The sequence below is a fragment of the Mobula birostris genome, chromosome 12, assembly GCF_030028105.1.
Source record: "Mobula birostris isolate sMobBir1 chromosome 12, sMobBir1.hap1, whole genome shotgun sequence".
NCBI lineage: Eukaryota > Metazoa > Chordata > Chondrichthyes > Myliobatiformes > Myliobatidae > Mobula > Mobula birostris.
Genome location: NC_092381.1, coordinates 82,043,717 through 82,104,664, shown reverse-complemented (window position 1 = coordinate 82,104,664; position 60,948 = coordinate 82,043,717). Strand labels below are relative to the sequence as shown.

Here is a 60,948-nt window from a genome sequence, read left to right as displayed (position 1 = left end):
TGTCATATGGAGAGCATTTGATGACTCTGGGCCTGTATTCAATATAATTCAGAAGAATGAGGGGTGACCTCATTGAAACCTATCGAATGGTGAAAGGTCTTGATAAAGTGGACATAGAAAGGATGTTCCCTATGGTGGTAGAGTCTAAGACCAGAGAACAGAGCCTCAGAATAGTGCTTTTAGAATGGAGATGAGGAGGAATTTCTTTAGCCAGAGTGGTAAATCTGTGGAATTTTGCCACAGGTATCTGTGGAGGCCAAGTATATGTCTATTTGAGGCAAAGGTTGATAGATTCTTGATCGGTCAGAGCATGAAGGGATACAGGGAGAAGGCAGAAGATTGGGGCTGAAAGGAAAATTGGATCAGCCATGATAAAATGGCGCAGAAGACTCGATAGGCCAGATGGCCAAAATCTGCTCCTATATCTTATGGCCTTAAATTAATGAACAGTTTCAGGGCATTCTAAAGGGGAATGGTAACCAGCCAGGGGTATATCGTCTCAGCAAAAAGAAAGATAAGAGAATACTCAAGATGAATAGCGATTTTAGCCAGCTTCCTTGAACAGCATTACACTATCCAAGATATCTTTAAGAAAATGCACAGAACATGTATCTGAGTGCTTCGACTGGGGGACCAAGTGTGCCATAACAGATCAGTACTCTGAAGGGTAGCACTAAGTGGAGCAGCAGCATGTGACCATAACTAACTGGTTGTTACTCAGTCTCCAACATCACCATTTCCAGCTTCCCCACACATTGCTGTCCATGTTTTGACAAGGGGGAGTCCACTGACCAAAATGCAAATTGCAGAGTTGGTAAATTAGAAGTTGACTTATTTATAAATGATGAACATCTATATTAAAAATCAATATTCAAATGAAGAATTACACCTGATTTTATTTGGTCATGTCAAAATGATCACAAAAAAAGATTGTAGAATAAATAACAAACCATTCTAGTGAAAGCCACATTTACTGAGTTTACCTTTGACAATACATTTTAAGGTCCATGGATGTAAACCAATAGTACCAAGATCCCATTAATAATAACAAAGAATGAAGAAAACTAAATTTTGTGCCAGTCGTGAAAATTATGAATCGTTTTTAAAACACTACAATAGAAGGTCAAAATAGTTCAGTTTCAAAAAATTACACCTACTTAAGCTAAACTTCAAAGTTTCCTGTTTTTCTTCCCTTAAGGAGCTCTCAGACTCATACAGCATGGAAACAAGTCCTTTTACACTAAACCACCCATGTACACTAATCCTACACTAACCCCAGTCTTTATTCTTCAGCATTCCCATCAAATCTCACCACTATGAACAACTCGTTTTCACATTAGGGGCAATTTACAGTGGCCAATTAACCTTACCAAACTGCACATCTTTAAGGTATAGAAGGAATCCCAAATGCTCAAAAGGAGAAAAACAGCAGCCAAGTTGAGGAATGATTCCAAACCTCTGGTGCTGTGAGGCAGCAGCTCTGGTAACTCATATCATTCTCATTTTCTAAGTGCAAATCAATCACTGAAATATCTTTAGATTTAACCTGCAATAACAAGCTCGGGCAATGCTCAACCGAAAGTCATACAACTTGGGACATGCACAATAGACAGGGATAAAAATAAGCCTGCAATATTTTAAGTTCAGCAGACCAGGGTCATTATAAGAAAACAAACAACAATTCACAGAAATTAATCATAAAAAGTTCAGTTCAAATTATAAACCTTTGTATCAATTAAAGCTCTTCATAAAAATATGTAGTGATTCAATATCACCGTTCAATCGTGAATGGGAAAGAAAAGGGCTGTAATTAAAAAAAATACAATTTTCCCATGATCCTTCACTCCACACGTTATTTTAACTATTGCATGGGAAGGGTTTGAACAACTTCAATTACTGTCAATGCTTTTTTTTATTACACACTGTATAATGAGAGGTAATATACTTTAACATGTGAAATAATATTTTAGATCTACAAAAACCGTACCCAGAGAACAAATCTTATCTATAGAAAAAATAATCTTTTTTTCTGTAATGATGCAAGTAATGATTTAAATACCAAAAACTAAAATAGTTTACTAAAATATCCTTTCAAAGAAAATAATTCATTTTAAATAATTTAAGAAATTCAGATAAAACTATGACCTCCAATGTTGAACAATGTACAAATGGTGCTAACTGGATTTTGCTCCAGTGTTCAAATCCTGTACAATGATAACTTCAAAAAGGATCTTCGCGGTCTCATTTCTTCACAGCCCATTCTTGATCAATTCTTGGGCTCCATTTTCATCAATAATCAGGAGAGTACGGAAGTCTCGATTTGCAACGTATTTTTCCAGACCCTGAAACACAAATCTGATTTAGTTCCACCAATACAATTGTGCATCAATGAACAAAGTATTGCCAACATTATGGAACTAAAGAAAAATTCTCAGGTAGTTATTATGGTTCTATTATTTTTGATTTGAAATTAAGCAATTTCAGAAGAATACATCCTTGTAATATACTAGCTGAAAAATCCCAGTCCCAAATAAATCAAACGGTGGTGCCTCAATTGTGTTCCTGGCAGAAGCAGGCTTACAGTATATTTGAGTTCATAAGAACCATTAATGCATTCATGTAGTAAGTAAAGGCCAGTATTTAACAGCCTCAGTGGTGGTGGAGAGCTGCAAAGGGAAGGCAATACATTTTCAACTCCAGGAAATTGCAGGGGAGTCAAGAGATATTTTCCTGTCATTGTCCTTCATAGCGGTGGAGGTTTGGGACATGCTGTCAGAATAGGCCAGACAAATCAAAAAGCTACAGAACCTATGCCTCTATATCTCCCTCTACAACTAGATCCTTGACTTCCTGACGAGAAGACCACAATCTGTGCAGATTGGAAATAACATCTCCACTTGGCTGACAATCATATCTGGCACACCCCAGGGGTGTGTGCTTATCTCACTGCTCTATTCTCTCTACACTCATGATTGTGTGGCTAGGTACAGCTCAAATGCCATCTATAAATTTGCTGATGATACAACCATTGTTGGCAGAATTACGGATGATGACGAAAGGGCGTACAGCAGTGGGATATACCAGTTAGCTGAGTGGTGCTGTAGCAACAAATTTGCACTAGAAGACAGAAAGATCAAAGAGCTGACTGTGGACTTCAGAAAGGGAAAGACAAAGGAACACAAACAAATCCGTATAGAGGGATCGGAAGAGGAGAGAGTGAGCAATTTCAAGTTCCTGGGTGTCACTATCTCTCAGGTCGTAACCTGGACGCAACATATTATTGCAGCTATAAAGAAGGCAAGACAGTGGCTGTACTTCGTTCGGAATTTGAGATTTGGTTTGCCCACTAAAACACTCGAAAACTTCTAAAAATGTACCGTGGAAAGCATTCTGACTGGCTAATATGTGGGGGGAGGTGGGGTGCTACTGCACCAGACTGAACTAAGTTGCAGAAATTTGTAACATTAGTCAGCTCCATCATGGGTACTAGTCTCCATAATATCCAAGACAGTTTCAAGGAGCAATGCCTTAGTAAGGCGGCATCCATCATTAAGGATCCCCACTACCCAGGACATGCCCTCTTCTCATTGTTACCATCGGGAAGGAGGTACAGAAGCCTGAAGGCACACACTCAGCAATTCAGAAACAGCTTCTCCCCCTCTGCCATCTGATTTCTAAGTGGACATTGAGCCCACGGACAGTACCTCACTAATTTTTTTTATTTCCGATTTTTTGCACTTTATTTTAACTCAACTACTTAATAGAAACATAGAAACTAGGTGCAGGAGTAAGTCATTCGGCCCTTCGAGCCTGCATCGCCATTTATTATGATCATGGCTGATCATCCAACTCAGAACACCGCCCCAGCCTTCCCTCCATACCCCCTGACCCCCGTAGCCACAAGGGCCATATCTAACTCCCTCTTAAATATAGCCAATGAACTGGCCTCAACTGTTTCCTGTGGCAGAGAATTCCACAGATTTACCACTCTCTGTGTGAAGAAGTTTTTCCTAATCTCAGTCCTAAAAGGCTTCCCCTCTATCCTCAAACTGTGACCCCTCGTTCTGGACTTCCCCAACATCGGGAACAATCTTCCTGCATCTAGCCTGTCCAATCCCTTTAGGATCTTATACGTTTCAATCAGATCCCCCCTCAATCTTCTAAATTCCAACGAGTACAAGCCCAGTTCATCCATTCTTTCTTCATATGAAAGTCCTGCCATCCCAGGAATCAATCTGGTGAACCTTCTCTGTACTCTCTCTATGGCAAGGATGTCTTTCCTCAGATTAGGGGACCAAAACTGCACACAATACTCCAGGTGCGGTCTCACCAAGGCCTTGTACAACTGCAGTAGTACCTCCCTGCTCCTGTACTCAAATCCTCTCGCTATAAATGCCAGCATACCATTCGCCTTTTTCACCGCCTGCTGTACCTGCATGCCCACTTTCAATGACTGGTGTATAATGACACCCAGGTCACGTTGCACCTCCCCTTTTCCTAATCGGCCACCATTCAGATAATAATCTGTTTTCCTATTTTTGCCACCAAAGTGGATAACTTCACATTTATCCACATTAAATTGCATCTGCCATGAATTTGCCCACTCACCTAACCTATCCAAGTCACCCTGCATCCTCTTAGCATCCTCCTCACAGCTAACACTGCCACCCAGCTTCGTGTCATCTGCAAACTTGGAGATGCTGCATTTAATTCCCTCATCCAAGTCATTAATATATATTGTAAACAACTGGGGTCCCAGCACTGAGCCTTGCGGTACCCCACTAGTCACCGCCTGCCATTCTGAAAAGGTCCCGTTTATTCCCACTCTTTGCTTCCTGTCTGCTAACCAACTCTCCACCCACACCAATACCTTACCCCCAATACCGTGTGCTTTAAGTTTGCACACTAATCTCCTGTGTGGGACCTTGTCAAAAGCCTTCTGAAAATTCAAATATACCACATCCACTGGTTCTCCCCTATCCACTCTACTAGTTACATCCTCAAAAAATTCTATGAGATTCGTCAGACATGATTTTCCTTTCACAAATCCATGCTGACTTTGTCCGATCATTTCACCACTTTCCAAATGTGCTGTTATCACATCCTTGATAACTGACTCCAGCAGTTTCTCTACCACCGACGTTAGGCTAACCGGTCTATAATTCCCCGGTTTCTCTCTCCTTCCTTTTTTAAGAAGTGGAGTTACATTAGCCACCCTCCAATCCTCAGGAACTAGTCCAGAATCTAACGAGTTTTGAAAAATTATCACTAATGCATCCACTATTTCTTGGGCTACTTCCTTAAACACCCTGGGATGCAGACCATCTGGCCCTGGGGATTTATCTGCCTTCAATCCCTTCAATTTACTTAACACCACTTCCCTACTAACATGTATTTCGCTCAGTTCCTCCATCTCACTGGACCCTCTGTCCCCTACTATTTCTGGAAGATTATTTATGTCCTCCTTAGTGAAGACAGAACCAAAGTAATTATTCAATTGGTCTGCCATGTCCTTGCTCCCCATAATCAACTCACCTGTTTCTGCCTGCAGGGGACCTACATTTGTCTTTACCAGTCTTTTCCTTTTTACATATCTATAAAAGCTTTTACAGTCCGTTTTTATGTTGCCTGCCAGTTTTCTCTCATAATCTTTTTTCCCCTTCCTAATTAAGCCCTTTGTCCTCCTCTGCTGAACTCTGAATTTCTCCCAGTCCTCAGGTAAGCCACTTTCTCTGGAAAATTTGTATGCTGCTTCTTTGGAATTGATACTATCCCTAATTTCTCTTGTCAGCCACGGGTGCACTATCTTCCTTGATTTATTCTTTTGCCAAACAGGGATGAACATTTGTTGCAGTTCATCCATGCAACCTTTAAATGCTTGCCATTGCATATCCACCGTCAATCCTTTAAGTGTCATTTGCCAGTCTATCTTAACTAATTCACGTCTCATACCTTCAAAGTTACCCCTCTTTAAGTTCAGAACCTTTGTTTCTGAATTAACTATGTCACTCTCCATCTTAATGAAGAATTCCACCATATTATGGTCACTCTTACCCAAGGGGCCTCTCACGACAAGATTGCTAATTAACCCTTCCTCATTGCTCAAAACCCAGTCCAGAATAGCCTGCTCTCTAGTCGGTTCCTCGACATGTTGGTTCAAAAAACCATCCCGCATAATAGATATATATATATCTACCGTAATTCAGTTTTTCTCTGAACTTATTTATCATATATTTCATTGTACTACTGCCATAAAATGAATGAATTTCACGACATATGCTGGGGATATTAAACTTGATTCTGATTCTGAAATATCATGTATTTTGTAGATTGTACCTCTTGTAGTTGGCAGTGCATTTGTGGGAGTAAGTACACATTTAGATCAATTGACAGTCGTCAAAAATCAAATTGCTTTCTTCTAAATGGTGTGAAGTTTCTTATTGCTGTTGGATTTCCATTCTTCCAAACAACTGGAGTGCAGTGCAGTGAACTCTCAACCTGTACCCCATTGATGGTGGAAAGACTGTGAATAGTCAGGAGATAACTACTCATTGTAATAGTCCGGCTTCTGAGTGGGGTTCCTGTTGCTACTCCGGCTTCACTTATTAAATATCTGGGCAATAGCGATTTCCAGAAAGAAGATAGTGAAGGAATTAGTAATTGGATGTCACTGCAGTATATATAATAGCACATGCCCAAATGTGTAACGTCTTTTTATGTGCAGTCATAGACTATGTTGTTATGTGTAGAACTCTGAATGGAACAGATCACAGAATCAGACATCATCACCATTTTCAAACATACAATGGAGGATAAGTCAAAGATGAAGCAACTGAAAATGGATGGTCTAAGAACGGAGGCGGTGGGGCACAATGACAATTGACTTCCATTAACCACAACACCTTCCTTTATGCAAGGTTTGACAATGGTCAGTGCAGGGATAGTTTTTCCCTTTGCTTCGCACTGACTTTGCACATTTCAAGTTCTATATAGTGGACCACTACTAAGAGCAAAAAAAAATTATTTTTGAGAAATATGCATTAAGAAAAAGAATAAGGAGATAGTGATAAATAGAATAAGCTTTCTAGGGGAGTGCTGGGGAATGCATGTTATCAGGGATAGAGATTGGGTTCGATGAATGGGAAGTCCAGGATATACAAGAAGTCAAGACTTCGAGGTTCAGTTAAGGAAAGAGGAAACAGGAATTGGGGTGGTACATTCATTGTACAGGAGCCTCAGGACCCACACCACCAGATTCAGTTCAGGAACAGTTATTACCCCTCAACCATCAGTCTCTTGAACCAGAGGGAGCACTTCACCGCACCGCATCACTGAACTGTTCCCAAAACCTATAGAATCACATTCAAGGACTCTTTTATCTCATGTTCTTGATATTTATTGCTTATTTATTATTATTATTATTTTCTTTTTTTCTCTTTGTATTTGCAAGGTTTGTTGTCTTTTGCATACTGGCTGTCTAATTTATTAGGTACGGTCTTCCATTGATTCTATAGTGTTTCTATGTATTTACTAAGAATGCCCGCAAGAAAATTAATCTCAGGGCTGTATATGGTGACATATATGAACCTTGATAATAAGTTTACTTTGAACATTGTATTAAGATAATGTTCTTGGGTATTGAAGCCAAGAGTAAGCTTTGGTTCAGGAGGGAATGGGGTAGGATGGTATAAAATGAATATTAAACTAAATGAAGGAGGAAGTTTAGTCTGATAGGAGAAAGCACAGACTTTTTCAGCAGACAGGATATACACCTCTGCTGCCATCTCATTCTAGTAAAATTATCCTTTACCCAACATGGATCCTAGGAACAACTTATAAATTTGACATTGAGTCAAAGTTGGTATAAGCCATGACTCCAATACACAGTGCTGATGAATGCCCTTGCTCTTGTTACCCATGCTATTCTAACCTGCCTACCTGGATCCCATTTTCTTTTTTTTTTGTAATTTATTTTTTTATTGAATTTCATCAAACATTTGCAAAATATGTATTTCAGATACTGTACATACATACCATATAATCGTATTTGTCACAAATCTCCACATAATATTTATCTGAGGTATACACTTATAGAAAGGAGAGGAAAGAAACAATCAAAAGAAGAAAACTATGTACAGAGTAGGGAGTGTTCTTTTTTTTACAACATATTTATTGACTAGTGAGAATAAACATAAGATATGTATTTTCCAAAATACTCTACAAGTGGATGAAACAAAATAGGATCGAGAACAGGATAAACCTAGGGAGTTCAGGACACCAGATGAACCTTCCCAGCCAGAGTTCTTCACATTGCTTCACCTGAGAAGCACTGCATAGCACAATTTTTGTAGGAGTAGTAAGTTAGCCAGCAATAAGGTTACGTAAGTATTTATTTATTATGCATTCTGGGGGTAACTGAATCAAATAACATGCATCATAAATGTGCTGGATTTTGTTGGCTACTCAGATGGACAAACTGGTCATTTTGCCCTAGCAGCACAGCAGTCTTGCTGGAATTTCCCTGAACTACCCTCCAAAATCACACAGCAGATATTACCTGCATAAGATTCAAGACCCCAAAGGTCAGGAGACAATTTTGCTTCTGCTCTAAATGTTTTGTGCATATAAATTTTACAGAACTATTTGTAGTAATTACAGCTTTATATATTCAAAGCACCATTCAAACTTTCCTGGCAATAAAAAGACATTGGGGCAATATTAAAGGAGCAGCTTCTTCCCTGTATTATCAAAAAACTCTATTCCCACACAGAAATGCTGCTTTACTTTGGGGTGCAGAAAGTCAGTGAAAATGCTTTTCCGCATCCAGACCATATAGGCTTAGAAGTGGGAGAACAATGGGCCATAAATCCAGTACAGAGACTAGGCCATCACATGCTCAAAAGTAGTGACAATGGCAGATTCCATAATGATCAATTCCCTTCAGAGTTCATCAGATAACAAAGTAGTATATGGCTATGAAAAAAACAAAGCAATTGGACATGGGTTAGTAAACAAATTGCAATGATATTCGATTGCCAACACCTCCAGTCCTGGAATTCCCCATTGAGCTGAAATTTAACATATGCATCCCAGCTGACCCAAGAACCAGCCAGAAACTGGATATCTTGCAAGGAGTGTCTTATTTCCTGACTACTCCCTGTCAATGAAGTAAAAGTTAGGAGCATTGTAACCTTCCCATTGTCTGGAAGTGCAAATCCAATAACCGTACGGCAGCTTACACCATTTAGAACAAAGCAACTTGATTGATTGACAGCCAGTCCACTGCTCTGTAGATTTATTTATTCCATCATCAATGCACTGCTACTATAGGTGTTGTTTATGAATGACACTTCAGAAGATTGTCCAGCCAATTCTGGTCTAGTTTTATATCTCCAGCTTCCACTGAGATGTGTAATTCATCTTAATGAATCACCACAATCAGACAGCAAAAATAATTTTCTCATAAATCCTTTAGGCAAAAAGCTCCAGAATTCTGACTGTGAGGCTAGGAATAGTAATTTAAAAGTCAGGTTGGTGGGCAATTTTCTGGCAATCTTGGAAGTGGTGAGTATCTCTACACCTACTACACTGATTTTTCAATTGTCTTTTGGAGCTGATGCTAAAGACTCAGTGAATTAAAGGGCATTCTGAGGCCAAAGATTCAAAACCTTTTCACCACTTCACCAGATACAAATGGGGAGTATCATGGAACACTTGTAACTGAACTGATGAGTGCAGTTCAACAGCAAATGGGGCAAACCAGCCCCCTTCCACCATCCTAATCATTCATTGACTGCACTCCTGGTACACTATCACTGGAACCTGCATTGCTTTTGGAATACACCACAGTAACTTGCCACGGTTTCTTCAGCAATATCTCCTAATTTCAAACTTTACCACCCGAAGGGGCAAGGGAGTGATACCACATGCAAGTTCTTCTTCAAGTCTACTGCTAGCATTCACTGTTAAAGCTATCTGCTTAAGTCCCTCCATGATAGCACAATAAGGGTAGCTTCACTACACAGATTGTAACAAATCAAGATAAAGTTCATTACCATCTTCAAGGGCAAATTGATTTACTGGTTTTCATAATTATGCCCATGTCTAGTAAATTAAATAAAACATCACAAAAAAAATGGTCCCAAACATGAAGCAAGCCACAGAAGAAATAAACTATACTTAGCAGATATCTGTCCATTGTATGTTTGGAATGTGCTCTTCACCACAATAAATATTTACTAAGTTAATAGGTCATTGAAGGCTCACTGATCAGAAATGTTTTCAAATCTGTAATTTCTCAGCCTTAAGAATCTTCTAGACTAAATACCATAGTGTTTATAGCAATTTGGAATAACTGACCAACAATGTCACTGCAGGATCTGAAGGACCCCCTCTTCCACACTCTACAAGACTCACCTCTCCAGCATAAGATACAAGTGCAGAAATTTCACATTTGATTGGAAGATCTGTCAACTCCTTCAGACTGAAAAGTAAAATTCAATCTTCAGCAACTTAAAAAACATTCAGTCAGCAAATGCAAGTCTCCCTAGAATCTATTCACCACCCTACACAAAACAGCATCAATAATTCATAGTGAATCTCAATAAATTTCATAATACTTTTGGTCAAATTAAGATTTAAGATTACATTTTTTTTTAGGTTAGTGGTTGTATTATCACAGAATGTCACTTGTTTCATGTGATGTGACAATGAAGTATCTATTGTGAAAGGCAAGATTTAATCTAATCACTCTGGATCAATTGCAGCAAAATTGGCCTATAAGGTTCAAAACTCATGTTGCAGATTAACTGAGATCTTCTACATAATGGACCAAAACCTCAGAGTAGTGAATAGAGAAAAAATTTTGCATGGAAAATATCAAATCAGCTAACACTTTATAATAATGTCCAATAACATTGTACGTCATTTAACCTAAGTATTCAGTTACAATAAATATGCCTTGTAGGTTAAAGGTATTCAAGCCAATTTCTAAACCTGGAAGTAAAGATTGTGATTGGAAGAACCATCAGCACATTTGTGAGCAAATTCACTCTCAGTTAAGTTTGTAATCAATGTGCTCTAATTCAGTTTTCTATTCTATTATCCCTAATAATAATGGAATAAAAGACAATTTTAAAATAATTTAATTAATAGTGGATAGATTCTTTAGAAGACATAGCACTGCTTAATTAAATGCCCCAAACCATCCACCAATACTTTAGTTAACATGCTAAAGATATTCATGCATGCAAACCTTGTTTTGTGTTAGTATGTGCCTTTTCATTACTCATCTAATAAGATTAGTATTTACCTGAAACTGCCAATGTCTAAACCCTGACGATACTTTTAAGGGATACAGACATGAACTATTTCTTAGGCTCAATGACATTGTGCAGTCAATTAGCATTTCAGATATAGGAAAAAAATGTTTTGGAAACAATAACACAAAAAAAAATCAATGAAATATTTCCATGGTTTTAGGAGTGAGTGTACAGTATATCCAGAAATGGATCAATATTAAACAGCAAATTAAAAGAAAACTAAAGTACAAAAATTCTCAAACTTAGAACTAAATGTAAAATGGAACTAAATTGGTTTTTATCTCCTAATGTTTTAAAAGGCAGTCTGGCTAAGTACAAAGCAACTTCACATTATTTTTGTTTACAAGAGATACAATGACCTATAAAGAATACAAAATCGGATCAGGTGGTGACTAACCCTCACATTCCAATTCATTTATAATGTAGCTGCAAGAAAACCTCCATTCTACTGCTGTTAAGAGTTCTTTTAAAATTTCCTTGAAAGCTAACTTATATTAGAGGGACAATACATTTATGCTTACTTAACAAATAAATTAGACTCTATACAAATAACAACTACAATTCTAACTTTGATATGTTTCCAAAGTATAATATTACTAACTATTCCAGTGAACCAGAATACTACATTTAAACATATAACCCCACCTCCCAAGAAAACTCATGTTTTCCATTGAGCTTTTACACACTGGCAGTAAGTACATAGTGGCAAGTATTCCCCTTCAGTCTACAGTGTTTTGCTTTTAGTCAGTAGCAAAGCAGCAATGACCCATCACCATGCATTAAACTGAACCCAAAATATTTACTTGTCATTGACAACAGCAGTGACTGCCTCTGACATTCCAGTTGCCGAACTGCCACATGGGAAGAAAGAGCGAGTTAATGGGAAAATAAAATGCAACAAAACCATAAAAGTTACAAATGAACGTGGGACCAAAATAAAAATAAACAAAACTACTATGTATAAAATGCATTTAAATTTTAGGTGTGAATTTTTATAGATTTTAAAAGACTGATGAAAGATGGATAACATCACTTTTCAATCTACAAATTTCTCCTCTATTCAAATAAAAGCAAAACAGGATTATAAGATAAACTGGCTCATCTATTTTCTAAATCAACATTAAATTAGTTGACTCACCATACACAATTCATAGAGACCTCGAACATGATGTGGATATCATAACAATCATGACATCATAACATAAATAACTAAATAGCACTTTGTTTTCTATGAATGCTCTGTAATAACTATTATTTTTTTGAGATTATACTGTATTAATTTTTATCAATTAAATCAGGAGCCAAAACATGCATAAATATAAACATTTGGGGAAACAAAACTAAAAATGTTTGTGTTCACTAACATAACAAAATGGAAATGTGAAATTTAAATTTCTATGAAAACACAAGGAAAATCTTAAGTAAAAACATACATAAGTATTGTATTATTAATTTCTTTCCTCTCTTTAGTAAAGTCATGAAGGCTACGACATTGAAAATCTACTTTCAGCTCATTGTTAAATTGTAATAAAAAGCGGCCTGACATCACGAGAAACATTTTATATAATAAATGAAAAATAAATGGGAAATTAAACATAAATAAATTCTGAATGTAATTATTTATTTCAATGTCATCTATAACAATTAGACTTTATGTGAGAACTACAGCCATGACAAATACTTAGGAAATGGAAGGGAGCAAAGCATAGTGGAAGATTTCAATTAGGAGCGAAGTTGTGGTAAGCAAATTGATGGGGCTGAAGACTAACAAACTCCAGGTCCTGAAGAACTTCATCTTAGAATCTTAAAATGAGTGGCCAATGAGATGGATAATGTAGTTACAAGAGATGGCAGACGCTGTAATTTGGAGCAAAAAGGAAGCTACTGAAGGAACTCTGCAGGTCAAGCAGCATTTGTGCAGGGAAATGGACAAGTGTTGTTTCTGGTTGAGATCCTTCATCTGCACTGCAAAGTTGGAGAGCAGATAGCCTGTATAAATGAGGTGAGGAGAAGGCTTGAAGCAAGAGCTAGCAAGCAAAAGGTGGATCCAGGTGAGAGAGGATAACTGGCGGATAGGGGAGGAAAGGGTGGTCATAGTCACAGGAGCAGAAAGGTGATACGTGAAAATAAGAAGATGCAGGTTATGGAATCTGATAAGAAAGCAAGGTGGAGTGGAACCAAATAAGGGAGATCTGTTATGTAGTACAGAGCTCTGCAACACCTTGGCAAAAATAAATTTAGTACGTTAGGTACTTGAGCAGTCAGGGCAGCTTACAGAATATTATCATCTGTTGCTAGGTCAACTGAATACAATTAAAAGTAGAGAAGTTATGCTACAGTTAAATAGGACATGGTTGAAACCACATCTGGACTACAATATACTGCATATGGTGTCCTTAATTAAGGGAGGATGTGAAAGCACTGGCAGCAGATACTGTTTCGTACTGGAATGGACGAGTTGCCTTATGAGGCAAATCTTTAAACACATAATCAGAAAATAAAAGATGCTGCTAGATTGGACGAGGAGAGGATGTTTCTAGGAATCACTGTTCAAAAAGATAGAAATGGCCCATATAAAATAGAGATGAAGCTAAAGTTTTTACTCTCAAAGGATCATGAATCTTTCAAACTGTTCCTCAAGTGCGATGGAAGAAGAGGTAGAGATAAACAAATACTTACTAAGGCTATAGGTAGGATTGGGAAGTTGAGGTTATAATTAAGTCAATCATGATCTTATTGAATATTAGGGCAGAAAAACCTGCTTCTATTCTACATGCTTGCATATTCCTACCTTAAATTTTCCATTGCTGACATTTTAAACATATTTATTGCCATTTATTTCAGCTGTTAAAAGGTAATGTCAATCAGAAAACCTAGATTACTAACTATTCAAATTATTTGTGGTACATAACCAGTGAAGCTAACTGAAAAGCAGCAACTCAGTTTCAGGGGTTTGATTTGAGCTACAAACTAATTAACTTAAATTTCTACTTTTCACATTCCATAAGTTTCTGCTTCAGATAATGAAATGCATGTATTGAATAATCCTGTTGTTACAATAATGTGATGACATGGCAACACAATATGTTGGGTGTCTCCTTAAGCCATTTGGCAGAAAACCCAGAAAAATTCTTGTTGCTTCTTTTTAATTTTGGGATCAGCAAATGAGAAACAAGTTTAAAAAAAAACAGAATTTTAAAAAGCATGATCTTTAACTTTAAAAATGTTGATTTTTTTTCTCAGAATGTAGCATTGCTGATGCTAGCATTTATTGACTCTCCCTAAATAGTCATGCAAGAACCTGTCAAATCACTGCAATCCATCTGCAGGAAGTCCTTCCAATCTATACTTGAATTGGCTGATAAGAACTTTGACCTAGTCACAAACTATGTAAACTGATGTATACCTACATCAACCTGGTATGTATTTGGAAAGAAACCCAAATGTGGTATGTAGACTTAGTTTGCATCTTCTTGATGGTAGAACTTGTAGATTTAAGAACTGCTATTAAACAAAGGTAAAATTAATTGTAGATCCTCATTTAAATGCATACCTGGGAATTGCAGGAATCCTTGTTCCATTTTCATCAACGAAGTGACCACCTGCATTTAGAACCCAGCGATGGTGGAGAGACATCAATGCATGGCGAGCCGTTGTTGGTGTATCTTTCCCATCCTGACTATCTGCATTCTTCAGTGGAGAAAACTCATCCTCTCGTAAGACTTCAAATGTTACAAATTTCCTATGAAAATATATGTGATTATATGACTCTGAAACTACACATACTAAATTCCTACACAGAAAATAAGCATAAATATATCCCAAAATATCCAGTGGTAATACTGCATACATTTCTTGTTAGCTTGCTTTTATCCAAGCAAGTCATTTTTCTCCTTTATTTAAGAGATTGATAAAACTTACAATACATTAATCAACTTATTTGGTTTGATGAGGAATGGATGCTTATAAGTTTCAAAGAGTAACCAAACAAAAACTGTATTCCTGGTTATCAATCCTGGACCTCAGTGGTTAATATATTCCTTTAAAAAAGTAACAGATGAAGTCTGCATCCCTCAAGCTAAGTGGAACATAAGAATGGAAAAGAATTCCAATAAAATGATAGATGAGATGTATATATTTGCAACACACTGATGCAGTTAAAAAGGTGGCATGACAGCGGCTATACAGTATTTCATTAGAAGTTTGAGGAGATTTGCTAGGTCACTAAAGATACTCGTAAATTTCTACAGACGTACCGTGGAAAGCATTCTAACAGGTTGCATCACCATTTGGTAAAGGGGGGGGGGGTGGGAGGAGGGCACTGCATAGGATTGAAATAAGCTGTAGAAATGTGCAAACTCAGTCAGCTCCATCCTGGGCACTAGCCTCACCAGCATCCAGTACATCTTCAAGCAGTGGTGCCTCAGAAAGGCAGCATCCATCATTAACAACCCCCATGCCCCAGGACATGCCTTCTTTTCATCACTAACATCATGGAAGAAGCCTGAAGGAACACATTCAATGATTCAGGAATAGCTTATTCCCCTCTGCCATCAGATTTCTGAATGGACATTGAACCCATGAACACTACCTCACTACTTTTTTCTCTCTTTTTGCACTACTTATTTAATATAACTTTTATATATTATATACATTTCTCACTGTAATTTATAGATTTTATCATGTATTGCAAAGTACTGCTGCCACATGCCACATAACAACAAATTTCACAACATACGCCAGTTATATTAAAACTGTTTCTGATATGCCCTGGATAAATAACATCCTATAAAAGGCTAATGCTACACAAACAGAATGCTAGTGGTTACTGCAGACACCAGTATGATCTCCAAAAGTAAACTCGCATCATAGTGATACAGTGTTCCAAGCAGTAAGAAAAACACATTCACTTCGGAACATTAACCTTTGAAATGGGAAGAGCAACATTTGCCCAAATGCTAATTACCTTCTACCAGCAATAAGGGTGGTAAAAAGAAATCTAAATTGAATCACCAAGCGGGAAATCCAAGAAAGGGTTATCATATTCCTCCCACTAAAAGTCTGCTTCCCCATCTGGAAGCAAAAATTAATAGTTATGGGAAAAAAGTAATATTTTAAAATATCCCTGGTATATTGTACAGCAACATAAACATGTGGCTTTGGATATACGAAGACACATAAACAATAGTGCATCACAGCATTTGGCTGGTGATCTAACACTGGAAAACTACATCCATATCCAGAATGAATTCTCAACACCAGTGAGAATAGTGAATGCAGGAGTGGAGAAAGGATTTAAGAGGGATACGCCTTAAATCTAGCGTGAGAATCATGATGCACCGTATATTAGCTGCTGCCAAGAGCTTTGTTTACAAGTGCTACACCAAATGTTGGCTGTTTACCTGATTGCTTGAGTAGCAAGCCCAATTTCTTGAATAGTTAAAGCCAAGCTGCAATTTGGAAATTGGTGCTGGCAAGTAATCAATATCTAATACTAACCAAAAAGATATTCATGAAAGGTACAATCCAGAAGGTGGATTAAAGTCCAATTGGTGTTCTCGTGGGGGAGAGGTATCTTTAAATGGGACTAATATTCTAATTTAACAGTGCACATTTCAAATAAGTGCTGCATTCAAATAGAGGTTATTTGCCCAGTTCCGGCAAAAAAAAACATCTAGTGCACTCAATCAATATGAAATAATGGCTGATGAAATCTGCAACACAAATCTGTGCAAGCTCCAAAAGCCTAAATACTGTGTGTGCCGAGGTGAATTCTGCAGGCTTTGATATCACGAGTGATTCAGCTTTTTGCATAAATCTACTCAGTGAAATAGCTTATATGATGAAAAGTTTTTAACTTCTTTTGGCAATGCACAGTTCGAATCCTGGCATTGAACTCTACAACCATATTAAACTCTTAGAGCTGCTCCTAGATCTGGCTCCCTACTTCTGCAAGACATTTCTCCAATTTAACAGTTCCAGAAACCTTGCAGTCAGCTTTGTCAATAATTGCACTATTCTTCAGCTTTTTTTTGTCAGATTCTTCTCATACATTATCTAGTCTCAAATGAAAAACAGCTTTTCAGACAAGTTATTATATGAACTGTACTAAACTGAGAGGCCCTCTTTACAGGAAACATAAAGAAAGAAAATACATTAGAACATTCCCTACAAAGAAAACTTACTTAGAAAATTGAAAGATGTCAAACACAAATTTTTCCATCTTAATTCCATTAGGCTTGTCTGGTTTAATCTGTTGACCTTGATCATTAATGTAAGGAATTTTCTTTCGAGCAACGTGATGCTGTAACTTAGGCTCATGGATTCTAAAGAAACACAAGATGTAGACTTATTCAGCAAGTATCAAAATAGTGACACATTTGCTTGATGGAACTTGAAGGCAATTATGTATTTTAACTCACTTCACAACATCCTTTAAGAACTGTAGTGTAAAGAAATGGTTACATATGTTCCCTGCATTGAATGTTAAACGCCCATCGGCATTCCTTTTCTGTGCAGTAACCAGAGTGATCTCACTGTACTCCACAACTTTATACAGGCCATTCACTTTACACACGACACCGACAGCCTCCGTTGGATGTGTCTTTTCTACTACCTGAAATTAAATAAAAACAAAATATCTGAAGTTACTTAATAAAAAAAAATCTAACATTTTGTTGCAGAGAAAGATTAATAAATTCTAGAATTCTAGCCACTTAGCCAAATGAACACCATGTAAATTGATGCCGGCAGGTTTTCCACTTCAAAAACAAGTTGGTGATTATTTCTCCAAAGTCAAAGGAGCATCAAGAATATTGGAAAAAGCTGTGGGAGATTGATTGGGACCTAATATATGCACAGGTCGATTCATTATATCTATTAGCATAAGTAAAACTGAAATCATGATCAAGATGTTCTTTCCTAATCATTTGCCAAACTTCAGCTGGGAGTTCTAAGTTTACTAGTGCTTTTCTGGGAGGTTCAGGCTTGAGTTGCAGGGAGATATGAACCAGAGTGCCAGCACAGATAGTAGAGTGGTTATGAGGAAAGATACTGTGAAGAAGGGGGCGAAGAAAAGTTATAATGGCGCTAAATGGTGACTCCTTTGATGCATCTTCGGAAACAGCTTATTTCTATCTTTGATATCTCTTTTTTCCCTCTTCAAGGTTCTTTTGAAGACCCTGACCTGGAGTTACACTCTGACTTAGGTTCTTTGAGGGAATGGGATCCGCTCTCAGGGCCTCACGACCAGCCGCCTTTTGATATCCCAAGGGCGTGGCCTGGAAGATTAACACGCCTTCAGGGTGCCAGATTTTCGTGGCTCTGGAGATGGGCTGATTCTAGGCCGGTGCCCCTGACTGAGGTGTCGTGGGAAAACATGGAACATCAGGAGCAGCAGGTTAGCTGCCATGGGCTGTGTGTCCAGAGACCTGAGCCTTTTTGGGGCTGACTCTCTGGGCGCAAAGCTCGGGAAAAGCAACACGACAGACTTTTAGCATCATAAACCAGCGAGTTGTTTGTTATGTCTACCCTCTCGCTATGAAACAGGGACACCTCTTTTTCCCTTATTAGGGAGAGAGAGAGCCTGTGGTATGTAGAATTACCAGGTGAACGAGTAGTCTTTGGGATACTGCAAGTCTGTCTTTATTGATGCTTTGCTGCATGCTGAGTGCTCGGTGGGGGTGGAGAGGGGATGTTGCCTTGCTGCTGCTTGTTCGTGGGAGGGGCGAGCTGGGGGGGCCTTGGGGTTCTAATGTTTAACTGTCATTCATTCTTTGGGTCACTCCTCTGTTTTCATGGATGTTTGCAAAGAAAAAGAATTTCAGGATAGATATTGTATATATTTCTCTGACATTAGATGTACCAATTGAAACCCACATACTGTTACATACATGCGAAACAAGAATAACATTGGAGCATCAGGATTAATACTTTTTACTGAATCATGCTAGCCACTGTACACGCTGTGCAACAGTGCAGGAGGTACGAATCAAGCCAGCTGAGATGAAAAACATGCGCATTCAGAATACGTGCCAAAAGAGAGCCCTCTACATGTAGGAAGCCCAACCAATCAGTTGTCTACATGCACATGCCACTCTCTCACAACTGATCTGAAACAGTTCACAAGTCAGGAATCGAATGGTTGAGCATGGAATAATTTTCTCAGCTGCATCTATTTCAATACAAGGAGTATTGTAGGCAAGGTGGATGAGCTTAGAGCATGGATCGGCACATGGATTTATGGCATTGTAACCATTACTGAGTCTTGGTTGCAGGAGGGGCAGGACTGGCAGCTCAATGTTCCAGGGTTCTGTTGTTTTAGACATGATAGAGTGGGAGGGATTAAAGGGAAAGAGAATCCAATTGCTAGTCAGGGTAAACTTCACAGCAGTGCTCTGACAGGATAAACTAGAGGGCTCGGCTAATGAGGGTATATGGGTGGAATTGAGAAACAAGAAAGGGATTTCCACATTAATGGGATTATATTATAGCCCACCCAATAGTCAGTAAGATTTAAAGGAGCAAATTTGTAGAGAGATCATAGACTGTTGCAAGAAAAACAAAGTTGTAATAGGTGATTTTAACTTTCTCCCATTCTGTAAAAGGGCTGGATGGGATAGAGTTTGTCAAATATGTTCAGGCAAGTTTCCTTAATTAATATATAGAGGACTCTACTAGACAGAGTGCAATACTGTATCCCCTATTATGGAATGAGACAAGGCAGGTGACAGAAATGTGTCCCGGGAAAACCTGGGATCCAGTGATTACAATTCCATTAGTTTCAATATAATTATGGAAAAGGATAGGTCTGGTCCTCGGGTTGACATCCTAAATTAGAGAAAGGCCAATTTTGATTGTCTGAGAAAGGATCTGGCAATTGTGGATGGGGATAGGTTGTTTTCTGGCAAAGGGATGTGGGAGGCTGCCGAAAGTGAAATTTTGAGAGGACAGAGTTTGGGTGTTCATGTTAGAATAAAAGGCAAGGATAACATGCTTAGGGAACTTGGTTTTCAAAAGATATTAAGGCCCTGGATTAAAAAAAAGAAAGAGATAAATAAAAGTTGTAGGCAGCAAGAAACAAATGAGGTACTTGAGGCCCTCCATTGGTCAGCGTCAACTATGGATGTTGTGTCTCAGTTGTTTACATGATACGCAAGCCAGGGCAGTATGACATGGAGAGCAAACTGTTGCCCTTGTAGCAGGCTACCCCGCCCCATGATATCCAAAAGACGGCAGAGACTGATATAGTTTGGCAACAGTGGCGTCGCCAGTCAGCACTGAACTCAATGCAGGACTGCCTTAGGGGCTCCACTTCAAATGTTTCCTCGGGGTTTATGTCTAAAGCCTTCTCCATGAGTGGGTATAGCCTCAAGGCAGCAGAGGTTTGTGATCAGAGTTTTCCTTATCCTAGATGAGCTGTCAACCACAGCTGACAAGCCCACCTGTCCAAAGTGATTGGTTTTAAGGCAATAACCTGCCTTCGCCACTTCTCCTGTCAGTAGAAATTATTCTGCTGGGCTTAGTTGCTAAGGCCACAAGTGAAGGCCAGGAGCAGGACTTGGTTGTTAGAGGCTACTTGAAGTGCATGCCATTGGGAGTACTTAATAGGTAATGGGAGCTTATTCTCACTACCATGCTCATCTATAACAACCTGAAGGAACCTGAGGTACTTGAGAGTAAGAAATACAAGAGGGCATTTAAGAGGGAAATCAGGAGAGCTCAAAGAAGGCTCGAGGAGAAAGAGAATCCCAAAAGCCACTACAGATATAGTAAGAGCAAAAGGATGGCAAGGGACAAAATAGGTCCTTTCGAAGATCAGTGTGGTCATCTCTGTGTGGAAGTTAAGGTAAGGCAAAGAGTCACCTCTGCTTACTAGTCAAGATAGGTGGGGGTGACTGTAGCAATGTGTACTCAAGCCAGGTGAGTGAAGCCTCTGTAGTGAGACTTTTCTAGAAAGGTCTTCCTAAATCATAGCGTCCCTTTACACAATAGGGGATTCCAGAGACAGGTGTGATAGGAATAATGGAAGGATGTGAAATACACCCAGCTTCAAAGTGTCAGCTTATAGTTTCCATTGACTTTTAACATCTCTGTTGTAAATGGTGATTGATCCTGCAAGTGTATGTAAGAAATTCAAACATATACAATTTACTAAATTGTCAATAGCTAAAACTGATAAACCAATTCTGTATAAAAATAGCAGTTTCCTGTCCTGACTTCTAAACAGTGTGAGTGACAAAGGCCATGCAATTCTCCTTGTGCACAAGTAAGATAAAAATACGTTTGAGTCGTAAGAATGCATGTGTTCTGGGCCCAGTTAATTTAATTATTTTATTTTATTATATTATATTATATTATATTATCGGTGATGGATTGGAAATAACATCTCCTCACTAACAATCAGTGCTGGCACACCTCAAGGATGTGTGCTTAGCTCACTGTTCTACTCTCGTTACACTCACAATTGTATGGCTAAACACAGCTCAAATGCCTATTATAAATTTGCCAATGATACAAATATTGTTGGTAGAATTTCAGATGATGATGAGGCGGTGTACAGGAGCGAGATGTATCAGCTGGCTGAGTGGTATCACAACAACAACCTTGCACTCCACATCAGTAAAACCAAGGAATTGATTGTGGTCTTCAGGAAGGGAAAGTCCAGGAACCACACACACTAATCCTCATCGGGGGATCAGTAGAGGAAAGAGTGCGCAGTTTCAAGTTCTTGGGTGTCAACATCTCTGAAGGTCTAACCTAGGATCAATATATTGATGGGAGTACAAAAAAGCCTGGACAGAGACTATATTTCATTAGGAGTTTCAGAAGAATTGGTATATCACCAAAGACTCTTGTAAACTTCCACAGATGTACCATGGAGAGCATTCTAACTAGTTGTATCACCCATCAATGTTGCTGGCGAACGCAACAGGCCAGGCAGCATCTCTAGGAAGAGGCACACTCGATGTTTCGGGCCGACACCCTTCGTCAGGACTAACTGAAAGAAGAGCTAGTAAGAGATTTGAAAGTGGGAGGGGGAGGGGGAGATCTGAAATGATAGGAGAAGACAGGAGGGGGAGGGATAGAGCCAAGAGCTGAACAGTTGATTGGGCAAAAGGGATATGAGAGGATCATGGGACAGGAGGCCCAGGGAGAAGGCAAAGGGGGAGGGGGGGGGGAAAAAAAACCCAGAGGATGGGCAAGGGGTATAGTCACAGGGACAGAGGGTGAAAAAGGAGAGAGAGAGAAAGAATGTGTGTATATAAGTAAATAACGGATGGGGTACGAGGGGGAGGTGGGGCATCAGCGGAAGTTAGAGAAGTCAATGTTCATGCCATCAGGTTGGAGGCTACCCAGATGGAATATAAGGTGTTGTTCCTCCAACCTGAGTGTTGATGCTGCCTGGCCTGCTGCATTCACCAGCAACTTAGATGTGTGTTACTTGAATTTCCAGCATTTGCAGAATTCCTCATGTTTGTGTAGCTGTATCACCATCTGGTATGGAACGGCACTTTACAGGATCAGTAAAAGCTGCAGAAAGTTGTAACTTCCGCCTGTTCCAACATGTGTACTAGCCTCCCCAGCATCGAGAGGGCTTCTAAAGATGATGCCTCAAAACGGCGGCATTCATCATTAAAGACCCTCATCACCCAGGACATGCTCTCTTCTCATCACTACCATCAAGGTGGTGGTACAGGAGCCTGAAGGCACACACTCACATTTCAGGAACAGCTTCTTCCCTTCTGCCATCAGATTTCTGAATGGACCATGAACACTACCTTACATTTCCCCCCTCACTTTTTGCACTACTTATTTAATTTAGTGTTTATATAGATTTCTTATCGTAATTTATAGTTTATTATTATTATTATGCAGCAGTGCAATGTACAGATGCCACTAAACAACAAATGTCATGACATATGCCAGTGATATTAAACCTAATTTTGCTACTTTTTTTCCTTGGAGCATTAGGGAATGAGGAGAGATTTGATAGAGGTATTAACAAAATTTATGAGAAGTTAGTCCTGACGAAAGGTCTCGGCCTGAAACGTCGACTGAAACTCTTTCAATAGATGCTGCCTGGCCTGCTGCGTTTACCAGCAACTTTGATGTGTGTTGCTTGAATTTCCAGCATCTGCAGAATTCCTGTTGTTGTTATGAGAAGTATAGATTGGTAAATTCAAGCAGGCTTTTTCCATGCGATTGGGTGAGACTAGAACTACAGGTCATTGATTAAGAGTGAAGGTAAAATATTTAAAGAGAAATTCTTCACTCAGAGGGTGGTGAGAGTAAGAAACAAGCCACCAGCGGAAGTAGTGAATGCAGGTTCAATTTCAACAGTTAAGATAAATTTGGATAAGTATATGGATGGGAGGGGCATGGAAGGCTTTGTTCCATGAGCAGGTCAGTGGGACTAGGCAAAGTAATAGGTTGGTAGACTAGTTGGGCCGAAGGGCCTGCTTCCGTGCTGTAGTGCTTCATGACTCTAAGGGCTCACTGAAAATTAATAAACTCTTTGGAAATAAGCTAATAAACAAGTCATGGAGAAATGTGAATACAAGATCAATACTGTGGACTCAATATATTGCAAGTTCAAATATCTCATATGGTGAAAATTAATAAACATGTCTTCAAATATCACATAGCAACTGTGCCAGTATACTAAATTTGTCACAGACATGATATTCAGCTGCCCAGATTTATTGGCACAATTGGAGGAAAATGTGAGCATTTATCTATCCCTTTTGCTTTCTTTGCCCTGTATACTTCATTTTTACCTGGAATAAAAGATAGCCACATCAGCCTGCAGATTTCACAGAACCAGCTACATAGTAAGACTCAAATGAGGTATTAGGCATGCCTCCAGATGTTGGAGATCATTCTGATCCTACTGGGAGTGCTGAAACTATCATAATACCTGATACTCACACTCTCCCCTCACTCTTTCCAGAATTTCTTCTAATTTGCAACATACAAGATACAAGCTAGGTCTCATTTTGGGTATGTTTAGTGAGATGCTGGGAAACATTGTTCAATGTCAAAGTAGCAAAGACTAACTTTGCTTTGCTGTGCATATACTTTCCAGTGGGAAATATGCTTGTGGACCCAACCATCATGCAGCAGCATCTGAAAGATCATTTTGCAGCATGTTTGGCTGCACCAGCCATTAATTATATGAATGATACAATGCAAGTATTGACTGTTTGCCTGTTTGGAAACAAGGAACATAACATAATATCATAGCAGTCTTGCAAATTATCCTCTAGTTTTATAGGATTGTTTTGCATCCCCCTCCAGTGTATGGGAATAATTCTGCAGAGTATATTCAGCGTATTTCTTGCCCTTTATCAAAATGACATGATTTTTCCTCCCATTACTGCCATATTGCTATTGCTTTTGCATCTACCTGCTAGTCACTCAGCCCAGAGTTGTTGCTGAAGGAATTCTGAGTCTGTATCAAGATCACTGCTAACTCTAATCTGCGTAGGTGCCCAGCCGTGCAGTAAATGAAATGCTCCCGTGCACATTGTCTTTGTTGCTGCGCAGCTTGAACTTTCTATACATAACGTTAATGTAATTTTGAAATCTATGTTAATATGGTCATGAAATACCCTGTAATTGTCCATAAATTTTCCAAATAATAAACATATCACCTTTACTTTGAAACATTTTAGAGTTTCAATGTATTTACATTGTCAGTATTTACATCACTGTTACAAATTGTAACAATAAACACAAAATGGAATTCAGCAGCTCATCATCAATAAACTACCAGTCCACTGAACGCAAACATTTAAACTTTTAAAGCCTGCGTAGGTTTCAGGCCATGTAAACATTTCCAGCTCAGAGCAATGGTTAGTCCATGCAGCTGTAAATAAATCAGAGGGAATGTTGATCAAGCTATTCCGAATCTTTATCATGCATCTGCTAGGCATAAGAGGTACTTGCAGAATCTGGAAATCTAGAACAATACACACAATGTGCTGAAGCACACATCTGCTAAGCATACCTAGCACAATGATAATGAATTTTTCATTAGGACAATGACCCACATAATACAGCCAGTTAAAAAAAAGTGCTCAACTTGCACTAGACAAGCAAAAAAAGGCAGATGACAGGCACCAAAGAAGTTATACTACAACTACATCGACCAAAGAAGTTATACTGGTGATAAAGAATTTTCTTTACAAGGTGGTGTAGTTAGTATTTACAAATGTGATATGGAATTTTTGTTATGTTTTTATTTTTGCACTGCAGTCAACTGCACACTGATAGGTGTAACAGATGTACACAGGTGTAACAAAGGCAAGATGTACAACTACTAGTGCATGAAATAGCAAGATTTTGGAACTCTCTAATAAGAATGTGGATACTCAGTCATGGAATATATTCAAAGTTAAGAATCAGAGGATTTTGAGATCTGGCACAAAAGTAGAATTCAGATACAGTATCGGCTACTCTCTTAAATAGAACCAACATTGGAGATTCATACAGACTACTTCTGTTTCTTCTACTGTGCACAACAACCAGTTATTAAGGTAATGGAATGGCATTGGGTTCTGGTATAAAGACAGTTACCAAGCTGTGCCTTCAAAGACAGCAGCCTGTACTAAGAAGAAAGCAACAATCCTAGAGAAGTCGGGAGCTCTCTTCTGCAGCTACCCTTTAGCAGAAAGAATTTAAGTATTGTAAAACCTATTTTAATAAAGAATCTTAGTAACTATAATCTGGTTTATTATAACTAACTTATGTTGTAAAATGTATTGTGTTGTAGCAGCAGTACAGTGCAAGACATAAAAATCATAGCTACAAAATAAATAAATAGTCCAAAAGACAAATAACAAGGTATGGTTCATGGACCTTTCAGAAATCTGAAGGCAGAGAGAAAGACATTGTTCTTAAAACATTTGCGTGTGGGTCTTCATGCTCCTCTATTTCCTCTCAATGACAATAATGTAAAGAGGGCATGTCCTGAATAGTGAGGGTTTTTAGTGATGGATTCCGCCTTCTTGAGGCACCACCTCTTGAAGATGTTCTGGATGTTGTTGGTGGTTGGGGGAGAGGGCGTTCTTCCCATGTTGAAACTGGGTGAGTCTACAACCTTCTGCAGCTTCTTGCAGCCTTCTCTGCTTTGGAGGTTCCACACCAAACTGTGATGCAACCAGTCAGAATGCTGTACGTCTATAGAAATTTGTAAGTCTTTGGTGACATACCAAAGCTCCTCAAACTCCCAATGACGTAAAGCCACTGGCATGCCTCCTTTATGATTGCATCAAGGTGTTGGGTCAGGATAGATTCTCTGAGATGTTGACACCCAAGAACTTGAAGTTGCCCACCCTTTCCACTGCAGACTGTGGACTGCTGTGTGTTTTTCCGATCAATCCCTGAGTCCAAGGTTGTTGTTGCAGCAACATCACTCAACCATTTGATCCGCCTCACTCCTATAGGCCTCCTTGTCACGATCTGAGATTCAGCCAACGGTAGTGGCATCAACGAATTTATAGAAGGCATTTGAGCTGTGCCTAGCAACGTAGTCATACATGCAGATCAGAGCAGTGGGCTAAGCACATATCCTTAAACTACACCCTTACACAAACTACAGAAGTCTGCATATAACACCAGCTAAAACCTGTAAGAGCTAAGCATATTGTTATGGTCACTTTGATGGCCACTAGCAATGAGGTCTTGCTCTGCTCGGAGATTGCAGCAGTTGCCAATCTTCAATGAACGCATCTTTACTGAAGCATAGATATTAAGGAACTTCAAATTATACAACTTCTTGGACAGAGGACATAAATGGCAAACTGAAAAGAACCCTTTTCACCTCCAACAACACATTCTGCATGAGTATTCTCTGTTCATTTTCCCAATCATACTATATTTCAAGGGAAATGCCTGTTAATGCACTCAGGAACAACCCAGGAAAAAAGATTTCCTGCATCTGTCACATCTCACTTCAATTCTTATAACTTAAAACAACATTAAAAAGTGCTAAACACTTGTGGAGTCAAAGCATTAGCTAATTCAAAAAAAAAGTAATCTACAGGCAGCGGATGATGTAATCAATTAGAAATGGAGATGATAGGTTATTTTACCCAATGTTGAACAAGTTCATGTTTGCAAATTTGGGAGAATTAGCTTACCTATACTCAAGGTGATATCACTTATATTAAAATATCACTCATGTCAAGTGCCATCTGCTCTGCCAACTTCTGGTCAAATGGGATGATATAGTATTAGCAATTATACTAACATCATATCAATCCAATTCATCTCACAAATGTGCATATGCACAGTTGATGCCATTTTTCAGCTCTAAGGCCATGCACAGCAGCCTATGAGGTGTTTTAAATCGGTTTACTCAGCCAGATCAGGTCCAAACAGGTCATCTTCAACTCTTTAACATACTAAATCAATTTTAATTTCTTGGACTACAGCAAAAGATGAGTTAATAAATTCCAACTTATAACTTATCTGTTCACACATATAAACATAAGTCATACATATAAATCAAGCTGTGTATTCCACACAAAAAAAACTAAAAAAATAAACAAAAAGGATAAGCTCTAAGTGAGAAATAAAATCCAGCTGGCAATTTGTGCTTTATAAATAACAATAACCAAAACAACACTTCAAAAATTGCTGAATATGAAGAACAGTGTTATTTTAACATAAACATGTTTTATTTTCATCAGTGAGAGAAAATTATTGTCACCAGATGTTGATCTGTTTTCTTTGTAGACTATTTTGAGTTTTGAATGCCTTTTGGAACCTTTACATTTATTAACTGTCCCATCAACTTATGTCACCTTCCAGTCACAGCCAATTTGAACAGCAGCTCTAGCTAACTCTTCATATATTCAATACTCAAGGTACATTTTAGAATCAGTAGTAAAAGGAGGATTTCCCCCCTCATTCTGTCTGTGTAATTTAGCAATTTCCAATGAATATATTTAATGTATTCATTTTCTTTGTTCCTGCAATTAACTACTTTTAAATAGAAAATTTTTCTTTGACAACTTATCACATCATCACATCAGGCATTGCATCCTATAATCATAATTTGCTATATTAAATAATGTTACAATAGCTTTTCTTGGCATCCACTAGCAGAAAGAATTTCTCCTTAATCATTTCTGCCCAAGGAGAACAAACTGGTTCCAAGATCTCTCCTAACAGCTGAAGTCAGTCACTTATACAATGTTGGCAAATCTCATTTCCTCTAGTAGGTTTTAACATTCATCCGATGAAATTACAGTACAAACTATTTTATAAATTTATCCATGTGATATACCTCATGAATGGATGCAAAAGATGCTACAGTATCCAGAACAGGTGAGGGTAGCTGGTGTTTAAATGCTGGCTGCCACTACTACTACATCGACTCAGGCCTAGGGGGCCGGCGTCGGGCACGATGGACTTTCCACTTCTCCCTCTCCCTCAGTGCGTTCAGTTCATCTAGACAAAAACTGAGCTACTGTCTAGCCACTGATTTGAAAAGTTTCAAAGTTCAAACTAAATTTATTACCTAAGTATGTATATGTCACCATATACAACCCAGAGATTCATTTTCTTGCGGGCATACTCAATAAGCCCATAGTAGAATAATTATAACAGAATCAATGAAAGGCCACAGCAACTTGGGTGATCAACCAGTATACAAAAGTGCACATACAAAAATAAAGAAATAATAATAATAGTAAATAAATAAGCAATAAATATCAAGAACATGAGGTGAAATGTCCTTGAAAGTGAGTCCATAGGCTGTAGGGACAATTTAATGATGGAGCAAGTGATGGAGCTCCTGTATCTTCTTCCTGATGGTAGCAGTGAGAAGAGAACATGACATGGTTGGTGGGAGTCCCTGGTGGTGGATGCCGCTTTCCTACGATAATACACCAAGCAGATGTGCTCAATGGTGAGGAGGGCTTTACCCATGACTGTTGAGCCATATCCACTACTTTCAGTAGGATTTTCCATTCAAACACTTTGGTGTATCCATACCAGGTTGTGATGCAGCCAGTCAATATACTCCCTGCCAAACATACATAGAAGTTTAGCAGTTTACTGATGTCATCCTGACTCTTCGCAAACTCCTAAGTAGAGGTGCTACCGTGCTTTCTTTGTCATTTCATTTATGTGCTGTGCCAAGGACAGTTCATCTGAAATGATAACACCAAAGAATTTAAAGTTGCTGACCCTCTCCATCTCTGATCCTTTGATGAGGACTGGCCTATGGACCCCTAGTTTCCTGCTCCTAAATCCAATGATCGGCTCCACAGTCTTGCTGACACTGAGTGAGAGGTTGTTGCTGTAGCACCAGACTTTCAATCTCCCTCATATATGCTGATTCACCACGGGCTTTGATTCAGTCTATGACAGTGGTGTTGTTAGCACATCTTGAATATGGCATTGGTTACTTCCGGTCAAGATGACGCCAGTGTACGATGCTCCTTTGGTTGACATCTTCCAGACAGTTCACAAAAATGTCTTTTTTACTTCTTTTACGTCTACCTTTCACCTAACATGTGTTTCTGGGACTGTTAGAGCCTGTGATTTACAGTTTAGAGATTGTTAGAGTGATCCAGCGCTTTGCTGTCTCCGAGAAGATTCCGGGAAGCGAGCACATACTTGAATGGCTTCGATGCAAAGAAACTTCGAGACAAGACATGAGCCAATGTTCGACTCCATTTTGCCGATTACAGTGTCCATTAATCGCTGATTAAAGCAACGAGGAAGATTGAGACATTGAGGCGAATGCCGAAGGTGAGCCAGAGTTCATCGTTGATTGCCTTCCTTTTGATTGCTGCTGAGGAGTCTGTGCGCAGCCTATTGCTGTGTGGCTCACTGTGGCAGGTGGGTAGGCCTCTCTGCCTCGAGTGGTGATATCGAAGGATGGTGTTTATGTGTTCTGTGTTTATGGATTGTGTTTATGAACTGTGGACTTTTTTTAAACTTATGGTTTTTAATATTGTGTTTCTTTTAAATTTCCTTTTCCTTTACCATTTTGTTGTATGAGGGGAGGATGCTTGAGGGTTAATGTTCTGTTATTTTTTTGTGGGAGGGGTTTGTTTTTTGGGGGGGTTGATGTCCCTGCTCTGTTTTGTGTGAGGGGTAGGGGATTTTGGGGGTTGATGATCTGGAGAAGACAAAATTTCAGAGTGTATATAGATACATGCTTTGATAATATATGAATCTTTAAACCTGTGAACTGCGCTTAGCCACACAGTCATAAGTGTAAAGCAAGTAGAGCAGGGGGCTAAGCACACAGTTTTGTGAAGCACCTGTGCCATTAGAGATCATGGAGGAGATGTTCTTACCAATCTGAACTGACTGGGAAATTAAGGATCCAATTGCACAAGCAGGTATAGAGGTCAAGGTCTTGGAGCTTACTGATTAGTTTTGAGGGGATTGAATGCTGAGCTGTAGTTACTAAAGAGCATCCTGATATATGAGTCTTTGCTGTCCAAATGTTCCAGGGTTGAGTGAAGAGCCAATGAGATGGCATCTGCCGTGAACCTGCTGTGCTGGTAGAGAAATTAAAGCAGATACTAGTTGCTTCTCAGACAGGAATTTATATGTTTCATCACCAAACTCTCAAAACACTTCATTACAGTGGATGTATGTGCTATTGGATGATAGTCACTGATGTAGGTTACCACGTTCTTCTTGGGCACCGGTATTGACCTTTCAAAAAAGAACAATAAGTACACTGCATATGCTCCCCAGAACTATTCCCACACTCTGGAGGGGATACGAAGTTATCCTATAAAACTACGGAGGGTAATTTGCTGGACTGCTATGACATTATACAACATTCCTAGTTCCTTGTTTCCAAACAGGCAAATAATTGATCAGCACAGGTCTTTAGTACTTGGCGGTGCCCCGTCTAAGTCGGATGCTTTTCATGGGTTCACCATCCTGAAGGCTACTCAGACACTGGCCTCGAAGAGACTGAAATCACAGGATCATCAGCGGTTGTGGGGGTTTGTGGTGGTTGCTCTATGTTTTGACAATCAAAGTAAACATAGAAGGCATTGAGCTCATCTGGAAGTAAAGCCTGTAGTCATCTATGTTACTTGATTTTACTTTGTAAGAGGTGATAACATTCAAGCCTTGCCGCAACTGTCCAGTATCCTTTGTTGATTCAAGTTTAGTCTGGAATTGCAAATTCACCTGTGAGATTGCTTTCCAAAGATTGTACATGGGGCTCTTGTAAGTTTTTTGGTCACCAGACTTGAATGCCTCTGATCTGGCCCTCAGGCTGCAGATCTCAGGGTTCACCAAGGCTTTTAGTTGGGGAAGACTCTGAATGGTTTTGTGGGACATGTTCATCTACAACTGTTTTTATAAAGTCCATGATAACCATTGTTTGTATTCTTTCCGATCCACAGATGAATGCTTGAACATGGCCCAGTTTACTGACTCGAAGCAATCCCATAGCCACTCCTCTGCCACCCACGACCACCTCTTTGTTGTCTGAATCTCCGGAGGTTTGCTCTTTAGCCTCTGCCTGTATGTAGGTAGAACAGCCAAGTGATCAAATTTCCTGAAATGTGGTCTGGGCATGGAATGATAGGTATTCCTTATTTTAGTGTAACAGTGGTCTAGTGTGTTGGAACCTCTGGTGCTTCTGGTTATACGCTGATGGTAACTGAGCAAGGACTTCGTCAAACAAACCTGGTTGAAGTTCCCCGACAGTGATTTGAAATTCATCAGGATGGATTGTTTCTCACTTGGAGATGGCACTGTGCAATATCTCAAGCCTTGATTATAGTCAGGCGCTGGTGGTATGTAAACTCTGATAAGGAACACAGATAAGAATTCCCTAGGTAAGTAGAACAGACAGCATTGGAACGTTAGGTGTTCAAGGTTGGGGGTACACAAGTTCGACAAAATCGCCACATTGGAGCACCACTGAGAGCTTAGCTTGAAACACACACCTCCACCTTTTGTTACTCCAAATCAGCAGTTTGGTTCATCCTGTGAATCAAGAAGCCTTCCATCTGATCACTGTATCTGACGTGCTGGGAGTAAGCCATGTAAACAGTTAAACATAGAACAGAACAATGTCTCATTTCCCTCTGATACAGCTCAATTTTGTTCTCCAGTGACCGATATTTGCTAGCAAGATGCTGTTTTTAGAGGGGGTTTCATTCCTCTGTGTTTTAGCCTGGCCTGGAATCACCTCCCCCCGACCCCCGCGTCACTTCCAGCCATGGCAATGAATCTTTGATCGCTTATAAAGTGGACCTACTTGCCTGAGAGTTAAGTCCACAGAGCTCTTCAGAAGATCATGAAATCAGTAGTTCATTAAGTCAGTTTAAAAGTACATTGGTTAAAGAAAAATTACATGCTGCAAGTTGCAGTGCGAGTAATTCAAAAGAAGTATATTTAGCAGTATTATACGTAGCCCATGTGCTGTGCTTCACCGGTAAAATTTTGCTTTACTTACACTCGATATCTCTATTCCTAACACCAGGATCCTGTAATTTTAAATTTTCATGCTTGCAATGTGGTGGTAACTTGTACAATATAATCTGTAGGCAAATGGCAAGCATATTGGGAAAAGAAATAAAAGTTCACGTCCTGGCGACATCCCAAAGAACTCTATTCCCAACCAAGTTCTTCCTAAGTGCAGTTAGCCCCGCAGTATAGTTAAACGTCAATCTATTTTACCACAGCGAAGTTCTACAAATCCAATAGTGCAAATGACCAAATGGATAATTTTAGATGTTTAAGGTACATTAAAAGATCACCTCTGCAATTACTACAATGCAATGTTTCATATGGGACCATTAGGAACTAGTCATCTGAATAAAACTATAACCTGGATTTTAGAGCAAGTTCTCAGTGACAAAAGCTATTGATGTTAACACATACAGTGAAAGAAAACATACCTTAGCTCCACAGTCAGCTTGCTGTTTCACACAAAAGCCTATGAAGACAGGATCTGCAACTTTAACAAGAATATTGTCCACACAGTACACATGAACATAAGCAATGCCTCGACTTTCCATATCCTCCACAATCTTCTGATTTCCAAGGGCACGGTAAAGTCCTCCATTTCCATCTGCAAAACCAGAATTTATGTATATCAACACTCTTGAAACATTTAAACTACAAACTTCAAATTCTGTTTAATTTTGAACCAATTTGTTTACATTTAAGAAGTGGGGCATTACAAATCAACCAAGGTAAAAAATGTTGTAAAATGTTTAATCAGCCATTCTATGATGCCATTAAATCAATGCTTGGAGTGTTGTTCAGCATTGCGAGCTTAACTGTAAATACCTAACTGCAGATCATCTAATCAGTACCTCTTTTTCTCACCTATAACAAAGTTCCCCAATGGACTTCTAATCTAAACCCAAGCCTTTCGTTTAAATATCTTTTCCAACAAGCCCTCTACTAACTTGTTCTCAGTTTACCCCAGCGCTAATAAACTATCATCTATCAGCTTTTTAAATGGAAGGTAGCCTGCATTCCAAAAAATAAATAATTGTGTTTTTTTTTTGTGCAAGGAACATGGCAGATGAAATGAGGTATACATTCATTATCTGATGATCGGCAACAGATAGCTCTGATCCAAGTTAGCATGCATATCAGATATTTTTTGTGTTAAAACCAACCTGGTGCCATTGAAATTTTACTTTTTCCTTCAAGGATCGCCTTCCCATCAAAAGTCATAGCTGGCAACATTCCCTGTTGGAAAAAGATGATATTTTCCTTCTGTAGACCAAAGTAATTGTATTTAACAAAAAACTCCATTGTAGAATCCATTGTCCGGCCACTAGTCATAATATACCTAAAGAAATTCAAAAAGATGATTTTAAAAAAGGCAAATAAAGCAAAAAAAAAATACAAGTTGTTGGGTCAATTTTAAAAAGATTTTAAAAGAAATGTACACCTGCACATTATACAGTAGTTATACTTGAGTGGAGGAAGAATAGCAGAAATACTACAAACACAAAATTGTTTTATAAACAAAAAAAAATGCATAGAAATCGCACTCCCTCTCGAAAATTCTAGGATGTATTTCTATATACACAGTATAAAACTAGTTAATCCAACAAGAAAATGTTTTAAAAACAAGGAACAGAGTGCCACATAGTGGAGAAATAATTTATTGCCAATAAACAGCCAATAAAAGCTGTTTGCCTTTTTGGATCAATGAATGCATACTATGTATATTAGTGGCTAGTTTGGTGACTCCCCGCCACCCCCCACCAAGGAAGAAAAGAAAAAGAAACAAAATTTGTGATAACGCAAACAACAGGAATTCTGCAGATGCTGGAAATTCAAGCAACACACATCAAAGTTGCTGCGTTCACCGGCAACTTTAAAATTTGTGATAAACTTGATCGAAAGCCCATTAGATATTTTTCACCTTGAATCATTCACAAAAAATTTAACTACACATTTCTTGACTGAAACCATGTGAAGTTGAGTCATTGCTGTGCTGAATCCCAGGAAGCAAGTCAGTTTCGATGCAGCCCAAGTACAGTAACACAAAATGAGTCAGAAGCAAGAGAAACAGGACAGACGGCACATGTGCTTCCTTGTGAGTTCAGGTACATACAAGATTAAGGACCTGATGTGATTGATTGCCCCAAACCACTACAATTATGGCTTCATCAAGGGGTTATGACTGCAGCACTTTCAATAGGTGCTTAATATAGAAATGCTATGACTTTCTGGATACTTGTGAACAAAAATAGAATGATAGAATGATGAGTCTGGCAGAAACTATGGAAAAAATATTGATGTTCCACTGGACATCCATTAATTTCTTTGCTTTCTTTCTGTAGGATTTCCTCCTCCAAGAGCAAGTGGGAAAATGCAGATCATATAGCTTCAGATTCAGAGTTATATAGCAGAATTACACACCTTTCAGCCCCAATTCATCCATGCAACCAAGATGTGTGTCTACACCAATCTCACTTGCCTATGTTTGGCCCTCTGAACAGTTCCTTATCCATGTATCTGCCCAAATATATTTTACATGTTATACTGGTATCTACCTCTATCACATCGTTCCACCCTCTGTGCAGAAAAACTTGCCACTCAAATTCCCTTTAAATCCTTCCCCCTCTTTGGACTTTCCTACCCTGGAGAAGACTCACTATCCCCATAATTTTATATTTTCCTTTGCTCCAGGAAAAAGAGGCCAGCCTATCCAATCTCTCTTTATACCACAAGCCCTCCAGTTCAGGAAACATTCCTGTGAATCTTTTCTGCAATTTTTCGTAATCACAGCATTCTTGTAAGATGACAACCTGTAATGTAACTTACTAATCAATCTGTCAGTAAATATTGAAATGGCTGCTGCACACTGAGTGATGTCATTAGATGCATGTCTGATGCCACACCAACATCTGATGTGCCCTAATAAATTGTGTCCGGAAATGCCTAGGCCAATTTCCTCATGGTCATTCCTGTCCCAAAATGAAAGCTAGAGCTATCTTGCACACATGAATTCATATCTAAACTCAGCTTTTATTTGTGCAAACTTGACTGATGAATATCAATTATATTACATTGGGTTAAGCTGTTGGTAAACACTGATAAACAATTTGCTACCAAAGTTTAACTTAAATAATTGCAAACCTGCAGCTTTAGTGTTCAGACCACCTACTCAGTAGCCTATCTATAATAACAGTTATTCAACAGACTTCTATCCTAAACCCAAGCCCTTTTTTAAAATGTTCTTTTCCATCAAGACCTCTTCTAACTCATTCTCAGTTTACTCCAGCTCTAATAAACTGATAACTAGTTTTCCATTATAACTTCCCTAGGTAGTTCAATTACTTCAGATGTTGTCCAGCTTCATATTCCAAACCAGTGTTTCTCCCTCTCCTTACAATTGCCACCTGTAACCTTACAAGATGAACTTCAACTCTATCTTCCTTTCTCTCCAAGCAAAAAAACTGTACTAATTAATGTTTTGTTGTCTCCAATATAAATGCTTAACTTCACTACAGCCTTACTATTGAAATCTCTCCACTAGACTAATATAGTACATAAACAGACAATATAAGACCATCTCTACTACCATTGAACACCATCCATATCTCTGTAACACTAAACTATATAATTTTCCTCCAGAGTATGCTGTCCAGATCAGTGGAGCAGTCCTCATATTCCACCACCTTCCGCCCCAACATTCTGGACAATCCTAGCACAGCAACAGCAGACCAAGCAATGACTTCCCTTCCTGCACTGGAGATAACAATGATCCATCCTTTTCTCTCCATCTACATGCAGAATAAACCTCATATGATGATTGTAGCCCTCATATTTTGATTATAACTGATTACACCTTGGGTCATTTTTCAATTCTACAATAATTGCTGCCACAGCACTTATCAAACATCTATCTCTAGATGAGGCATTATTTTCTAATTTTCCTCCTCCTTCTTGAAGATACATAACTGCTCCACATACTGACAAAGTAAATCCTGAAATAATTTCATCAGATAAAGTAGCAACACAAACTCAAATTTGGCCCAGGGCAAATTCTACGTTTGACTATACAAGACAATCATACAATAGGCCTCACCACCTTAACTTTCCACCACAATGGAGTGTGAAGATCAGGAGAGAAGGGAGCAGAAGAGCAGACGATAGAGGCCACTGAGTGGACCACCAGGGAAGGGTTTGATAACAGACTGAGATCTTAGGAAGGGGTGAGGTTTAAGGCCCCAGCAATATAGACAGTGAGTAAGAAAGACTAGCAGGGGAATGATAAGAGTTCAGTGAAAGTCAAAAGGTTTAAAAAAAAAAATCACCCTTGAACTCTTTGGCTGTGACAATGCAAGATCAGGCTTTTGACACAATGCCAAGGCTGCCCTTAGACCTATGGTTAAGGCTTACTTCAATTGTGAAGTATAATTTTGCATTACATGTTGTCAAAAACTATTGCACACTGTAAAGCATTTACTGTATGCTCACAACCCCAACCTCCACGTACGCAGGGAAAAGTTCTAACCTGTTGTCTACCAAAAGAGCCTCGAATGTTGTGTATTTAATATTTCAGTAATGTTTGAGTAATCTTGTAAGTAAATTGTTTGATTCAGCATTCTCATGGTGTTTATACAATTCATTATTATTATATGTAAAAATAGGTGAATTACATATGTCATGATGCGACCACGTGATATGTGCGTGCCTTGCTTAAACAGAAAGTTAAGCTCATATTTTGCACTCCCGTGTTTTCCTTTTAATTAATGTTTCGGAGTTACAAAACATAACATCTACCTTGACAATAGTTCAGGCACGGTTGGAGTAAAGCAAATTTATACCAAAAAGCTGTGACTGCTTCAATTTTGTCCATAACAAACTGAATATAATATATATAGGTGTTCAACAGAAGGAATAAACTTTACTTATTTGGAATCTTATTCAAATATATAAATACATATAGGTGGCTAAAAGTACTACAGTGGATAGGGATACTGACCATGGAATTGAGCATTTATGTCCAAATTGCTCCGAAGCCAGTTGCTGAAGTTTCAAAATGCGTTCAGCTTGAATTTGAAAGAGAGTTTTTTGTGACAACAAACCAACATTGTACATCCCTTTAGGAAAGGTTACTCCAAGACGTGTTCCCTGTCCACCAGCCAAGAGCAGCACAGCTACTTTACTTTGTGAGATTTGAAGGAGACCTGAAAAAAAGTAAGACTTTTGTTAATAAATTAGTATGTTTTTGTTAGTATTTTAGACCATAAGACACAGGAGCAGAATTGGGCCATTTGGCCCGTCGAGTTTGCTCCGCCATTCAATCATGGCTGATTCTTCTTTTCCCCTCCTCAGCCCCACTCCCCAGCCTTCTCCCCGTAATATTTGATGCCATGTCCAATCAAGAACTTATCAAACTCTGCCTTAGATACACCCAATGATCTGGCCTCCACAGCTGCCTGTGGTAATAAGTTCCACCAATTCACCAACCTCTGGCTGAAGGAATTTCTCTGCACCTCTGTTTTAATTGGACACCCCTCCATCCAGAGGCTGTGCCCTCTTGTCCTAGACTCCCCCACCATGGGAAATATCCTTTCCACATTTACTGATTCCAGGCCTTTCAACATTCAGAAGTTTTCAATGAGATACCCCCGCACCCTTCTAAATTCCAGTGAGTACAGTCCAAGGGCTATCAAATGTTCCTCGTATAATAACCCTTACATTCCCCTAATCATCCTTGTGAACTTCCTCTGAACCATCTCCAATGCCAGCACATCTTTTCTTAGACGAGGACCCCAAAACTGTTTGCAATACTCAAGGTGAAGCCTCACCAATGCCTTATAAAGCTTCAGCATCACATCCCTGCTCTTGTATTTTGGACCTCTTGAAATGAATGCTAACATGGCATTTGCCTTCCTCACAACTGACTCAACCTGCAAATTAACCTTTAGGTTATTCTGCACAAGGACTCCCAAGCCCCTTTGCATCTCAGATTTTTGGATTTTCTGCCTATTCAGTAAATAGTCTTCACAAGTGCATGACCATACATTTTCCAACATTGTATTTCATTTGTCATTCACTTGCCCATTCTCCTAATCTGTCTAAGTCCTACTGCAGCCTACCTCTTTCTTCAACACTACCTGCCTTCATTCAAATCATTGATATACAGCATTAGAAGAAGCGGTCCCAACACCGACTCCAACGGAACACCACTAGTCAATGGCAGCCAACCGGAAAAGGATTATTTTATTCCCACTCGCTGAATCCTACCAATCAGCCAATGTTCTAACCATGCCAGTAACTTTCCTGTAATACCACAGGCTCTTAACTTGGTTAGCAGCCTCATGTGTGGCATCCACTGCATCCCATTTATCTATCCTACATGTAATCTCCTCAAAGAATTCCAACTGGCAAGACTTTCCCTTAAGAAAACCATGTTGACTTTGTCCTGTCTCGTCCTGTGTCACTAAGTACTCCATAACCTCATCCTTAACAATTGACTCCATCTTCCCAACCACTGAGGTCAGGCTAACTGGTCTATAATTTCCTTTCTGCTGCCTTCCTCCTTTCTTAATGAGTGGAATGACATTTGCAATTTTCCAGTCCTTTGGCACCATGCCAGAGCCCAATGATTTTTGAGATATCATTACTAATGCCTCTTCAATCTTTTTCACTATCTCTTTCAGAATCCTAGGGTGCAGTTCATCTGGTCCAGGTGACTTATGTACCTTTAGGTCTTTCAGCTTTTTGAGCACCTTCTCCCTTGTAATAGTAACTACACTCATTTCTCTTCCCTCACACCCTTCACATTGCTCGTGTCTTCCACAGTGAAGACTGATGCAAAATTCTCATTTAGTTCATTTGCCATCTCCTTGGTCCCCATTATTATTTCTCTGGCCTCATTTTCCAATGGTTCTATATCCACTCTCATCTCTCTTTATTTTTTTACATACTTGAAAAAGCTTTTACTATCCACTTTGATAATGTTTGCTAACTTGCTCTAATATTTCATTTTTTCCCTCCTAATGATTCTTTTAGTTTCTCTCTGTAGGGTTTTAAGTGTTTCCCAATCCTCTATCTTCCCACTAATTTTTGCTTTGTTGTACGCGCTCTCTTTTACACGAGCTTTGACTTCCCATATCAACCACGGTTATACTATTTTGCCACTTGAGTATGTCTTTTTATTTGGAATACATCTATCCTGCACTTTCCTTATTTTTCCCAGAAACTCAGGCCATTGCTGCTCAGCTGTCATCTCTGCCAGCAACTCTTTTGAGTCAAATTTGGCCAACCCCTCTCTCATACCACTGTAATTTCCTTTACTTAAATGATCCTCCTCGCTGACGATCAACAATGGTGCACCTCAGGGGTGTGTTCTTAGCCCACTGCTCGACTCTCTATATACACATGACTGTGTGGCTAGGCGTAGCTCAAATACCATCTGTAAATTTGCTGATGACACAACCATTGTTGGTAGAATCTCAGGTGGTGACGAGAGGGCGTGCAGGAGTGAGATATGTCAGCTAGTGGAGTGGTGTCGCAGCAGTAACCTGGCACTCAATGTCAGTAAGACGAAAGAGCTGATTGTGGACTTCAGGAAGGGCAAGATGAAGGATCACATACCAATCCTCATAGAGGGATCAGAAGTGGAGAGAGTGAGTAGTTTCAAGTTTCTGGGTGTCAAGATCTCTAAGGATCTAACCTGGTTCCAACGTATGTAGTTATAAAGAAGGCAAGACAGTGGCTATAATTCATTAGGAGTTTGAAGAGGTTTGGCATGTCAACAAATACACTCAAAAACTTCTATAAATGTATCATGGAGAGCATTCAGATGGGCTGCATCACTGTCTGGTATGGGTGGGGGGGGGCAGGGTGCGGGCTACTGCACAGGACCAAAAGAAGCTGCAGAGGGTTGTAAATCTAGTCAGATCCATCAGGGGTACTAGCCTACAAAGTAGCCAGGACATCTTCAGGGACCGGAGGTCTTGATTAAATTATGGAAATTAGGGGTGACAGGAAGATGATATAATTTTTTGTTTTTTTTATTTGGACAGTCTATGCAGCTAAGGGTAGGTATATTTGGGTTTCTGAGGAGGCGAGAGGGAGAACCGGACCCTACAAAGTGGTATTTATGGTTTAATATCATGATTAATAACATTTTCTGAGATGGGTACTGGGGTGGATAAATCACTTTTTGCAGATGATGGAACTTTATGTATCAGAGGTAGGAATTTCAATTTAGCTGTATACAGGAGGCAATTAGTGATTAATAAGGTTGAACAGTGGGCAAATAGATGGAGTTTTAAGCTTTCAACAGCTAAAACACGTTATGTGTTTTACGAAGAGGATCAACAGACCTGCACTTGTTTGAAACTACACAATCAAACTTTTGAAGAAATGTCAGTGGTAAGATTTGATTGCATGTGGCTGGATAATAAGCTGACATGGAAGTACTGTATCAGTAAAATAATTGATAAAGGGGCATTAAATATCCTTGGGTTCTATGAAATTATTCTTGGGATGCTACACGAAAATTTCTAACCATTTATATTTGTTTAATTAGATCTGTACTTGATTATGGCTGTGTGGCTTATGGATCAGTTTCATCTTCAAATTTAAGATGTTTGGATGTGATGCAAGCACAGGCTTTAAGACTGTGTTGTGGTGCAGTAAGGTTGTCTCCTATTTCGGCTTTACTGGTTGAAATGGGACAATTGTCCTTGCAGTTATAGAGGCTGAGGTTGATGTTAACATACCAGATTAATTTGTGGGGACAGAGAAATGATCACCCAGTTAAAATGTGTTGGAAGACTGCTGGGAACATCGCAAGAATAGGGTTTTTAGTGTTGGGTGGTTGGGTTCTTATCACACTAGGAATATGGGTTCGCTGGATTATGCAGTATGCCCCATTGTAGATTTAATGAAGTCCAAGGATCCTGATATGCCTGAGTCTGTTGATTCGTCAATATGTTAGGGAAAATTGCTGTGATATGTTAACCATTTTTTTTTACTGATGGATCAAAAGATAATTTAACTGGGACTGTTGGTGTAGCTATGTTTGTGCCTGAATTACAGGTAATAATAAAGAAATGTCTTACTTCTGCTGTAAATGTCTTATATACTGCAGAATTGGTTACCATTTTTTTGGGCTTACAGAAGGTGGAGGAAATTTGTCCTTGAAAAGTTGTAAATTGTTCAGATTCTTTTTTTCTTAAATGGGTCATTCTAGCAGTAGGTCAGATTTACTTCTGGAAGCTCTTCAAAGTTCATTTCATATTCAAAGTATTGGTTTACATGTCCACTGCACATAGAGGGGTTGAGGGGAATAAGTAGTTTAGTTGTTGGGCCAAAAAAGCTGTTAAGAGTTCAACTGTGGATATAGACCTTCCACTGAGCACATCAGAAGCTAAGGGATTGATGAGGCTAAGAATTAGGGGATTATGGCAAGATATGGGATAATGGGCAGGAAGGGAGATACCTTTATAGAATACATAAAACTTGCATTGATGGGAGAAGGCGGGTAAAACAAGAAGGGAAGGAATTGTATTGACTTGAATTAGTATTGGGCGTACTGGGTTTAATTATTCCTTGTTTCTTGTTGGAAACCATCACTCTGGGGTGTGTAGGTTTCGGTTTCATTATGAAACATCTGAACATGTTCTTTTACAGTGTGAAGCATACAAGGTTGATAGAAAGCAAATGCAGGCTGTGCTATTATCTTTGGGGGTTGACAGTTTTCATTTTAAAAACTTAGTTATGGAAGTTAATTTAATTCAAAATATTATCTTTCATTATTTACAATCTATAGGGCTTTTGGGGTAACTTTTTCCTTTGATAAAGGAATAGTAGGGGTTTTATTTCACAACTCTCTACACCACACTCCAGCCCAGGTGGTGCTGATGGTAATGGACCAAGTTGGAAATGTCAACTGCCATTACAAGTCAGAAGAAGGTGCAACGGTATGGTAGAATTTCAACAGACCAAACCAAAATGAAGACAAAATGGCATTCAAGACAAGTCAAGGAAATTATGATAGAGAAGCACAAATCTGGGTAAGGGTACAAGACCATTTCAAAGGCACTGAACGCATCTTGGAGCCCAGTGCAGTCCATCATGAAGAAATGGAAAAAATGTGAAACTACAGCCACACTGCCACCCCCCTAAACCTAGTCACCGAAGAAGAGTGTCTCTTGTAAGCGAGGCAATGGTGATACCAACAGTCACTCTGAGTGAGCTAAAGAAGTCAGTGGCTGAACTGAAGATGAAATTCATCGCTCTACAATCTCAAAGGGCTTGCACAAGAGGCATTTCTAGAAGAGTGCCAAGGAAGAAATCCTGACCTAAAAAGCAAAATATTGTCTGTAAAGACTTTGGAAAGTTTCATTAGAAGATACTGTAAAGATGGGGAAGAAGGTCTTGCGGTCGGATGAGATGAAAGTAGAACTTTTTGGCCTCAACACTAAGTGGTACTGCAGCAGGGAGTGGAAACCTGGTCAGGATTGATAGGAAGATGAATGCTGCTAAATACAGGAGATCCTGGATAAAAACCTGCTAGTCTCTGCCAGAAAGTTTAAACTGGGGAGGAAGTTTGACTTTCAGCAGGGCAACAACCCTAAGCAAACTGCCAGTGGAGTAGCTTCAAGAGAAGAAAATTGATGTCTTTGAGTGGCCCAGTCAGATTCCTGACCTTAATCTGATCAAACATTTCTGGAAAGACTTTATTACTGCTGTCCATCGCGGCTCCTCAACTAACCTGACACAGTAATGGGGAAACCTTGCTCCACCACATTGTGCAAAGCTAACAGTCTTATCCAAACAGACTGCTCGCTGCAATAGCTGCGAGAGATGGTTGAACTAAGTGCTGAGCAAAGGGGGATGAATAATTTTCAACTGCAGACATTTCAGTTTTTGAACTTTTAGTTTTCACGCTTTACAATTTCTCCTTTTATGGCTCTACTGTGGGGGGGAAGGGGCATGTGATTCACAATAAAACTCTCAGTTTAATTGATCAATATCTCTGGTTGTAATACACATTTATGTGAACAAAGGGTTGGGGCTGCATACTTTTTCAAGGCACTACAAGCAATTTCTATTTTTAAAAGAGTAACTTCCAATCTGACAAGGTGTTCCCTCAGACCCTGTAGAAGGCCAGTGCTGAAATTGCAGGGGTCCTAGCAGAGATACTTAAAACATCCTTGGCCACGGTTGAGGTGCCAGAGGATTGGATAGCTAATGTCGTTCTTCCTTTTTCAGAAAGGCTCGAAGAATAAACCAAATAATTGTTGGCCAATGAGCCTAACATCAGTAGAGGGAAAGTTATTAGAAAGAAATCCAAGAGACCAGATATACAAGCATTTGGATAGATAAGAGACTGATTAGGGATATTCAACATGGCTTCATGTGTGATAGGTCAGATCTAACCAGTCCTATGGAGTTTTTCAAGGACAAGGTAGTGAACTTTGTCTACATGGATTTTAGCAAAGCCATGTGGAAGGTTGGTCAAGAAGGTTCAGTTGCTTAGTATTCAAGATGAGATAGTAAATTGGATTAGACATTGGCTTTACAGGAGAGATTGGTAGTAGAAGGATGCCCTTGACTCGTAATGTGCTGAAGGGATTGGTGCTGAGTCTGTTGTGGTTTGTCATCTATATCAATGATCTGAATGATTGTGATAAACTGGATCAGCAAATTTTTTAGATGATCCCAAGACTGGTGGTAAAGTAGGCAGCAAGGAAGACCATCAAAGCTTTCAGTGGGATCTGGACCAACTGGAAAAAAAAAATCACAGATAAAATTTAATGCAGACAAGTGTGAGGTGTTGCACTTTGGGTAGGGCAGGGAGGAGTGCGGTAGAATGAAGGGATAAGGGAATACAGATCTATAATTCTTTGACAGTGTCATCACAGGTAGACAGGGTCATAAAGAAAGCACACTGGCCTTCATACATCAAAGTTTGACTATGGGAGTTGGGATATCATATTGAAGTTGTGCAAGATGTTGGTGAAGCCTAATCTGGAGTATTGTCTGCAGTTTTGGTCACCTACGTACAGGAAAGATACCAATAAGATCGGAAAAAGTACAGAGAAAATTTACAAGGATGTTACCAGGATTTGAGGACATGAGTTATAGGGAAAGGTTGAATAGGTTAATACTTTATTCCCTAAAACATAAAAGATTGAGGGGAGATGTGATAGAGTTGTACAAAATGAGGGATATAGATAGAGTAAATGTAAGCAGACTTTTTCCATTGAAGTTGGGTGAAACTAGAACTAGAGGTCAAGGGTTAGGGGTGAAAGGTGAAATGTTTAGGGGGTACACAAAGTTGAACTTCACTTAGAAGGTGGGGAGAGTGTGGAACAAGTTGTCCAAAGAAGTAGAGGATACAGGTTTGATTTTCACATTTATGAGAAATTTGGACAGTACATCGAGGGCTCGTTTTCAGGTGCAGGTCAATGGAATTGGACAAATTAATAGTTTGGCACAGACTAGATGTACCAAAGTACCTGCTTCTGTGTTGTAGTGTTTTAAGACTCCTTACAAATCAAGTACAGAGTCATAAGTCAGGGCATATCAAAAGATACAATTAGTTAAATTCATAACATTGGCATTTGATTCAACCCATCAAATTCCTCTAGCTTCCAGCTGCTCCAGTCTCATCTCCAAGGTATTGATTAGGTTAGATCTATACTCACTGAAGTTTAGAGGAATGAAGAGAGATCTTGTGGAAATACATGATCCAAATGGAGACTGACAAATTGGATGTTATGATGATATCCACAACAATGGGCAGAGTAGGGGGGGGTCACCATTTACGAAAGATGAAGTGAAATGTCTTCTCTCCCCATGGAGCCGTTGTGGTAGTCACTGAATATATACAACGCCAAGACTGAAGGGCATCTCAACTACAAGGGAGTCAAGGGTAAAATGACTTTTCTTTTCTTGAATTGTCAAAGATTATGACATTGTATTAGTGGCTGAGGAAAATTTAAAAGTTGCATTTAGTGAGAAGTTAATTGTGGGATTTCTGCTTTCAATATCTGCAATTTCAGATCCAATTCAAACATATGATTATGATGAAAACATTCAGCAAAAAATACACACCTTTTTGATGCCAATCATGGACTCTAATTACTACGCAATACCACCTGACATATCTATCAATGCACTTAATTACCACAGAAATAAGATACAAAAAGACAGAAAGAAATATTTCGTATGGCAACACATTGGCTCCTGAACCAAAGCTATTGGAAATATTCCCCCCCCCCATTAAAAAAAATCCTCTTAGCCTCTTGTTGATAGTGTAAGAAACATTTAAAGTTAATGATAGAGTTGTAATATAGAGGATCCTCACAGCAGTCATAGAGTCCATTCTCCCGTATGGATGCGAGACGTGGACACTCACCAAGACTATGTGAAAGTCTCTAGATGGTTGCTATACACGAATCCTCCAGATGGCTCTTGACGTGAGTTGGCAACAGCACATAATGAATGTCGAACTCTATGACGACCTACCGATATTCACCACTAAAATCGAGGCGAGAAGACTGCAACGAGCGGAGCACTGTCTACGCCACCCCAAGCTACCTGCCAGCCTAGTCATCATATGGGAGCCCAAGCATAGGAGGATGAACCCTGGGCGCCCTCCCAAGACTATGGTCAACACGTTTCTAGAAGACAGCGGCGCGGCTACTGTAGATGAACTGAACACACTGATGAGGGAGAGGGCAAAGTGGAGAGTCGGTCATCGTGCCCGATGCCAGTCCCCTAGGCCTGAGTTGACGTAGTAGTAATGTAATATAGATCTTCTTCTGGACCTCTGGAATGGTTAGTACAAGTGGAAAACTTACTTTCTTTACTTCTTGACTGTATATTTAATTGTTTCCTTTTGCTCTTTCAAACTATTGAAGTCAATGAGACCAAAACACAAGCAACGGCCAGGAAAATATATAATGGGGAATGCTTGACCACTGAGCAATAGGAGCCAGAACATAGAATATACAACAATTAAGTTGTGTTTCATTTTGAAAATGCAGTTGTGCATATCTAGTACTTTTCCAAATTACTATAGAAAGGAACACTTCAACTGCTACACTATGCAACAGAACCACCACTCTTAATATATCTGGCAATGTTAACCTAACTTAAAACAAGAAATAAAACTTGTTCCAAACAAGGTTCATTTAGCTTTAGCTGGATTTCCCAGCAGAATTCTTCTGAGAACAATTCTGCTATTTAGTACAACTACCATGAACAATGAACCTATTCCTTAATGGAAAGGATAGCCAAGGCAATTAATCATACAAATGGATGCAGGATTTCAGCTTAGATGGAGTGATTAAGTAATAGCTACAGTTTGTAATCGAGCTTTTTCACATGCAATTTATATTACTTTTATTGAAATAGGAAAGGATTCTTAATATTATGAGACTTGGGGCACAGGATCCATGGAAACTTCACTGCATAGATTTTAAATTGGCTTGCCCACATAAGGCAGACAGTAGTAATTGATGGAATGTATTCTGCCTGGAGATCTGGAGATCAGTGACCAGCAGTGTTCCACAGGGATCTGTTTGGGACCCCAGTATTTTGTGATTTGTATAAATGAATGAAGAAGTAAAAAGGGTGGGTTAGAATGCTTTCAGATGACATGAAGTTTGGAGGTGTTGTGAATAGTGTAAAAGGTTAACAAAGGTTTGAACAGACCCCCTTTAGAATAGACAGGTTGCCAAGTTGAGTGGAGAAGTAACAACAGATGGCGTTCAATCCAGAAAAAAATGTGAAGTGATGAAGTTTGAAAGCTCAAACTTGATGGTGGAGTTTCAAGGAACAGAGAGCTCTTGGGGTCTTAGTAATATTGCAGTTCTATAAAACTTTATTAGACCATAGTTGGAGTACTATGTTCAGTTCTGGTTGCCTCAATATAGGAAAGATGTGGAAACTTTAGAAAGGGTGCAGAGGAGATTTGGAGAACATGTGTTATGAGCTCACACCTAGAAAGTTGTTGTGCCTAGAAATATCAAATGTGGTAGAATTTATATCAATAGTCATCGAACAAAATGGCCTAGATTTTGGAATCAGTAGCAAAATGACATCAGTTCTCCCAGAAATCTCCAGAAAGACCTAATCAATGATGTAAACTTCTCTCTCAGTGATATTGGTTGCTGTCAAGAATCAGTTCACGGGAACCCTTGGCACCCAGCAACAGTACGTCATCAAGATGAATGAGAACTCATTACAGACAGCAAAACACTAAATAAAAAGCAAATTGGCTTATCTTAAATAATTCACAATCCACAAAATAATGATTTGGATACAAGGTTAAGAGGAATGGCCAAAGAAACATGTTGGAATCCACTACATCCTACAAGTTTTGTAGGGTCAAAAGGCTTAAAATATCATTTGATTCTATTTAAAAACTTCAAAGCCTGTGGAACAAAAGTAATAATTTCATTTTACTTCACAGTGAGAACAGTTTCAGAAACTTACATTTTTTTCAACATTATGCCGGGGTGGGAGCTTCAAATGAATATGCCACAGGGAGGAACTTTTGGAACTTAAGGTCTTCTATATTTAATTATCCAACTGCACATCCAAGGAGTTGATGCAAACATCAAGTTTTACCATTAAACAATTACAAAATCCAGACCATAGCTATCTCAAGATTTTGCACTTTCAGATTTTATTAGCTGTGATCTTTGTCCCACACTTAATTATGGCAGATACACTATTAACTTGATATTTGTCTCAGACTTGCTGACATTTATTTTCATTCACAAAACTTAAATTAATAGCAAAACATTATGGCATGTTTAGCTAACATATTGTCACAAGCTTTGCGAGATGGGCTGGAGAACAATTTGCAAGAGGTCCATATTTTATTGTGTGAATATACAAGCATTGTAGCACAAGAGATACAAGAGCCAAAAACTGAGTTGTTGTGCCACTCCAAATCAATTCATTCCGAATCCCTCAAGCTTTACGACATTTCTGCTTTTGTGTAATGCCCTTCAAGCTATTAACTATGTTCCCAGTGAGACTCAGACAGGGAAGCAAAATTGATACCACCAACAGTCAAGTATTCTAAATATAATTTTATTGTCAAGTTCAAACTGAGGCATAGCATAGGATCCAAATCAACCTATTAGTGAAGCTGCTGTCTCTTGCTACAAAAGGAAGGTATACCTATTGGAAGTTTTTTTAAGAAAACTAAACAATTATACATAGCTACATTAGGTCCATGGTATTGCAAATAGGCAATGTAATGATTGTTCCTTTAAAGCCACTGTTCAAATATTACATTATAAAGATTCATAGAGACATACAGCACAGAAACAGGCCTTTCAACCCAACTTGTCCATATTGATTTTGATGCCTATCAATGTTAATCCAGTTTTTTGGTGTTTGGCCCCAATCTCTCTAAGCCTTCCCTATCCAAATGACTTTTAAATGTTGGATTCATACCAACTTCTGCCACCTCTTCTGACACCACCCTCTGTATGAAAATCTTTCCTTTCAGAACCTCTATACATCCTTACTTTCTCACCATAAACCTATGCCATCTAGCTTTAGACTCGCCTACCCCGATAAGGCCATTGAGCTGAAACCATAACCATTTCTTTCCGTTATTACCTAATCTGCATAATGTTTTCCTAAGCCTGTGCTCATTGACTGCCTGTTCTCATTTATCAGCCAGGGATACGCCTACTCTCAATAATTCTGCAACAATAAGAGTGAAGTATGAAGTGTGAATGTCGAAGGTAGCACAGAAGAAGTGAAATTAAATGAAACCAGTGCTTATATATAATATGCTTAGGATGTTAATTTAAACAAGGTTGCCACAGTTGCCTTCCCTATCCCTTCTGCTCCCTCCCCAAAATAAAGTACATTACTTACAATTGGTCAAGTCCCACTTTCTCTTCAGGTACCTTCACATCACATTTCATTTGCTAACACTTGTCTGAAGCACTTTGGGATATTTCAAGTGTTATGGAGTCATGGATTCCAGGCAGAGACAGGCTCTTCAGCCAACCATGGTGCCCAACCAGCTAACCCTAGTTTCCTGAATTTAGTCCATATCCCTTTAAGCCCTGCTCCTCCATGTATCAAGATGAGAGCTTCTTAAATTATGCCTTTATACCAGCCTCAACTATTCACCCTGGCAGCTTCTTCCAAACACTCACCAGCTACGCAAAAAAGTTGCCCCTCAGATCTTTTTTAAAATCTTCCCCTCTTAATGTAAATCTAGGGCTCTAGCTTTCGCCTCCCCTACCTTGGGGAAAACACAGTTACCATCCACTAAATCTATACTTCATAATATTAAACATTCCTGTAAGGTCACAGCTTGTTCTCTCATGTCGTTGATGGAGAAAATCAAAATTCTTTTGAATCTGCATAATTAATCAGGATTTCACTGCAGCAATTTAATAATGCCTAGATCTATGTTTAAGACAGATTGAAAGTCAGGCAATAGGAACTCGAAACCTGGAACACGAAAGATTTGGACCAAGTCAGGAAGTGTCTACAGATAGAGAAACAGGTTTCATGTCACAATTTGATAATCTCCCATCTTAAAAATGATTTCTCCATAGACAATGCTTGACCTACTGAATATACTTAGTACTTTCTAGCATCTGCATCTGTTTCTTTCAGAATTATATCAAATGTTTCTCTGGTCACTTTCCCACCCAAGTACAATAACTTTCTCCTCAATTTTCTTTTACGAAGAATGAAAACTATTAGAACATTAACTCCCAATATTACATACAAGGTATGTCTATTGAAAGATCGCACCGAAAAGTTATGCAACACTATCCCAGGATTTACAGTAACTGGTAAAGTGGTCACATTTTGAGTATGGCCTTAAAAGGTAAATTCATTTACTTATTGGGTTAGAGTGCGGAATAGGCCCTTCCAGCCATTCAAGCCACACCACTCAGCAACCCTGATAATAACCCTAGCCTAATTAATCACAGGATAATACAATGACCAATTAACCTATCAACTGGTACGCCTTTGGACTGTGGGGGGAAGCCCGAGCACCCAGAGGAAACCCACGCAGTCACAGGGAGAACGTACAAACTCCTCATAGGCAGCAGTGGGAATTGAACCTGGGTCACTAGTAGTGTGAAGTGTTGTGCTAACCACTATGCTACTGTGCTGTCCCAGTTTATCTCCCAATAGACCAAATTGCTGAATGCAGTTTGCTTTAAGCTCAGCAAAGTTGTGGGACAGAGGACAGTAGAGACAGAAAGAATGCCCAGAAAATGCTGAGAAAACTGACTGTCTGTTCAGCCCAACATGACTTAACCAGCAGTCATTGATCAAAAGCAGAATATTCCTGTAGTTTCATTCAAGAACTAAAAATATTCAAATAATTAACATTTTTCTTAAATTCATATTCCCAAGTACACTGTAAAACAATTAAAAACATCTAAAATAATTCAACATCTAAGCCCTTCCCACTACCTAATCATCTCCTTTCAAATAAATAATGTTCCTGTGCAGGTCTAATCTGCTGCAGATTATTTATATCTTTTATCACCATTATCTAGTAGGGAAATGTAGCAACTTCTCACTTCACCTCTAAACCAGAAAGTACTCTGTTGGAAAATGCCAGTGTAACTGTAACCAGGAATTCTGACATATTGGCACCAATGCAGATTGCCTTAAAATAACAAATTAACTCTTCCACACAGAACATGTATAAAATACAAAGAATTCCTACTACAGTATGACTTATGTTCAATTAAAGCATCTACCTGAACAGAATGGCCCAATAAACTATTGAATTATTAAATGATCAGCATACAAAAAAAAAGGCTAGTCAGTAAAGCTCTTTATTGAATAACTTTGATTAAGGTAACTTAACACAACTTGACGATCAAGTAAAGATAACTGCTTTCCTTCTGAAAACAACATCAATGAATCTATAAACCAAATGGTCACTATATATTATTTGCTATTGCATACTTAAGTAACTGAAATTAAACATTCCCATTGTCATGGCTCATATCTCTAATAACCCTCTCCAGCAAACATAAAGCTCCATTTAACCCATGGACCTTTAGCAGCTGAGAACACAGCTCAAAGCTACTCCCAGAATGAAGCCTGGTCAGTTTCAATCACACTATATTAGGCTTAGTGGATGCTGTGGTAATCAATTTCTCCATGGGTGACCAGGCTCAGCTCACTCCAGATAAAGCTTAAAAGGCAGGGAAATGAACCTAGGCGACTCATCAGTCAGGGAAAAATCCCTTCCTTTTCTTGCTTTCTCCTATCATGGCATTCTGAGTATATGATTTATCATTTTATTTATCTTCTTCATCACTGCTCAAGGCTTTAAGCATTCCTTTGACAAATGGTACACAACTGGATGGCCATTTGAACAATCATTCCAAACTCATGTCCTCGTAGAGTAGTTGCCTCAACAATTTTCCAGAACAGATTTTCTTCAAGCCATTTGCAATCTTTCAGTGAAAACGATCGCATTAGTATCTTGTTCAATCTTTTCAATTTCATCAGCCTTACCATTTATCCAATAAGATACTCTTAGGTCCTATTCCTGTAATCATTTGGTTTCCAAGCATTAAAAGCCTGGACCCAAAACATTAGCTTGTATGTGTTTTCAATTAACAATGATTGGTCTAATCTGTTCCAGGGCATTATGTTTTTATTCTTGATCATGTATTTTGTTTTTACCTCACATCCTCTGTGACAGGTCCTCTCTTCACTCTCTCCAATATTTGTAAAACTTAGTAAAGAGTGAACACAGCATTTCTGGAGCAAGCTAAGCATTAAATGAAAGCTGTTACTTTGCTGTTCTTGAAAATTATTATTTGCTTACTTCTGGAAGTGCTTCTTCACAACAAAAATAATGAGCTTATCAATACATTAAGTCAGCTTCAAATCCTAAAGTCATTGTGTTTAATATATACAATATTTTAGATTTACTGAACAATTTAACTTATTTTATCAATAAAAAAGAGTGGGTTGGGAGAATATTGTATTGAGATGTAGATGATCCCGAAGTCTCAACAAACTGTGACACTGTAATGCAGTTGGATTGCTGGGGGTATCTTATAGACATGCTGAACTTTCCTGGACAGACGGTTTGTTATGTATTGGAGCCCATTTGGTCCACCTAGCTTTCATGAAGTGATCCCTAAAATACCAAGTTACTTTTCCTCTAGTGATCAAGTTTTTTTTTTAAGCCTTGATCGATTCTGCTTCTATCAGAAAGCAGGGAGTTTCTCATCGTCACAGTGCATTTTAAACATCTGCAACAGGCCACTCAGTTCATCCAGTTGATACCAATTCTCAGGAGTTTTCACGTTCTCTTACTCATTTTACTTTAACCGATTTTCTCACGTAGCTATCTACACCTGATCTTCCAGACTTCAATGGGGCAAGCAGCAGCGGCCAGTTACCCAGCCAGCACATCTGTGTGACTGGGGGTGGGGTGGGCGGGGTTGGGGGTAAAGCCGAAATCCCCGGGTCAGGATTCAACTGGGGGCTCGCTCGAGCAAGAAACCCCAACTTCTGCATGCATCTTTCTTTCATCCGCCCCGTCTTATCGCGTCGACTACTCTCAGCCGTGGAAATTTACCAAATGAATTCGCAGTCCCGAGGGGGCGGGGCGGGAAGGGAAGCCCTCAGTCATTCGATGGCAGAGGCACCAGTGTGGAGCGGATGTGTTTAAGGACACGTTTTACTACAGAAGAGCCATTCACGCGCTGCTCCCATCTTCCAGCTAGAGGTTTTATTCCCCGCACCCATCCACCCAAAGCCGGGGCCGGTTCGCTCTCACCTTCCGCTTCCCACGTCGGCAGTTGCTCCCGATCTCGGGTGATGCTGCCTTGTACTTCCTTGGGCACCGGCTCCATGTGCTCGTCCACTTTCTGCTGCTCCTGCAGCGCTTCTGAGCCCTGCACGGCCTGGCGGAAGAAGCGCATGATTTCGGGGAAGTGGCAGGCGTCGAGATCGGCGAGCAGCTCGTCACGCTCGGCCTCCTTCAGCCCGTCCCAGAAGCGGAGCAAGTGAGCCTGGCCGTCCGCCGCCAGCCGCTCGCGGAGCCGGAGCCGGAGCCCGTTGCCGTCCCCGTCCATCGCGGGCGGGCGCCCGGGGAGACTCGAACAACCGCTTGAAAAAGAGCGCGATCCGGCCCGGGCGCGTCCCAGTCGCTCGAGCGGGGAAAACGCTCGCGAGCCGGTGCAATACCTACCGGTGTAAGAAATGTATAGCAATTTTGGCCAGAATTGAACGAAATATCAATATAGGGGAGGGGGAAGAGTGCAAAATGAATGATCTTCCGCACTGTGGCCGCCTTTAAACCGTGAACAGGGCCCGGGTTTTTAAAGAGAGGATAATTTTACAAAATTGCCTTATTAGCAACAGACAGAAATAGTCAACCCACAGCGCAGATGGTATTTCTGCCACTCCACATCCGCTGCAGGATATTTAAAGTCAGTCATCAAAGGTGTCGGCAGCCAGTGAGAGCTGGTGAACTGGGATGATCGGGGCCTGGTCCGACCCGCCTCCCTGCCCTTGTTCGGTATCAGGGCCGCCTCCTCCCACCCGCAAATATACATACATACAGGCATATTCATTTCTGACGTGTGCCATTGCCTGGACACCGGATCGCCACTTTATATTTAAAAAAAGCACAATAGATTCTAGAATTCGAAAAGAAAAGCAATAGATTTTGCAAACAATCAGCAGAAAGAGAAAAAAACAGTCCCTGCTTCAAGTAAGGGACCCCGGGTCGCGTTTGGTTCACATTCCTACTCGCCACGTATGATTATCTCTCTACAACATTACTTCTGTCGGGGATTCTGGGGGAAGAAGTGGTGTGCAAAATACTCTCAAAATGTCTGGTAATATCACGGGGAAATAAAACATTGCCTTGTCAATTACTTCCCAATACAAGCTAATGATTTATCAAGGGGAAATAAAAGGAGCCGATTGATGACGAATTCTTCCATCAATTTCCTGGTCATGAAAACGTATAGTATACGTGTCCTTTAGACATACGAATAGATGTGGGTACAAGCAGGCTATTCCCTCAACTCATTTTTTTTTTGGTCTGTAAGCTTATAACAGAGAGGATGATAGGTCCACGCGAGTCCTCGGAGTTGTCAATTCTCAAGGGCGAAAGCAATATTTAAAAAGAAATGACTAGGGTTTGCGAGTAGCATTGGGAAGCATTTAAAATGTTTCGAAATTCTCAACAAGAACTGAAGTGTTCAATTCTCAACGAGAAAGTGGATGACCAACAAGGTCATCCACTTTATTTCTAATGCTGCGTACATTTGTATCAGTCTTCATAGTGGAAGACATTAGCAACATACCTGATAGCCAGAGATCTCAGGGAATAGAATTAGGTACAGTCAAGATTACTGGAGAGAAAGTGCTTGGGAAGCTTAATGGACTAAGAACAGATAAGTCTCCCGGACAGGATGAGGTGCACCCACGGGTTCTGAAAGAGGTGGCTTTGGAGATTGTGGAGGCATTGGAAATGATCTTCCAGGAATCAACAGACTCTAGCATGGTTCCGGAGGACTGGAAGGTCGCAAATGTAGTTCCACTATTTAAGAAAGGAGGGAGGCAGCAAAAAGAAAATCGCAGACCTCTCAGTCTGACATCGGTCGTTGGAAAGTTATTGGAGTCGATCCTCAAGGAAATGAAATACCTCAAGGTGCATGACAAGACAGGCCCAAGCCAGCATGGTTTCATGAAGGGAAGATCCTGCCTCACCAACCTATTGGAATTTTTTTAGGTAATCTCGAATAATATTGACAAGGGAGAGGCTGTGGAGGTTGTGTATTTGGATTTTCAAAATGCCTTCGATAAGGTCCCGCATAAGAGGCTGCTTAATAAGATGAGAGCCCATGGAATTATAGGAAAGTTATTGAAATGCGTGGAGCATTGGCTGATAGGCAGAAAGCAAAGGGTGGGAATAAAGGGATCCTATTCTGATTGGTTGCCGGTTACTAGTGGTGTTCCACAGGGGTCGGTGTTGGGGCCGCTTCTTTTTGCAATGTATATCGATTATTTAGATTATGGATTAAATGGTTTTGTGACTAAGTTTGTGGATGACACCAAGATAGCTGGAGGAGCAGGAAGTGTTGAAGAAATGGAAAGGTTGCAGAGAGACTTGGTCGGTTTAGGAGAGTGGGCAAAGAAATGGCAGATGAGATACAATGTTGAGAAATGTACGGTTGTGCATTTTGGAAGAAGAAATAATCGGGCAGATTATTATTATTTGGATGGGGAGAAAATTCAAAAGTCGGAAGTGCAAAGGGACTTGGGGGTCCTCATGCAGAATACCCTAAACGTTAACCAGCAGGTTGTATCGGTAATAAGGAAAGCGAGTGCTATGTTGGCCTTCATTTCAAGAGGAATAGTGTATAAGAGTAAGGAGGCGTTGATGAGGCTCTATGGGGCACTGGTGAGACCTCATTTGGAATACTGTGTACAGTTTTGAGCCCCCTATTTTAGACGGGATGTACTGATGTTGGAAGGAGTTCAGAGGAGATTTACGAGGATGATTCCCGAAATGCAGGGGCTAACATATGAGGAGCGTTTGTCGGCTCTTGCACTGTATTCATTAGAGTATAGAAAAATGAGAGGGGATCTCATAGAAACATTTCGAATGTTGAAAGGGTTAGACAGAGTAGATGTGGAAAAGCTGTTTCCCTTGGTGGGTGAATCCAGGGCAAGAGACCACAGTCTTAGAATTAGAAGGTACCCATTTAAAACAGAGATGAGGAGATTTTTTTTTTATTAGCCAGAGGGTCGTGGATTTATGGATTTCGTTGCCACATTCAGCTGCGGAGGCCCGATCACTGAGGATGTTTAAGGAGGAGATTGATAGGTGTCTAATTAGTCAGGGTATCAAGGGATATGGGGAAAAAGCCGGAAATTGGAACTAGATGGGAGAACAGTTTAGCTGATGGTGGAGTGGCGGAGCAGACTCGATGGGCCGAGTGTCCTACTTCTGCTCCTTTGTCTTGTGATCTTGTGAACTGTCTGCCCAGAAATAAAATAACTCCTCAGGAAAAGTAATTAATTCCTGTCTAACAATAATGAGTAGAAATGACATTGGATAAAGGACGCATAAAAGTTGCCAATATACGTAGGAACAGTCCCTTCGTTCCACGATGTTTTGCCAAATTATTTATTTACTTAAAGATGCAGCGCTCGGAAACCGGTAGGTCCTTAAGGCCCTTCGAGCCGCTCCGCCAGCAACACACCAATTTAACCCTAGCCTAATCAAAGTTCAAAGTAAAATTTATTACCGGAGTACATACAAGACATCGCATACAACCCTGAGATTCATTTTCTATTGTAAACACCAGGAACTATAAACTATAATCTGTGCAAATGCAGATATAAATAAATAGCAACAAATAACGAGCATACAACAGAATCCTTAAGTGAGTGTAGCTATCCCCTTTTGTTCAAGAGCCTGAAGATTGAGGATTAGTAACTGTTCTCGAACCTGGTGGTGTGAATCTGATGCACCTGTGCCTTCTACCTGATGACAGCAACGAGAAAAGAGCATGGCCTGGGTGGTGAGGATCTTTGATGGTGGACGCTGCTTTTCTACAGCAACTTTTCATGTAGACGTACTCAGTTGTTGGGAGGGTCTTACCCGTGATGTACTGGACCGAATCCGCTACTTTTTGTAGGATTTTCCGCTTAACGGCTTTGGTGTTCTCATACCAGGCCATAATGGTTAAGCATCACGCTTTCCACCACACATTTACAAAAGTTTACCACGGTTTTCGATGACATGCCGAACCTCCGAAGACTCCTTAGGAAGTAAAGGTGCTGTCGTGCTTCCTTCGCATTAATATTGATATGATGAGTCCAGGACAGATCCTCTGAAATAGTGACACCCAGGAATTTACTGACCCTCTCTACTTCTGATCCTCCGAAGATTATTCTGGACCTCCGGTATCCCTCTCCTGAAGTCTACAATCAGTTTCTTGGTCTCATTGACACTGAGTGAGAGATTGTTATGACACCACTCAGCCAAGTTTTCAGTCTCCCTCCTGTATGCCCCTGTGATGCAGCCCACAACATTTGTGTCATCAGCAAAGTTGTATATGGCGTTGGAGCCGCACAGTCATGGGTGTAAAGGGAGTTGACAGGGGGCTAAATACACATCCATGTGGTGCTCCTGTGCCGATGGAGATTGTGGAGGAGATGGTTTTACCAATCCGAACTAACAGGGGTCTACAAGTAAGGAAAAACAGGATCCAGTTGTACAAGGGGATGTTGAGGCCCCGATCTTGGAGTTTACTAATTAGTTTTGAGGGGACGATGGCGTTAAATGTTGAGCTGTAATTGATAGAGCATTCTGATGCATGCATCTTTGCTGTCCAGATGTTCCAGAGCTGTGTGAAGAGCCAACAAAATGGCAGCTACTGTAGACCTGTTGCTTCGGTGGGCGAATTGGAGCAGATCCAAGTCGCCATTCAGACAGGAGCTGATATGATTCAACACCAGCCTCTCAAAACACTTCACAGGATAATTTACAATGACAAATTATCTACTGCCCGGTTCGTCTTTGGACTGTGGGATGAAACCCGCGTAGTCACGGGGAAAACGTACAAACTTCTTCACAAGTGACTTCAGAATAGAACTCCGAATCGGACACTCCGAGCTGTAATAACGTCGCGCTAACTTTGACGCTACTATTATTATTAGTAATCAAATGTCCTTTCTGCCCGCACAATGCCCATATCTTCCTATTTCCTGCACATTTATCTGCATGCCTAAGTGCCTCTTAAACACCTCTATCGTATTTGCCTTCACCACCGACCCTGGCCGCGAATTCCAAGCACCAACCATTTGCCCCGCACATCTCTGAATTTACCGTTTCTCACTTTAAATGCACGTCCTCCAGCTTTAGGCATTCAGATGAGCAGTAACTCCGAGAGTTAAGATATTTTCAGGCCAGTGATGAATTGATAAGATAAAATATGAAAAACAAATTAGCAAACTAATACCTAAAATTGTGTAGGAACTCATACAACATTGAAAAACTATAGCATAAATAATGAGCCCCAGAGATACCACAAAGAAAGTTTAACGTGTAACAGAAATTGTTGACTTAGAATTTACAATGAAATATGTTGCACCTCTGTTTTATTGCTGCTCCTTCCAGATTTAACCATATCTCTATTGAAAAGGACGTCGCAGCGTCACTCACCAACTTCCCAGTGCCTGTTCGCTGATGACCCTCCGGGAGCCGGAATCTCTCGACCTCTGCCATCAGCAACACGAGAAAATCTGCAGATGCCGGAAATTCTATGCAACACACACAAAATGCCGGAGGAACTCCAGCAGGCCAGGCAGCATCTATGGAAAAGAGTAAACAGCCGACGTTTTGGGCCTTGTGAGCTCTGATGAAGGATCTCGGTTTGAAACCTCGACTGTTTACTCTTTTCCATAGATGCTGCCTGTCCTGCTGAGTTCCTCCCACATTTTGTCTGCCATCAGCAACCCTGGCTCTCAGGATTTTTTGAAGTAGCTAGGCCTTCGACAAATCAGTTCAGGGGATTAGATGGGAAACTATACTTTAGGGTCTGGTACTGTGAGTTGCAACAGCTCAGGGTTGTAAATTAGCGCTGAGTAAGTACAGGCTCGAACCTTACTTGAAGAACGGCAGGACTGATAGCGATAGTCTACCATCTCCCCTTGCTTTCCCTTTACAATCTATTTTTCGGCAGTGAAATACACTGCGGATTTCTACTGCTGTTACTGGATAGTAATGTCAACAAATACGACCATCTTACATTAAAACTAATTCAAAATGATTGGACTTGATAAACAATGTTTGAAAGATTAAGCAACACAAATATTGGAAGATCTCAGTATTTTGTTTCTGTTTCTCAAGATTTCCAGCGTCAACAGATATCGTGTGTTTATGATTTGGAAGAGTAACTTAACCAAGCAAAGAATATCATATCTAAAATATAAATTGAATGCTGCTTTTTTTGCTTCTACGAACACTACTTTATTTGCACTGCGTATTGCAATAAATCCTAGAGATAAGAATGATCTAATCAAAGATCAAATTAAAACGCCAAAATGCCTAAAAAATTATCTATCCAATTATCTACAGAATTAAACATTCTAATTGAGATAGAATTATCTAGTTATGTACGCCGATTAGGTGCTCGACATGTAAACAATTGTCCGTACTATTGCCTTTCCAAGGGGAGTCCTGTGTTTGGCTCAATAAACCTGTTTGGTGTAAGGCTGCTTAAAATGTTGACATTGACAGTGTGCGTAAGGAGCGCCCACGTGTTCTGTTTTACTAATCAATGAGATCAGCGCGGCGTATGATTCGCCAGCTGGAGGGTGTGTCAGAATCTGCGGGGAGATCATCTTGTTGAATGAGTTACTGAAGGATCTGTATGAGTGCCATTACTGCCTAGCAGGACGCCAGATGTACTGTAGTCAACTTGCTGATGCTACAAAGTCAGAAGGAAAGTGAGCGGCAAAGAAAATGAAACAGTGTCACAAAGGATGGACATCAAAACTGCCAAAGTAGCCAAAAGTATTTCTGCAAGAGTGTTAATATATCTTAGACAAAAGTGCAAAAACCGCCTCTTTAATTCACATCGGATAATTTTAAACACAGCCATTGGGTAAAACTGCCATGCCGTCTTTGGATCGTCAATATGATCCTATCTCTTAAACTTCAAAGAATATGGAGCCAACTTGTTTAGCCTGTCTTGTTAGAACATTACAGCACGGCACAGGCCTTTCCGCCCATGATGTTGTACAATCTATAGTTTCTCAATGTGAAAGCTAAATGGTACAATGACTTATAACATCTTTGAAGTTTCTTGAGAACCTCCTCATCAACGAGTGAGGGTGGATTTCATTGCTTTGCCTTGCCATAGCTCCTCCATGCATCTTCCTACCCAATGCATGCCACTTATTATGATACGCAATACATGCAGCTGATTAGTTACAATGGTGAATGGCTACCATTAATTTTAAAGACTCCTGATTGCTGTTTAAGCTCTTGGCTACTTTTAACACCCGGAGAATGGAATTATTTAAAGGAAAGTACATTTATTGAAGAAATCAAAGTTCTTTAAACAAGGTATCAATACAAGAAGTAGCAATTGACACAAACCAA

General features: G+C 39.7%; 1 protein-coding gene across 3 annotated transcripts; it reads right to left on the bottom strand.

Moving 5' to 3' along the window:
• Window positions 1-870: 870 nt before the first annotated feature.
• uap1 (UDP-N-acetylglucosamine pyrophosphorylase 1) lies at window positions 871-54,299 on the bottom strand. 3 transcript variants are annotated; one of them, XM_072274216.1, is made up of 10 exons: window positions 53,593-54,299; window positions 37,786-37,990; window positions 33,956-34,131; window positions 33,224-33,396; window positions 17,744-17,937; window positions 17,507-17,647; window positions 14,875-15,063; window positions 12,125-12,172; window positions 10,417-10,483; window positions 871-2,342 (listed from the first exon to the last, which is right to left on the bottom strand). In XM_072274216.1, the coding sequence occupies exons 1-10, from the start codon at window positions 53,888-53,890 to the stop codon at window positions 2,250-2,252; spliced, it is 1,584 nt and encodes a 527-aa protein (XP_072130317.1). In that variant the 5' UTR covers window positions 53,891-54,299; the 3' UTR covers window positions 871-2,249. The 3 variants fall into 3 exon arrangements, with proteins under 3 accessions (XP_072130317.1, XP_072130318.1, XP_072130319.1); XM_072274217.1 differs by lacking the exon at window positions 12,125-12,172 and having other exon boundaries at window positions 53,593-54,296; XM_072274218.1 differs by lacking the exons at window positions 10,417-10,483; window positions 12,125-12,172.
• Between the last annotated feature and the right edge of the window lie 6,649 nt (window positions 54,300-60,948).

Excerpts from the sequence above, each read along its gene's own strand:
- uap1 (XM_072274216.1), bottom strand. The coding sequence starts at position 53,890 with ATGGACGGGGACGGCAACGGGCTCCGGCTCCGGCTCCGCGAGCGGCTG. Across the intron at positions 34,132-37,785 it reads CATAAATGCTCAATTCCATG|GTATATTATGACTAGTGGCC; the intron begins GTCAGTATCCCT and ends GAATTTCTTTAG. Across the intron at positions 12,173-14,874 it reads AGGATTCCTGCAATTCCCAG|TTCGGCAACTGGAATGTCAG; the intron begins GTATGCATTTAA and ends CCCATGTGGCAG.